This window comes from Mesoplodon bidens (genome assembly GCF_964165515.1).
Source record: "Mesoplodon bidens genome assembly, chromosome: X".
NCBI lineage: Eukaryota > Metazoa > Chordata > Mammalia > Artiodactyla > Ziphiidae > Mesoplodon > Mesoplodon bidens.
In genome coordinates this window covers 102,291,553-102,363,641 of record NC_138163.1, presented here as the reverse complement: position 1 = coordinate 102,363,641, position 72,089 = coordinate 102,291,553, and positions in this window count along the sequence as shown.

Sequence of the window (72,089 nt, the reverse complement as noted above, 5' to 3'; positions counted from 1 at the left end):
AGGAATAGCCAAAACAATTATGGAAAAGAACAAATTAGGAGGATTCACACTTTCTGATGTCACAATTTACTACAAAGCAATGGTAATCAAGACAGTGTGGTACTGACACAAGGATAGATATATAAATCAGTGGAATAGAACTGAGAGTCCAGAAATAAACCATACATTAGTGGTCAACTGATCTTTGACAAGGATGCCAAGACTATTCAATGGGGAAAGAATAGTCTTTTCAACAAATGATGCTAGGATGACTAGATATCCACATGCAAAGAAGGAAGTTGGACCTTTTCTTCACACCATATACAAAAATTAATGCAAAATGGATCATCATTGAGTATGATATTAAATGTGAGTTTGTCATATATGGCCTGTATTATGTTAAGGTATATTCCTTCTATACCCAATTTGTTGAGGGTTTTTATCATGAAAAGATGTTGTATTTTGTTACATGCATTTTCTGCATCGATTGAGATGATTAGGTTTTATATCTTTCATTCTATTAACATGGTATCACATTTATTGCTTTGTGTAGGTTGAACCATCCTTATATCCTGGGAATAAATACCACTTAATCATGGTGTATGAACCTTTTAATGTGCTGTTGAATTCAGTTTACTAATATTTTGTTGAGAATTTTTGCATGTATATTCGTCAGGGGTATTGGTCTATAGTTTTCTTTTCTTGTAGTGTCCTTAACTGGCTTTGGTATCAAAGTAATGCAGGTCTTATAAAATGAATTTGGGAATGTTCCATCCTCTCCAATTTTTTGGGAAGAGTTTGAGAAGGCTTAGCATTAATTCTTTAAATGTTTGGTGGAATTTATCAGTGAAACCATCTCGTCCTGGGCTTTTCTATGTTGGGATGTTTTTGATTACTGATTCAATTTCCTTACTCATTACTGTTCTGTTTAGATTTTCTATTTCTTCATGGTTCAGTCTTGGTAGGTTGTATGTTTCTAGGAATTTATGCTTTTCTTCTAGGTTATCCAATTTGTTGGCATATAATTGTTAATAGTAGTATCTTATGATCCTAAGTATTTCTGTGGTATCAGTTGTTATGTCTACTCTTTTATTTCTGATTTTATTTATTTGAGTCTTCTCTCATTTTTTATTAATCTAGCTAAAGGTTTGTCTACTTTGTTAATCTTTCCAGAAAATAAGCTCTCAGTTTCATTGATCTTTGTTATTGTTCTTTTTTTTTTTTTTTGGTCTCTATTTCATTTAGTTCTGCTATGTTCTTTGTTATTTCCTTCTTTCTACCGACTTTGGGCTTAGTTTGTTCTTCTTTTTCTGATTGATTGAAGTGTAAAGTTAGGTTGTTTATTTGAGAGCTTTCTTTTTTATTAATATATGCATGTACTGCTATAAACTTCTCTCTAACAACAGCTTTTGTAGCATCTCATAGGTTTTGGTGCATTGTGATTCCATTTTCATTTGTTTTTAGATTTTTTTAATTAAAATACCTTTTTCTTTATAGGGACAACCAAAGAAAAAATACATAATTTTATATGTAAAATACAATAAACATAAAGTCTTGGGAATGCAGAATAGGTTTAAAAAAATCTTCAACAGAGATTTCATTAAAAACAAACTTTAAATATGTGGCTTATTTATATTTATCTCATTTTTCAGAAGTCTTAGTTTCTCTTCTCCATTTTGATGCTATTCTGATTTATAGTTATTCAAATATTCTAACATTTTATCACTTTTGTTTTCTCAAACTTTAGAAATCATATTTCTAAATGAAGGCCTCTCTTTTATAGCGTTTATATAAACAAAGACTTATTGCATTTGAATTATCATTTGATTTGGTGCCACTGTTATGAGTACAGTTTCAATAATAATGCTTTTAGATATTTTTAAAATTTCTCTTTTTATTTCTTCTTTAACCCATCTATTGTTCAGGAGTGTGTTGTTTAGTTTCCACATGTTTGTAAATTTTCCAGCTTTCCTCTTGTTGATTTCTAGTTTCATACCATTGTGGTAGAAAAAGATACTTGTTATGATTTCAGTCTTCTTAAATTTGCAAAGACTTGTTTTGTAGCCTATCATATGACCTATCCTGGAGAATTTTCTGTGTGCACTTGAGAAAAATGTGTATTCTGCTACTGTTGGTTGGAACGTTCTATATATGTCTGTTAGGTCTATTTGGTCTAAAGTATGGTTCAAGTCCAACTTTTCCTTGTTGATTTTCCATCTGGATGATCTATCCATTGCTGAAAGTGGGGTATTTAAGTCCCCTACTATTATTGTATTATTGTCTATTTCTCCCTTCAGATCTTTTAGTATTTGCTTAGTATATTTAGGTGCTCTGATACTGAGTGCATATGTATTTATGACTGTTCTATCTTGATGAGCTGACCACTTTATCATTATATGATGACCTGCTTTGTCTCTTGTTGTCTCCTTGCTAGCCTGAAGCTATCATTAACTTCAGGTACTGCTGTGTTTTTCATCCATTTTCCAGGAATTAGGGAAGTATATTCCAGTCCTTTGTTTCAATTGATGAGGCTGGCTCTGTTTCCTTATTTAATATGGAGTTCTTTTACTCCCTTTGCTCTACAAGAGATGAACTGTTAGCCACCATAGCCTATTTCTAGTCTCAGAGCCCAGCAAACCTACTTGGGTTGTGGCCTAAGTTCTAGTCACCATTTTGTGTTTCTGTTCAATTTCTGATATGGAGATATGTATTTTGTTTGCAAGCCTGGCTATAACTAATTTTGGTTCTTATAGTTTATCAGTTATGCAACACACTGGATCAGATGGAGTAACTTACAATATGAGCTTGATTCCACCCACATCTTGTCCAGAATTTTCCTGTTCATTCTTGAAACTCCTGCTTAGACAATACCCCTTGCAGAATTCCTCCCTTGGCCATCCTCTGTCCATTCCACTTGCCATCATACACTCAGATTGATAATTTCCTCCTTTTTGGTTTCTCTTATATGGTACTAATAACACTGTAAGATACAGACATACCCAGTTTTATTGTGCTTCACTTTGTTGTACTTCACAAATATTGCATTTTTTACAAATTGAAGGTCTGTGGCAACCCTGCATTGAGCAAGTCTATCAGTGCCATTTTTACAACAGCATTATTTTTAAATTAAGATACATACATTGTTTTTTAGACATAATGCTATTGCACACTTAATAGTCTATAGTGTAAACATCACTTTTAGGTGCATTGGGAACCAAAATATTCATTTGACTCACTTTATTGCATTATTCACTTTATTACAGTGGTCTGGAACTGAACCCGTAGTATCTCCAAGGTCTGCCTGTAATTGGTACTGGCTTCCACTTGTTGTGAGTCTCCCTGTCCCCAGGTCATGGAGCCCTGATGTGTTGAGTAATTCTCAAATTTCAGAATCCAGCTCATTAGAATTCATTGTGTTGATTACAATCTGCTCTGAGCATTTAGATAACTGTAGTTGATATTGTTGGTGCTCTGTTGAAATCTCCTCAGGTCCCTTTTATCCTTTTTAGGTTCCCCTCTTTTGGCTTTGGTATGCTTTAGCTTTGAAAACTCAACACCTTGCACCCTTCTTTAGAGGCCTGTCCTTGGGCTACAGGAGGCTCTGCCTTCAATTCTAGGAGCTGGAAGTACTTAGGAGAACCTGTTAGCTCATGGCTGCCTTAACCAATGGCTAATGAGTATGGGAGTATAAAAACTCAGCTCATTTGCTTTTGGTGGCAACAACTCTGAGGCATAATTTGCTCTGTGGAGCTTTCCTTCAGGATCAGGCTGAAGTTACCCTCTATAGGATTTTGCCTGGAATTGTCCCTTGCTTGGTTTCCTCCTCTTCCCTGACCTGCTTTTTTCACTCCCTTAGTGGTTTCTCCTGGGAAAAAGTTCCTTAATAAATTATTTGCATATGAATCCTCATCTTATGGTCTACTTTTGAGGCTCTTGGTTTGATATACCAACAGTTGGGAAAGCCAAAGATATAGAGGCAGATAGAGGTAGATTAGCAAATTTTCTCTCCACTGATGCATCCAGGTGTCTTCACCCAGCACATCCACTCTTGATAGACCTTGTTCCTTATCTTTCTCTCTTCCCTTGAGATTGTTCTATTTTGTCCTTTTGTCCCTTACTTTTGAGATCTCCTTTCTTTTCCTACTTTGCTTAGGCTAATAATGGCCCCTAAATCCCAGGAACATATGTCTCAATATTTCCCTTTGTTTATATTAACTGCAAGTCTTATGTACTAACAAAGTTGTGATGCCACTTTGAGCAACAAGATAGAAGGAGCCATAGGGTCTCCTTTTAATATGGGGGCTCTGTGTGTCCCTGGAGTACCAGGCATTTTAGGACTGTGTATTGTAATGTATTTTTGGTATGTTTGCCATATGTGATAGACTATTACCTTTTTGAGAGCATAGATTTAATTAATTAAGTAATAATCATTTATTTAGCTTTCTTTTTTTCTTTAGCTCCTAGTGAATGTGCCTAGGGGAGTGTTTTTCAAATTGTAGTCTGGGGACCACTGAAATCAAAATTACCTGCAGAAAGGAGAACAGAGGCCGTTAAAACTTAGAGTGATGGGTCCCACACCAGATGCACTGAGTCAGACTCTCTAGGGATAAGGCCTAGAATTCTGCATTTTAAATAAAGTAACCAGGGAATTATTATACAGCTTGAAAATTCCTGGCCTAGAATTTAGATCACTCAATAAACATTTGTTGAATTAAATGGACCTGCTTACTTAAGGTAAATGTGGGAAATGAAGCATATTGGAATTGTTAGATCACTGCAGATTTGATAAGACTTTTAAAATGATTAAAGAATTCTGGAAACATCCTATCCCCCTCACTGGTGGAAACTCGAATAGGTAACTTCTATAACACAAATCAACTTAAAATTATGGAAGTAGGCACTGGGCAATTACCAATAAATAGATGCTGCAGCTAAATGTTTGGCTGAGCAGTCTTTACTTAATACTCCTTGCCTCAGATAACTAGTCCTTGGTTATACATTTTGTTTCTTTTTGTGAAAAAACACCCTTCATTCTAGAAATTAGTTGGAATCTCTTATCTGTTGGTATTAGAGAATTTCAGTCCGAGCAAGTCCCAGCCAGAGCTCACCAAAATTGATAAGCAGTCTCTGGCGTTTTTACTGCAGGTTGTAGGGAAGCCTGTTTCCATGGAAACAGACGCCAGCTTGCTGAAAACAGAGGAAAGAACTTTAGCATTAATTACTATTTCAATTTGAATTCAATTGATTTCTGAGTAAATCTGGAGACAGCTTTGCAGTATTATTGTGAGAGTGCTATAGGCATGCCCTACACTATATTAAAACAGCTTAACAAATACAACGAGGTACTGTGGGTTATAAAAGAGAACCAGAGCTGAACTACTGAAGTAAGCACAAGAAAAGTAAATACCAAAGTCTCAAAAGTCAATTTTGACCTGGGTAGATGAATGAGTGACTCACTTTTAATGAATCTAAATTTCCTGTGACAAAGCCAAGTCATTAGACGATGGCTTTTTATATCCTTCCAACAAACACTAAGGAAAAAATATAAAAAGAGGCAAAGAAAAAGAAGGCTGATTTTGGAGACCTCTACATTTGACTCTATGCAGTTTGAGGGTGAGAGTGCTGAGGTTCCTTAAATTATTCCTCTTAGTTTCAGCCATTTCATCACTTAATTTCATTACCAATTTTGGTGAGCTCAGGCTGGGACTTGCTAGGACTGAATTTCTCTTAACACCCACAGATATGAGATTCTAACTAATTACTAGAATAGTTGCAGCATCTACCTATATATCTTCAAGACTTCCTACTTTGAAAGAAAATGGCCTTGAAAGGGGTTATGTTCTAGAATATTATTCAGCCTGGAAAATAATAGTTTAGATTAGTTGCAGGTTGGCTCAGAGCTAGAAGTGGACAGAGAATAAATAATTGGTGAGAAGACAGGATGAGGGGCCCAAAGGAGAGACGAAAGGAAGAACAAAGTTTGCCCAAAGCAACTTTTGTCTATTGAACTATTTCACTGAGGCTCAACTCAGACTGTAAAATAATATATATTTAAAAACAAAAACAAAAATCCTAGGAAACGAAGATGGAGAGAATGTTGGCTATCAGCATTCTATCAACTGGGACTTTTAGAAAGTCAGATTCTCCCTAGAGAGGTATGTAAAAGGTGTGCATTTCTTTTCTTTTCTTTTTTTCTGGTCTAAAAATGCTTTATTTAGAGGGCCTCTATTCTTGTTTTTATTGAGGTATAATTGACAAAGATGTACATTTCTTGGTCACAGTTGCAAAGCAGAGGATCTTGACAAAGCCAAAAGCCAAATGTTGCAAGATAGAAAGCATTACGAATGAGAATTCTAGAGTAGGACATACCTGAAATAGAAGGACACTGTTAGGACCCCACCTAGATTCCTTCTGTTCCATTTACTGATTGTCTGAGCCCATTCTCCAGCTTCTGTGTGTTTTAAACAGCTAACATCTGTGACCTTCTTCCTAGTGCGATCTTTCAGATTACTGGAGCTGTTTTCTTTGCATAGAGAGCCAGAAATACTTGGGAGTTCACATACCATTTCAATACCTTCCTGTGCGGGATTATAAAAGGTCAGATCCCTTTTCTTGGGGTGAGACAAACTTTGAGGTGTAATCAACACCTTCCAAGTTCTCTGCAGGCTCAGGCTGAGGCTGGGCCTTTGCCTGAAATCTTATCTTTGCTTAGCTCTTACCCCTTCTCATCCTGTCTTTAACCAGCCTCCAAAATGGCCATTGTGTCCCACAATGAATAAGGTAGACCTGTGTAACCAATAGGATATTTTAGAGGTGATGGTGTGTGAGTTCCAAGGCTAGATCATAAAAGTCATTGTGGCTTCCACCATGCTCTCTCTTGTGTTGTCCTTTCCGAGGGAAGCCATTTGTCATGTGAGGCAGACACTCAAATAACTCTAAGGTCCATGTGGCAAAGAACAGAGCCCTTTCACCAATAGGCAGCACAAACTTGCTATTCACATGGGTGAGTCATCCTGAAAGTGGATCATTCAGCCCCAGTCAGGCCTCGAGATGGCTGCAGCCCTGGCTGACATCTTGACTGTGTTGGGGAGGAAGAAATTTTTCTCTACCCTTTGAGCTTTTTCTGGCTTGTCTAAGAATTAAATTGACATGGGACAGATTAACAGGAGAAAATCACAAAAAAATTTTTTTAGATAAATTGGACTTTATCAAAATTAACTTTTGTTCTTCAGAGAACACTATGGAGAAAGTGAAAAGACAACCCACATAATAGGGGAAAATATTTGTAAATTATGTATCTGATAAGAGGCTTGTATCCACAATATATAAAGAACTCTTACAACTCAACAATAAAAAGACAAATAGCGCAGTCAAAAATGGGCAAAGGACCATAATTCGAAAAGATACACACACCCCAATGTTCATAGCAGCACTATTCACAATAGCCAAGACATGGAAGCAACTTAAATGCCCATCGACAGATGAATGGATAAAGAAGACATGGTACCTATATACAATGGAATACTACTTCAGCCATATAAAAGAATGAAATAATGCCATTTGAAGCAACATATATGGACCTAGAGATTATCACACTAAGTGAAGGAAGTCAAAGAAAGACAAATATCCAATGATATCACTTATATGTGGAATCTAAAAAAAAAGATACAAATGAACTTATTTACAAAACAAAAACAGACTCACAGCCTTAGAAAACAAACTTATGGTTACCTAAGGGGAAAGGGGGGGAGAGAGATAAACTAGGAGGTTGGGATTAACGTATATACTGTACACAACCATATATAAAACAGATAATCAACGAGGACCTACCGTATAGCACAGGGAACTCTACTCAATACTCTGTAATAACCTATATGGGAAAAGAATCTGAAAAAGAATAGATATATGAATATGTATAGCCAAATCACTTTTCTGTACACCTGAAACTAACACAACATTGTAAATCTACTATACTCCAATATAAAATAAAAATTTTAAAAAGAAAAAAATTGGGCAAAGGACTTGTATCCATTTATCCATATAAAATATACAAATGTTCCATTGGCATATTCAAAGATGCTTAATATCATTAGTCATCAGAAAATGCAAATGAAAACCACAGTGAGACAACACTGCCATTAGTATGGCTAACATAAAAAGACAGAAATTAACAAGTGCTGGTGAGGATGTGGAGAAAACGGAACCCTTATACGTTGCTGGTGGGCTGTAAAATGGCGCAATTTCTCTGGAAAACAGTTTGGCGGTTCCTCAAAATGCTAGACATAGAGTCACCCTATGACCCAGCTCTTCCACTCCCAGCTCTAAACCCAAGAGAAAAGAAAGCATACATCCACACAAAACCTTGTGCACAGTCTCACACAAAAATTTAGTAACATGTTTATACAAGGGAGAGACCCAGGAAAAATAAGTAACTCCCCAAAATGGCTGAAACTCTCACCTTAAATATCAATTCAGCTAAAGACCAAAGAGGATGTTGGGAGTAGTGGTCTGGGATTTCAAATATGAGGAAGGCAATTCATATGAAGACGGAAAAGTAAATGTTTGATAAACAAATGTTTGCTGGGCCATGCAGAGACAATGGGACACAGAATGGACGCTGATCTCTAGGCTCTGCTGAGTTTCCCCCACCACACCATCCCCTGTGCTTTACAGTATCTCTGGTGATAACTCTGTTCTGGGAACAGACCCTCTATCTAAATTTTTTTTTTTTTTTGGCAATTAGGGGCAAGGTCAAATTTTCTTCCTGGGTCTTTTGGACCTTGGTTTTTTTTCAGCTTGAAATAATCCACATGCCAAAGAAATATTTCGGGGTAGCATATTTTGCTCTGCTACAACTACAACTTCATGAGAGACCCTGAGATAAAACCACCGATCTAAGCCCCTCCTGAATTCCTGCCCCTCAGAACATGTGTGGGATAAAAATGCTTGTTGTTATTTTAAGCCAAGTTTTGAGGTACTTTTTTATGTAGCAATACAAAACTGATACATACTGCTTCCTCCACTCTTTTACTGTTTTCTCCTGGTACTATCTGCTTAATAAATAACCTGCACCTGAATCTCATCTCAGGATCTGCTTCTGGTGAACCTGACTTAAGATATTTGAATTCAACTCCCAGCTCTGTCATCTATTAGCTGTGTGACCTTGCTCAAGTCACTAATCCCTCTATTGTGCCTCAATAAAATGTGGATAATGATAGAACTGACCTCTTAGAGTTGTGTGAGGATTAAAGGGATCAGTGCTTGGAAAGTGCATAGCATAGTGAATGGCACATTGTTGAAACTCAGCAATGTTAGTAATTTTTATGAGAGTAGCATAGGGTGGCACTTGTCAGCTGTGAGGTCTAACCAAATCTAATTTTTTTATAGCCTCTGTGGCCCTAGCCGTCCATCTTGCTGGCTTTTGACCATATGGAAGTATAAAAAGGTGACTGTGGATACTTCAGCCCAATTTGGGAAAAAAACAATTCACAGCACGTGGCTCCTTTGGGTAGGTCAATAGTGTCATCTTTATAAATGAAACTCAGACCATTGCATTATTGTGATAAGATCTGCTATTTTACTTGAAATAAACAAACCTTGCTGCCTGATCCATCACTGTTCCCACCACAAGGAAGGCGTGGAGCTGAAGCAGCTATTTTAACAGCTAAGTGACAATGTTTTTCTCTTGAAAATTGAAGGTTACACACTGCCCTCCTCCCATAGATTTTTTTAGCATGTATATGTATACTCCAATAAAAATTTTTTTAACATCTTTATTACAGTATAATTGCTTTAAAATGGTGTGTTAGTTTCTGCTTTATAACAAAGTGAATGAACTATACATATACATATATCCCCATATCTCCTCCCTCTTGTGTCTCTCTCCCACCCTCCCTATCCCACCCCTCTAGGTGGACACAGAGCATGGAGCTGATCTCCCTGTGCTATGGGGCTGCTTCCAACTAGCTATCTGTTTTACGTTTGGTAGTGTATATATGTCCATGCCACTCTCTCACTTCGTCCCAGCTTACCCTTCCCCCTCCTCACGTCCTCAAGTCCATTGTCCACGTCTGCGTCTTTATTCCTGTCCTGCCCCTAGGTTGTTCAGAAGCAATTTTTTTTAATTCCGTGTATGTGTTAGCATACGGTGTTTGTTTTTCTCTTTCTGACTTACTTCACTCTGTAGGACAGTCTCTAGGTCCATCGACCTCACTACAAATAATTCAATTTCGTTTCTTTTTATGGCTGAGTAATATTCCATTGTATATATGTGCCCCATCTGCATTATCCATTCATCTGTCGATGGACATTTAGGTTGCTTCCATGTCCTGGCTATTGTAAATAGAGCTACAATGAACATTGTGGTACATGACTCTTTTTGAATTATGGTTTTCTCTGGGTGTGTGCCCAGCAGTGGGATTGCTGGGTTGCATGGTAGTTGTATTTTCGTTTTTTTAAGGAAGCTCCATACTGTTCTACATAGTGGATGTATCAATTTACATTCCCACCAACAGTGCAAGAGGGTTCCCTTTTCTCCACACCCTCTCCAGCATTTATTGTTTGTAGATTTTTTGATGATGGCCATTCTGACCGGTGTGAGGTGATACCTCATTGTGGTTTTGATTTGCATTTCTCTAATGATTAGAGGTGTTGAACATCCTTTCATGTATTTGTTGGCAATCTGTATATCTTCTTTGGAGAAAAGTCTATTTAGGTCTTCTGCCCATTTTTGGATTGGGTTGTTTGCTTTTTTGTTATTGAGCTGCATGAGCTGCTTGTAAATTTTGGAGCTTAATCTTCTGTCAGTTGCTTCATTTGCAAATATTTTCTCCCATTCTGAGGGTTGTCTTTTGGCATTGTTTATGGTTTCCTTTGCTGTGCAAAAGCTTTGAAGTTTCATTAGGTCCCATTTGTTTATTTCTGTTTTTATTTCCATTTCTCTAGGAGGTGGGTCAAAAAGGATCTTGCTGTGATTTATGTCATAGAGTGTTCTGCCTATGTTTTCCTCTAAGGGTTTGATAGTGTCTGGCCTTACATTTAGGTCATTAATCCATTTTGAGTTTATTTTTGTGTATGGTGTTAGGGAGTATTCTAATATCATCCTTTTACATGTAGCTGTCCAGTTTTCCCAGCACCACTTATGGAAGAGGCTGTCTTTTCTCCATTGTATATCCTCGCCTCCTTTATCAAAGGTAAGGTGACCATAGGTGTGTGGGTTTATCTCTGCACATTCTATCCTGTTCCATTCATCTATATTTCTGTTTTTGTGCCAGTACCATACTGTCTTGATTACTGTAGCTTTGTAGTATAGTCTGAAGTCAGGGAGCCTGATTCCTCCAGCTCCGTTTTTCTTTCTCAAGATTGCTTTGGCTATTTGGGGTCTTTTGTGTTTCCATAGAAACTGTGAGATTTTTTTTGTTGTAGTTCTTTGAAAAATGCCAGTGGTAGTTTGTTAGGGACTGCATTGAATCTGTAGGTTGCTTTGAATAGTATAGTCATTTTCACAATGTTGATTCGTCCAATCCAAGAACATGGTATATCTCTCCATCTGTTTGTGTCATCCTTAATATCTTTCATCAGTGTCTTATAGTTTTCTGCATACAGGTCTTCTGTCTCCTTGGGTAGGTTTATTCCTAGGTATTTTATTCTTTTAGTTGCAATGGTAAATGAGAGTGTTTCCTTAAGTTCTCTTTCAGATTTTTCATCATTAGTGTATAGGAATGCCAGAGATTTCTGTGCATTAATTTTGTATCCTGCTACTTTACCAAATTCATTGATTAGCTCTAGTACTTTTCTGGTAGCATCTTTAGGATTCTCTATATATAGTACCATGTCATCTGCAAACAGTGACAGCTTTACGTCTTCTTTTCTGATTTGGATTCCTTTCATTTCTTTTTCTTCTCTGATTGATGTGGCTAAAACTTCCAAAACTACGTTGAATAATAGTGGTGAGAGTGGGCAACCTTGCCTTGTTCCTGATCTTAGTGGAAATGGTTTCAGTTCTTCCCCACTGAGAACAAAGTTGGCTGTGGGTTTGTCATATATGGCCTTTATTATGTTGATGTAAGTTCCCTCTATGCCTACTTTCTGGAGGGTTTTTTTTTTAATTATTATTCTAACCCCTTTTTTTATTTTTTTATTTTTTTAAATTTTTGCTGTGTTGGGTCTTCGTTTCTGTGTGAGGGCTTTCTCTAGTTGTGGCAAGCAGGGGCCACTCTTCATCGCGGTGCACGGGCCTTTCACTATCGCGGCCTCTCTTGTTGCGGAGCACAGGCTCCAGACGCGCAGGCTCAGCAGCTGTGGCTCACGGGCCCAGTCGCTCCGTGGCATGTGGGACCCTCCCAGACCAGGGCTCGAACCCGCGTCCCCTGCATTAGCAGGCAGACTCTCAACCACTGCGCCACCAGGGAAGCCCTGGAGGGTTTTAATCATAAATGGGTGTTGAATTTTGTCGAAAGCTTTATCTGCATCTATTGAGATGATCATATGGTTTTTATCCTTCAGTGTGTTAATTTGGTGTATCACATGATTGATTTACGTATATTGAAGAATCCATGCATTCCTGGGATAAAGCACACTTGATCATGGTGTTAGTCCTTTTAATGTGCTGTTGGATTCTGTTTGTGAGTATTTTGTTGAGGATTTTTACATCTATGTTCATCAGTGATATTGGCCTGTAGTTTTCTTTCTTTGTGACATCTTTGTCTGGTTTTGGTATCAGGGTGACGATGGCCTTGTAGAATGAGTTTGGGAGTGTTCCTCCCTCTGCTATATTTTGGAAGAGTTTGAGAAGGATAGGTGTTGGCTCTTCTCTAAATGTTTGATAGAATTCACCTGTGAAGCCATCTGGTCCTGGGCTTTTGTTTGTTGAAGATTTTTCATCACAGTCTCAATTTTAGTGCTTGTGAATGGTCTGCTTATATTTTCTGTTTCTTCCTGGTTGAGTCTTGGAAGGTTGTGCATTTCTAAGAATTTGTCCATTTCTTGCAGGTTGTCCATTTTATTGGCATAGAGTTGCTTGTAGTAATCTCTCATGATCCTTTGTATTTCTGCAGTGTCAGTTGTTACTTCTCCTTTTTCACTTCTATTTCTATTGATTTGAGTCTATTCCCTTTTTGTCTTGATGAGTGTGGCTAATGGCTTATCAATTTTGTTTATCTTCTCAAAGAACCAGCTTTTAGTTTTATTGATCTTTGCTGTTGTTTCCTTTGCTTCTTTTTCATTTATTTCTGACCTGATCTTTATGATTTCTTTTCATCTGCTAACTTTGGGGGTTTTTTGTTCTTCTTTCTCTAGTTCATTTAGGTGTAAGTTTAGGTTGTTTATTTGAGATGTTTCTTGTTTCATGAGGTACGATAGTATTGCTACAAACTTCCCTCTTAGAACTGCTTTTGTTGCATCCCATAGGTTTTGGGTCATCGTGTTTCACTGTCATTTGTTTCTAGGTATTTTTGTATTCCTCTTTGATTTCTTCAATGATCTCTTGGTTATTTAGTAGTATATTGTTTAGCCTCCATGTGTTTATATTTTTTACAGTTTTTTTCCTGTAATAGATATCTAGTCTCATAGAATTGTGGTCACAAAAGATACTTGATATGATTTCAATTTTATTAAATTTACAAGGCTTGATTTGTTACCCAAGATATGATGTATCCTGGAGAATGTTCCATGAGCACTTGAGAAGAAAGTGTATTCCGTTGTTTTTGGATTGAGTGTCCTATAAGTATCAGTTGTCTATCTGGTCCAATGTGTCTTTTAAAGCTTGTGTTTCCTTATTTATTTTCATTTTGGATGATCTGTCCATTGGTGAAAGTGTGTTGTTAACGTCCCCTACTATGATTGTGTACTGTTGTTTTCCCCTTTTATGGCTGTTAGCATTTGCCTTATGTATTGAGGTACTCCTCTGTTGGGTGCATAAATATTTACAATTGTTATATCTTCTTGGATTGATCCCTTGATCATTATGTAGTGTCCTTCTTTGTCTCTTTTAATAGTCTTTATTTTAAAGTCTATTTTATCTGATTGAAAATGGCTAATCCAGCTTTCTTTTGATTTCCATTTGCATGGAATATCTTTTTCCATCCCCTCACTTTCAGTCTGTATGTGTCCCTAGGTCTGAAGTGGGTCTCTTGTAGACAGCATATATATGGGTCTTGTTTTCATATCCATTCAGCCAGTCTGTGTCTTTTCGTTGGAGCATTTAATCCATTTACATTTAAGGAAATTATCGATATGTATGTTCCTACTACCATTTTCTTAATTGTTTTGGGTTTTGCTTTTGTAGGTCCTTTTCTTCTCTTGTGCTTCCCACTTAGAGAAGTTCCTTTAGCATTTGTTGTAGAGCAGGTTTGGTGGTGCTGAATTCTCTTAGCTTTTGCTTGTCTGTAAAAGTTTTGATTTCTCCGTCAAATCTGAATGAGATCCTTGCTGGGTAGAGTAATCTTGGTTGTAGGTTTTTTCCTTTCATCACTTTAAATATGTCCTGCCGCTCCCTTCTGGCTTGCAGAGTTTCTGCTGAAAGATCAGCTGTTAACCTTATGGGGATTCCCTTGTATGTTATTTGTTGTTTTTCCCTCGCTGCTTTTAATATTTTTTCTTTGTATTTAATTTTTGATAGTTTGATTAATATGTGTCTTGGCATGTTTCTCCTTGGATTTATCCTGTATGGGACTCTTTGCACTTCCTGGACTTGATTGACTATTTCCTTTCCCATATTAGGAAAGTTTTCAACTATAATCTCTTTAAATATTTTCTCAGTCCCTTTCTTTTTCTCTTCTTCTTCTGGGACCCCTATAATTCGAATGTTGGTGCATTTAATATTGTTCCAGAGGTCCTGAGACTGTCCTCAATTCTTTTCATTCTTTTTTCTTTATTGTGCTCTGTGGTAGTTATTTCTACTATTTTATCTTCCAGGTCACTTATCCATTCTTCTGCCTCAGTTATTCTGGTATTGACTCCTTCTAGAAAAATTTAAATTTCATTTATTGTGTTGTTCATCAATGTTTGTTTGCTCTTTAGTTCTTCTAGGTCCTTGTTAAATGTTTCTGTATTTTCTCCATTTTATTTCTAAGATTTTGGATCATCTTTACTATCATTACCCTGAATTCTTTTTCAGGTTGACTGCCTATTTCCTCTTCATTTGTTTGGTCTTGTGGGTTTTTACGTTGCTCCTTCATCTGCTGTGTGTTTCTCTGTCTTCTCATTTTGCTTAATGTACTGTGTTTGGGGTCTCCTTTTCACAGACTGCAGGTTCGTAGTTCCCGTTGTTTTTGGTGTCTGCCCCCAGTGGCTAAGGTTGGTTCAGTGGGTTGTGTAGGCTTCCTTGTGGATGGGACTGGTGCCTGTATTCTGGTAATGAGGCTGGATCTTGCCTTTCTTGTGGGCAGGACTGCGTCTGGTGGTGTGTTTTGGGGTGTCTGTGACCTTATTATGATTTTAGGCAGCCTCTCTGCTAATGGGTGGGATTGTGTTCCTGTCTTGCTAGTTGTTTGGCATAGGGTGTCCAGCACTGGAGCTTGCTGGTCGTTGAGTGGAGCTGGGTCTTAGCATTATGATGGAGATCTCTGGGAGAGTTTTCGCCATTTGATATTACGTGGAGCCAGGAGGTCTCTGGTGGACCAATGTCCTGAAATCGGCTATTCCACCTCAGAGGCAGAGGCCTGACACCCGGCCGGAGCACCAAGACCCTGTCAGCGACATGGCTCAGAAGAAAAGGGAGAAAAAAGAAAGAAATAAATAAAAGAAAGTTATTAAAATAAAAATAATTATTAAAAAGTAATAAAAGAAAGAAAGAATTGAGCAACCAAACCAAAAAACAAATCCACCAATGATAAGAAGCACTAAAAACTATACTAAAAATAACAAACAAAAAAACCCAGACAGACAGAACCTTAGGACAAATGGTAAAAGCAAAGCTATACAGACAAAATCACACAAAGTCCACTGCCTCAATTTTGGGACGATTCATTTTCTATTCAGGTATTCCACAGATGCAGGGTACATCAAGTTAATTGTGGAGATTTAATCTGCTGCTTCTGAGGCTGCTAGGAGAAATTTCCCTTTCTCTTCTTTGTTTGCACAGCTCCTGGGGTTCAGCTTTGGATTTGGCCCCACCTCTCGTGTAGGTTGCCTGAGGGCGTCCGTTCTTCACTCAGACAGGACGGGGTTAAAGTAGCAGCTGATTCGGGGGCTCTGGCTCACTCAGGCCGGGGGGAGGGAGGGAGGGATACAGATGCGGGGCGAGCCTGTGGCGGCAGAGGCCGTCGTGACGTTGCACCAGCCTGAGGCATGCCGTGTGTTCTCCCGGGGCAGTTGTTCCTGGATCACGGGACCCTGGCAGTGGTCGGCTGCACAGGCTCCTGGGAGGGGCAGTGTGGATAGTGAGCTGTGCTTGCACATAGGCTTCTTGGTGGCGGCAGTGGCAGCCTTAGCGTCTCATGCCCATCTCTGGTGTCCGTGCTGATAGCCGTGGCTCGCGCCCATCTCTGGAGCTCATTTAGGCGGTGCCCTGAGTCCCCTCTCCTCGCGCACCCGAAACAATAGTCTCTTGCCTCTTAGGCAGGTGCAGACTTTTTCCTGGATTCCCTCCTGGCTAACCGTGGTGCAGTAGCCCCCTTCAGGCTGTGTTCACGCCGCCAACCCCAGTCCTCTCCTTGGGATCCAACCTTTGAAGGCTGAACCTCAGCTCCCAGCCCCCGCCCGCCCCGGGGAGTGAGCAGAGAAGCCTCTCGGGCTGGTGAGTGCCGGTCGGCCCCGATCCTCCGTGCGGGAATCTCTCCGCTTTGCCCTCTGCACCCCTGTTGCTGTGCTCTCCTCCGAGACTCCGAAGCTTCCCCCCTCCACCACCTGCAGTCTCTGCCCGCAAAGGGGCTTCCTAGTGTGTGGAAACCTTTCCTCCTCCACAGCTCCCTCCCACTGGTGCAGGTCCCATCCCTATCCTTTTGTCTCTGTTTATTCTTTTTTCTTTTGCCCTACCCAGGTACGTGGGGAGTTTCTTGCCTTTTGGGAGGTCTGAGGTCTTCTGCCAGCGTTCAGTAGGTGTTCTGTAGGAGTTGTTCCACTTGTAGATGTATTCTGATGTATTTATGGGGAGGAAAGTGATCTCCACGTCTTACTCCTCCACCATCTTGAAGGTCTCCCCTCCCATAGCTTTTTAAATCCAGGAAAATGTGTATAAGACAATACCCCAATTAAGAATCTTTATAATGAGAGATTCTTTTCCTCTCGTAAGCCTGATTCAAATAATTCATGTTATATTAACATATACATATGAATAGATGGTAGGCAATTGTAATAGCCTGGAGAAAAAGGTTATCATGTTCTGTCAGAATTCTGCAAGCTGAACAGGGAGTTTAAGATGGGAAGATTCTGGACTTCAGACTCTAGTTAAGTAGAGAATGAGGAAGAATTCTGCATTAATGAGGGGTCTAAGGGAAGAGCCTTGGCTTTAAAGCTGCTAGATGAAAGTTTGTACTCACAGGGACTCTGAGAAAATTCTCTTCAGTGCCATTCACTTCTCTGCCATGGCAGAGAAAAACAGTAGCCCCAGTAAGATGTTAGACAACATTTCCTCCTGAATTTTGTTTTAACTTCTACAGCCTAATTTGTAATTACCAGCTATGAAGACTTGTTGATTACTTATTGTGAGACAAAGCATTTGGAGAAGTTGAAGGTGAGAGGTAGAATTAGCATAGCTGGAGAGAAAGCCAAATACCACAAAGAGTTTTGAGACTTGACAGTTTGTGGGTCCATCACAGTTGGCTCTCTTTCCCTAACATAGACACTTCTGGTTATATTGGTTATTCAGAGCCTTTTTGAGAGTCCTGTGGAACTGGTGATTAAGCCAACACATCCAACTGGCAACTGATGCCAAGAGAGAGTTTCCTTTTGGCTCAGTAATAGCTCTGTTTAACACATGTTGGCTGAGCCTGTCAATAGTCAGAGGAATGATGCACTGGATTTTAAAGAAGAAACTTCACTTGAGGGCAAAAGTCACATAGAAAGCTTTCCTGAAGGTCCTTGGTCAGCTCAAGAATTGTTCTTGCATGGTACAAGGAGAGGGAAATCTTGAGCAGCTCTGACCTTTTATTCATCATGATGAATTGACCATCATCGTGTACATCATTGACTCTCAAACCATTTGTTTGAGAGCTCTTATTAATACATACTCCCTCTCCAGTAGGCACAAAATGGGTTAACTGGGCACTCTAATCCACTGTTGGCAAGAGGAAAAATGACTATTGTCTTCTGGTAGACAATTTAGGAATATGTATCAAAAGTTAAAAAGCATGCTTTCAGTTAGGGTCCTGGCATGAGACAGATGGCACTTTCAAACAGGGTATTGAGAGCGTGCATGCAGTAAGAGTTTAGGGAAACCAACAAGGGATGGTACAGTACCTGAGGCTGGCCAGAGCGAGTAACCACTACCACCCTAGGACTGAAGGGGAAGGAGGAGGGAGTGGTTAAGAGAACCACTGTATGGAAGGATACCCCACCTAGAGCTGTGACCTTTGGTAGAAGGATTCAGCCCTATTTTGGTAGAAGGATGTGCTGGCAGTGGGAGTGCTGGGAGAAACAAATACCTCAAACTCACTCTCTTCCTTTCTTTTAATCTCTTGTTAGCATCTCCCAGTAGCAAAATTGACCAGAAGCCAGAGGCAAAGAAGGCCATGCATCCAGTCTATATGGGTCATCCTTCTCAGGCAGGGTACTAAAGGATGGAGAGTGGGTCTTCAGGGACAAATAAAACATCTAGCACATGCATATACCTTTTGACTCAGCAATCCTATTTTTACAATGCTCTCTAAAGAAATATTCCAACAGGTTTTCAAAGATAATCAGTATAGCATTTCTTCACAATAGAGAAAAACTGGAAAGGATCTAAATTCCCATTAATAGGAGAAAGATTAAATAAAGGTACATTCATATCATGGAATACTATGTAGCTATTAGGAAAAATAAGATAGAATTAGGAAAAATAAGATAGAATCCATATGGGTTGATATGGAAACATGTCCAAAATGTATGGTCATGTAAAAAAGTGCAAAAACAGCAAACAAACAAAAAAACCCAAGTTGCAGATCAATATATAAAGTATGATCCTATTTTTATTAGGGGAAAACACCCATAAGCATCAGCATGTACATCTAAATATTTACACACAAACTTGATTGGGGATGAGCAGGCAAAAAGGAAATTTTACTATTTTTCCTAGATATATCTTTATTGTTTGAAATGTTTACAAGAAGATATTTATACATTACATGTGTAACTAGATAAACCAATAAGACAGTATAACTTAAAAACTTGGATTAGACATAAATTGTAAACTCCTGGTGGGCAGAAACTAATTCCCTCCGTATTGCCTTTCCTTCCTTGTCTTTCTGTCTCCACTCTGCTTTGTGGGCACTGAGAGTCTTGATGTTCAGTTTTAGTTCTGCCCTTTGCCAAGTCAATGCTCAGCAAACCTGGGGAATTAAGGAATTAAATTCTGCTTTAGCCCTTTGGCCATAGAATGTGCTCACTGAGCTGTCTCCTTTCCCTTTGACCCTTGCTGTTAGCTAGTTTGAAACCCAACCACATTATACTAAGACTTAGGCAAGATGCAGAAAATGCACACTGACCCAAGCCCATGCTGTAGCTGGAATCTGACTTTCTGATCTGAGCCTCACATCTTCTATGTTGCATATTAGCCTGTTGCTTCATCCCTTTCCTACTTTCTGATTTCTCAAGTCCTCCCATTTAGCATCCACAATGTTTGAGTGCTCTAGCTTACACCGTTACTTGCTGTTGTTTCATTCTGGCATTTTTTTAAAATCACACTTCTGATAACTTGCCCCTTTGGCCAGATTCAGGAGCCAATGTGTTCTGCCTTAGCTGACAGCCCTGCTTTGTCTGACCTCATTTCCTCCCTGCTCTATGAATTTGATCCCAGACAGCCAGGTCCAGAGAAGCCCTTGCCTTGGTTTTCTAATGCACTGAGGTTTCTTTGGGTCTGCAGTCCTGTCCTGGACCCAGCTTGCCTGGTTAGGACCTTCCCATCTTGCCTGGCTCCTACTGATGTTCTCTCACCGAAGGACTTCACCTTGCTTCCTGTACGTCCAAGTTCTTCTATCTTGCTCTAAATCAAGCAGGCCACCTGGAACTACTTGCAGCAGATTCTTAAGTCTCATTGTTACCTAGTGGGTCTCAAAGTGTGGTTCCTAGACCAGCAGTACAAGTATCACCTAATACTTATGAGAAATGCAAATTCCTATATATTCTTATATACCCAGGAGTATACACATGAGAATGCAGTGTACTTATAGTACTTTTCTGAGTGATTTACACATCTCTTCAACTTGCATTTATTGAGTATCTACTATATGCAATGCACTGTGCTGAGTGCTATGGGAGATAAATACGAAAATAATACAGGGCACCCCAGTCTGACTCTGCTGCCTTCATGGGACTTCTAAATTGTTTTGAAAGATGAGACACGTATATGAAAAGACCAAATGACGATGAAAGACAGTACCAAAAGATGATAAAAGAAGTACAATATGAGGGTTATTGAAACTCAGAGGACTGAGTAAAGCCAGTGGACTGGAATGGTCTGGGAAAGGTAGACTGAGGAAGGCTGGTAGGATTCAGATTATAGTCCAAAGGATGTTTCAGCCAGGAGACATGCAGATGAAATATGCATGTGTGTTTATGGAGTGATAGGCAAGCTAGAATTTTCAAAGCAGGGAAACCGGCAACCTTGAGCTCTCAGATCTGTCTATGGGGTCATAAACACTGCTAGTGCTACCTTCACTTCCTCAGTTTGTTTCCTGAGCACCCAAGCCCTTTGCTTGCCACCAACTGACCAGAGCCAACTGGTTACGTCTCCCCTAGATCGTCTCTGCTGGTAAGATGCGTTATCTTCCACATAGTTTGTTCCCCTCTTCCCTTATCTCACACAGTTGCTCTTTGGGATTTAGTTATTCATGTCCTCAGAGATTGCACTAGAGAAGGCTCAAGTTCACTTCTCTCTACTCCCTACCTGGCTGCATAATTTGAAGCAGGTGGTATTCTTTGGCTATCTGCTTCTAAGATTCCCATGTGTGTGTATTGGAGGGGGTGATAAAATGTAAGTTCCAAAATTCTACACACGGCCCTTCCTTTGGGGCCTAGAAATTCCTCTACTCATGGAGCCCCAGGGCCTGCCTAAGCACCTCAGGGCTTCCTGAGGTGTGCATGCAAATTAGGCCCAGACAGTGATACCAGATGACACTTTATTTTTATTTGGGTTTGACTACCTCTTAAAAATAAATGCACATAGCATTCAGAACCACCCCCAAGGGATTCATTTTGACTATCTCTTCTTGGAAATAACTAATAGGTATTAGAGCTGAATATTTTAAAGAACTATTTCAAGGAAGGTTTCTTGGGTTTGTTTTTCCTTTCTCAAGGACATTGCTGTACTCTGTGTAATTGGCAAATTATATATTATGAAAGGGGAGAAGAAAAAAGATCAATGAGGGCTGTGAAATGCCAGGAGGGCAGAAGTAGAAGCAACTAATGGCTGGGGTTGTTTTATGGGCTTTCATTGGGCAGGCACACTTCCCTTTCTCAGAAGAGCCCATAAATTAAGCTACAGAAAGATAAAACAAGCAGGTGAAGGTGTTTGGGTATTGGGGGCTGCTTTTTAAATATTTTAAGTGCTGCGTTTCTTATTCTTTGTCCTTTCCTGGGATATCACCTTGGTACTATCATTTATGTAACTTTGCAAGGTAGCTGTCTGAAGAATAACACCTTGTTAGACGGGGCTCCTCTGGCAGAAATGTGCCAGGAACAAACATTCAGGCTTCCATGAGAACTTCCAACCAGAGAGAACCAAGATAATCTGGAGGCTGGAATCAGAACGAGACCCACTGTGTGCTTAGCCAGCACTGCCCTGTGTCCTATAGCACTTATAATGAGTTGTGTTTCTAATGACTCAGCTTCTATTCAACCAGTGTAGCTCCTTTCTTTCATTAAAAAAAAGAGGCTGCTAGAGAGGGAACCTCAGGTACATGAGGGCTTCAGCATATCAGGCTGGAAGAAAGATGGATGCAAAATGGGAAGATGAGAAGTCGAAGTCAGTTTGGGCCTAAGAGGATTCAGGATGTCATATGCTCTGAGCCACTTCCCAAGGTCATTAATCCTTGCACAGAAGTTGTGATCTGTAAAGGATCAATCCCATTTGCCCTGATTGTGCTCACAATCAGTGAACCAGTGCCCTGACAAATGAAACAAATCTAGGCTTCAGTGAAGTTTAGTTTGGGTTTATTGTGATGACGGGTTTTGAAACTCCAGTTTCAGACTTGAGGAATCAAAAATTTTAAATCAAAGAAAAAACAATCAGATACGAAGTATGGTCTCTTCTAAATGTAACTTTATTTTTATGTATTTATCTATTCAGACTGTGAACTTCTCCAGATAGGGGTGTATTTCATTCATCTCTATAATGCCAGGCAATAGCCCAGAGCCAGCCACTTAGAAGATGCTCAATAAGAACATCTGTATCAGTTGAACAAATAAATAAATGAAGGAAAGAATGTTGGGAAGAAAAGATGCAGAGACCTTGCAAATGGTTTGGGCTGTCAAGAACTATACAGAAAGTTCCCAGGATCTACATGATCCTAGATAGAGCAGCTGGGTTAAATCCTTGATCTTGTGATGCTTGAAATTTTGGGCAGTTGGGAAAAGAATCTAGAGTGGAAGAATTCTAGGAAGGGGAAATTTAATTTCTCCACCATAACTCTAAGTACTGTTTTGCAAGTTTATCAGTTTCAGATTTATTGTGGACTCCTTAGTCCGGGCTTGTCAATATCTAGGGAAAAAAATGTTAAACTTACTATTTGTTTACTCCTCGCCTATTCCAAAGGTACTTGAAAGGGTTTAGGTAAGGAAAAATGTAATTAATAATAGGGGATAATCTGATGAGTAGGGAAATGGATTAATTTGTGTGTTGAGATAATATGCTTTAAATTATTTGGAGGAAGCAGTTCTTTTTTTTTTTCCCCTGGTGCCAGTCTCAGGGAACAATGCCTCACAGGTGACATTGTGTATGAGTATTAAGTGATAAGCCACTCATGCAGAAGTAAGAGTCACAAGATTATTTTTTATAGTCACTTTTGCTAAAAGTTGAAAGCATATTTTTTAAAATAATAATTTAGCGAGTACTATTCAACTAGAAACTAGATGCTAGGCTCTAAACTGTGGTATGGAACTGCCTGGCACCTAAGGTCCCCAGACCTGGACTTGAACTTGTCTTGCAGTGAAGTCCAGCTCTGCCTTTTATCTGCAAGGAGATTTTGTGCAAGTTAATCCACAAAAGGCTAAGTTTCCTCAACTAAAATAAGTATAATCATGCATTTCCTAGGAAACTGTGATGTTTAAGTGAGACAGTATGTGAAACAGTATACTGCCTAGCTGTATAATTGCTCAAAAAATGTCTTTAAAAAATTCTCTTACTATGTCCTGTTAGTGGTCTTAGTTATCTTGGTTAACATTTAGAATACCCAACATAGAGGGGAAGCGGCGTATCCCAGGAATGTTAACTTGGTCAAGTTTTGCGTCAAGTGTACAAAAGGAGCATATTATAATTTACAATTTAAATTTACTAGGTTATATTATGCATTTGTTAAACTATGTTCTCCAATCATAAGGTCTTTCCTCATGGACAAGGATACTGAAAACAATTTATAGAAAATACTTTCAAGGTTAATGTATGTGCATCAACATAGTACTTCAGGAGATAGGAACACAATTATTATTTTTTTTTGGTTAACAAGTAGCCCTAGAGTAACAAGTGTCCTTGCATAACACTGGGCAAAAATCTCTCCAAGGCTCTCGTGTGACTGGAAAGGTATCAGCAGTGAAAAAAATAGTAGTGCAATATTCTGTGAACATCTTTTATGATAAACCTTATTGACTCCAATTTTTTTTGAAAAGTTTTATTTCATTTTAAAAGAATCAACCTCAAATTAAAGGCAAACATGTCTGTTCTGAGTTACATCTCATTTTTGTTAAATTGGATTTATCTTCAGCTTTTCTGGTAACATTGTAAAGAGCACTGATGTCTATTTGTTGTCATGGCCACTGGTTTGGTGCTTTGTGTTGGTTATCCTATTGTCTTTCATTGACCCTACAATGCCGTTGATTGTCAGATATGCCATTATTTTATGTAACAGTAAAATACTGCCATTTAAACTATGGCATAAATCTTTCTTATCACCTGGAATTTCTATTGGTACTATCTGAAAGAGCTCTTTCACACTTATGTGAATATAGATTTTATCATATATCACACTTGTTCATTTATAAAAAGGGAAACATGAGTGAAATAAATTGATGAATGTATTCCTAAAACATCTTCACATTTAGAGAAAGTCTGATCTTTTGACTCACTTCTTGGCTCAAAAGTTATTGATGTCCATGTTTTTTTCTTCACGTAGTAATATCTTCTATGACAGCTAGCATGTTGATGGTGCAAACGTTTTTTAAAACCGTGATGCTCTGTTGTCTTCAGAATTTTCTTCCAAAGCGTTCTGCACATTCTATAAGCTTTGATTTGACAACACAGTGTCCATGGAAGATTTTCATGTGACAAAACCGGGACTCATATTCTTTTTTTAAATTAATTTTTATTGGAATATAGTTGATTTACAATGTTGTGTTAGTTTCTGCTGTATAGAAAAGTGAATCAGTTATACATATACATACATCCAGTCTTTTTTAAGATTCTTTTCCCATATAGGTCATCACAGAGTATTGAGCAGAGTTCCCTGTGCTATACAGTAGGTTCTTATTAGTTAACTATTTTATATATTGTAGTGTATATATGTCAATCCCAATCTCAGGACTCATATTCTTTTATCAAATGGTCCTTCAGTGGTCTGTTGTTTGAGATGTCAAAAAGTTGTAGTTGTCCCATCACATCACTAAGAAAACAACTAAGTTTTCCCATATGGAGATACTGACAACTATATCATGAATGCTTGCCTGTCTGACAGCAGTTGTAAGATGTCATTTTATAGGCTGTATCCTGATTTCAGAGATGTTAAAATACAACACATTGTATATTAGTATTAACTAAACATAGTACTAGATACATACATTAAAATAATATATTTTTTAAAAATTTTATTGAGAAAAAGATAAGTCTAGTTACCATCTATCATCATACAAAGATATTACATTATTATTGATTATATTCCACACACTGTGCATTTCATTTCATACCTGTGCCTCATTTATTTTGTAACTGGAAATTTGTACATCTTAATTTCCCTTACCTAGTTCTCTTAAAATGTATTTTAAGCATCATACTGCTAATATAAGTCTTTAAATATCAGTGGCAAGGCCCATGTCTTCTTATATGTCGTCCCCTAGCCTAGCACACAACTCTACACACAAAAGAACTCAATATATGCTGGATGCTCATGCCTAAAAGTTTTCCAGATTTTTCACCTTTGTTTTTCCCACTGAGGAGCTGAGAGCAATTTGCTGTAATGAAGGACTGGAGTTAAGGAATGCTATGGTCTGAATGTTTGTGTCCCTCTCAAATTAATATGTTGAAATGCTAAGCCCCTAGGTGATGAATTAGGACACAGGGCCTTTGGGAGTGATAGAATCATGAGGGGAGGACCCTCACAAATGGGATTATAAAGGAAGCCTGAGAGGGCTTCCTTGCCACTTCTGCCATGTAAAGATACAATAAGAAGTCAGCAGTCTGTAACCCAGAAGAGGGCCCTCACCAGAACCTGAACATGCTAATTCCCTAATCTTGGACTTCCAGGCTCCAGCACTGTAAGCAATAAATTTCTGCTGTTTGTAGGCCACTCAGTCTATGATATTTTGTTATAGCAGCCCACAGACTAAGACAAGAAAGGTAGCAAGCTTTTAGTTTAAATCCTTCAAACAAAAGGAATCACACACACACAATATTTTTGGCTTGAATGCATTCACCTGATCTTAGGCATGAGGAATTTACGTCAAATACAGCCAACTGCAAGCAAAAATTCTTGGCTTGTTTTTCAGAGGCCTCTGTTCTGTACAACCCTTGTATCATTAGCTCCTCCCTCTTCCCCTCCTCCTCCTGCACCACTTCCACCACTTTCTCCTCTTTTTCTTCTCCTACTTAGTTGTTTTCCTTCTTATGTCTCTCAGTCAGTGTCCAATATTATTACATAGTAAAATATACATGATTGAAAGTCTACTCTATCAAAGGAGAAACCCATCTTTGCCAAGGTCAAATCATATTCATGCTCTATCACATTTATTTTTTGTACTACCCGAAATTAATTATGTTGATATTTTACTCAGCATTTTTGGCACAGAAGAGGCCAAATGTACTATAATATTTCTAGAGGAACCCCGACGAGAGTGATTTCATAAGCTTATATAACAAATTTTAAGAATTCTAGGTTCATCCGTTGAGTAGTCATCATTTAACAGATACTTATTGAACACCTAGTATGTGTCAGATACACTACTCTAAAATTCCAATTGTGAGCAAAGATAGATGTAGACACTCCTTTCATGGAGCTTATAATCTGGTGATTTCAAGTTCCATCCCTAATCTTATCTTCAATTTATCTAGCCAAGAGCTCTTTATTGAGTTCTAAAGTTGTATTTCCAACTATCTACTCAATATTTCCACTTGAATATCACCTCATGATCAATATGTCCAAGACTAAACTTATCAACCTGAATTTATGGTCACTCCCCACTATCTTCCAATGAAGAAAAGTAAATGTAACCCTCTCTCTTCCAGGCTTTCCTATTTCAGTAAATTTTATCTTTATCAACACAGTGTCCCAAGGAAGAAACACAGAAGTAGAGATGATACCTCTCTTTTCTTAAGCCAGGTTCTAATTTATCACCAAGTTCTGTTGATTTTACCTCTTGACATCTCATAGCTGTGTCCACTTCTTTCTACTACCCACTGGTCCAAACGAAACACTATCATATTTCATTTGAACTGCTACAAAAGCTTACAAACTAGTCTCCAGACATCAATACTGACCCCCCTCCAATCCTTATTTTATCCTGAAAACAGGATGGACTCAAATGTGATCATGTATTTTTTTAATTTATTACTTTATCCTCAGCATCTAGAAGACTGCCTGGCAATAGGAAGCACTCTGTTTGCTGAAAACATAAATGAGCATCTCCTCCTTCCTTAAGATGTTAAAGACCAATATCTTTGACATGGCCTATACTATACTGCATCACTTTTTCCTGCCTAGTGCTTCAGAATATCTCTCATCAGTGTCCCTCCCGGAGGCTTTTTACTCTTTGTAACACACAAAGTAGCTCTTTGCCACCAAACTGGGCTTCTTTAAGCTTCTCAAATCCTTCTCCCTCTGGCCAAAGGATTTTTGCACACACTGTCTCCTTAGTCTGAGTTTGTAGCCCTCCTTCACCTAATGAGTTCTTACCCTTCCTTCAACTTTCAGGTCCCATGCTGCCTCCTCAAGAAAGCCCACCCTCTCTGCACTCCCCGGTTGCAACAGTTTTCTTTGCAATTTACTTAAGAGGCTCACACCCTTTTCTTTCACAACATTTTTCTCCATTTGTAATTATGTATTCACATCAGTGTGATCAATTGATTAATGTCTATTTCCTCATTGAAATGAACAGCTCCACTAGTGCAGGGAGTATAGGGAATATCTTCTTTTGCTCACTATCACCTGGCACAATGCCTGGGTTATAACTGAAACACTATAAATGTTTACTAAATGAGGCAAATACTTTCTTGAGAAACTAATTAATTATTAATTATAACTAAGTATATGATTATTTTATAAAAACTCTAAATGTCATTGCAAATAATTTGGGCACAGTTATGGTATCCTCTACCTTTGCATCATTTCTTTCCTTCAGTAGAGTGTAGTCTACTATGGAAGGTGTTGTGTTTTTTTTAATTGAGTTGTTTATCACCATAGGGAAGACAGTAATGAAAGTATTCATTTAAAACACAAGCCGTAAACAGACAGAATACTGACTTCTATGTTTATGGAGTTAAAACTTAAGAAGTTTATCATCTATAACTGTCATCAAGTAGCAGAACACTTTTAATTCACATTTTGGGACCTAAGAGAAAATGAACTAGGTAAAAAGCCAACAGAAGCAGCCATGAAGTTGAAGGGCTTGATTTTTCACTCTGCCAACTGTCTGAGGGGGGGAATTATTTAATTCAGCAAGTCAATAAATCAGTCTAATTCTCTAAATCTGCTTATTTTCCTTTGCAAAATGTATTTGTTCTCTCTACCACAAAAGCATATTTGCAGAAGGCGTTGACTATGAAATTCTCTTTGCCATAGATATTGAAAAAGAATATACGGAGCCCATAATAATTAGACAATTGATGTTTTCAAAATAAGATTAAGGTTTTCATTCCCCTTCAGAGTCATCCTTTGTCAACTGAACTATGAAAACTCTCTCTAACCAAAAAAGAACTGAATTTAAGAACTTGTAAAATTTCTCTAACATAAATCCTGAAAACTTACGACATTTTAGTCATTCAGTGATATGTTCTTACTGAAAATATTTGGAATTATTAAATATTATCTTTACCATATTTCAGAATTAAAAGTGCCAACTTTTTTCAACCCTCCATATGTACTAAATTAAGAAAAAAATTTAAGGCAAGGAAAAAAAAGATGCCTTTTTCTTGATGGGCATCCCAGGTAACTAATATGCAACAAATATTTCCATGTCACTTTACAGTCTATGACATGCATTACCTAATTTGACTCTCAGAATAATCCTATGAAGACAGCATTTTATCCTCTCCTGCCATCCCCAGATGGCTAAGCTGAGGGTTACCCATCATTATCAGATAGTAAATGACAAAGCTAATATTTCATTCATATCTTCAGATTTCAAGTCCCATGCTTTTTTTGCTCTATACCATTCTGAAGAGAAGAGATATCAATATGTGTAAGTTACTGGGAAAATAAACCAGAATAAATTGTTACAAGTTCTAGTGTCTCTAAACTTCAATAAGGGAAGTCTGTGAAGAGGTGATAGTAATTATTAAATGTCTTCAGAGTTCTTGTTCCAGAATGAGAAGAAATAAACTCACCTAAAGAATAAAGTCAAGATCTGCTTATTTATTGAGCTCCTAGTATATTATATGCCAGGCACTGTCCAAGGTGCTGGGAATGCAAAGATGGATAAGATGTGGCCCCTGCACCGTGGGATCACAGTCCTTAGGAGGAGATGAACACATAAGCAGATAGTGATAAGTCAATGTGGTTAGTGTAGTGAAAGAGATATGTAGAAGGGCTTGGAGAACACATATACCTTGGCCTGCAATATATCAGAGAGGTGTCCTGGCTGACGATAGCCCCAAAGGCCAACTGGACACATTATCATGATGCTTTTGGACTGTAAGTTCTGTGAGGACAGGAGAACTTGTCTTACTTATTTTTGTATCCCCAGCACCTAATACATGACTGGTGCTCAATGTATTAGTTTGTTTAACAAAACTGAACTTCCAGGTCAGAGATGCTGAGGAGACTCATGAAATGCTGGTCCCCTCTCTTGGAAACAAATATGACTCTCAGGCCACGTAATGGATGCCTTTCAGTTTCTTAGTTTGTCTGATCTTTCTTACCATGAAAGATTTTTAAAAATTGGTATCTTAAAGAAGCCTGTGAAATTTCCTTCTACTGAGACTTTTCACCACAGACTCTATCCTTTTTAAAAGATAGTCCTACCTGAGAGGGAACTCTCAAGGTTTCCTCCAGTCTAATGATCTTTTGACCCTTGTTTTGAATTTCTCTTACTTAATAGAAAAAGGGTTTTCATCTGACAATCAGTGCCTCTCACATTTAATGGCCTCACACATTATCATTGCAGTTGATAACACTATAAAAAAATTTGTTTTTTGGCAGTACCATGTGGTTTGCAAGATCTTAGTTCCCTGACCAGGGACTGAACCCACACCCTCTGCAGTGAAAGCACAGAGTCCTAACCACTGGACCGCCAGGGAATTCCCTGATAACAGTATAAATTAAATGACCCCTCTTTTAATCAGTTACCAATACCTGTCAGTTCTACCTCAAAGCTGACTCTTGAATCTCACCTTTCATTTTTTAAAAAAATTGATACTATCTAGTCATCATCTCTTGCCTAGACTTTTGCATTAACATTCTAATCCCATGACCACAGAGCTTCCAAGGTGATCTTGAGACTTTATTTTTCAAAAACTTTTGATAGCTCTCCTTTGCTAGTGAGATAAATTCAATGCCCTTTTGCATAGTTTCCCAGGCCTTTATGCCTTGAAAAGTGGATTGAGTTGGAATGAATTACAGTGTGTTATTTGTAAACAGAACAGTCATGGGCATGATCAATTAGTTATTTCTATAAATTGAAGTTGGTTTATAAAAACACTGTCTTGTATATCTTTTTTTTGAATTTTATTTATTTTTATGCAGCCGGTTATCATTAGTTATCTATTTTATACATATTAGTGTATGTATGTCAATCCCAATCTCCCAATTCATCCCACCACCACCACCCGCCTCTGCCACTTTCCCCCCTTGGTGTCCATACCTTTGTTCTCTACATATGTGTATATCTTAATTTCTTACCCCACCAAGTACAGAGTTAGAACATAGAGTTACAAAACTGCTATGCCTAGATGCTGAAAAGACTGTCTCTTTGAAAAAAAATTGCTTTATTGGAGAAAGTGGAAGCTATGAAAATAAGTTTTTTCTACTGATGGAAGGCCACTGCTGCATTCTATGATGGTGATTTGAAAACATTTATTTTAAACCAAATTGGGATTATAACCATTTTCATGCATCAACAGAGGTTTAGGAGTCAGCCTCTTAAATTCTATTGTCAAGTCTTCTGTAGGTTGAGCCCTGCCTGTAGACTCTCCAGGGTCTGTTGAAACTTTAACTGCTGAAAACTTTAAATATATTGCCTCATCCAGAAATGCTACAGAGGGCTTGCTATGTTGGCTTAACTTGTGGTGTGTGTGTGTGTGTGTGTGTGTGTGCAAATCCTGTCCTTCATAGTCTACTAACACAACACAGACTTTAACAGTAAGCAAGACATTTCTGAATTGTTATCTAAGCAGTCATGGTATGTCATACTGAATCATTCACCTTCTCCTGTCCTGTCCAACAGTCTGGTTTACCTTTAGATACTAAAGAGAATGTTTTAATAAGAAGAAAAAATTTCTATGAGTCAGAGAAAATAAATTGATTAAATTCAAGCCTCTCATTTTTGAAAGTGCAATCTGTCTGACACAACAGCTGGACCTTAATTCAGAGGAGATAACACAGTAGCTTGGGTCTTGAAAAGTGAGTTATTAAAGTTCTCTTCTGAAAAAACTTTGCTACTTCCTTTCATTTCTATGCCTCAACTCCTGTTACAAGGTAATAGAAAAAGAACAGTGTAGGGTAAGGTCAGTTAATATAGCTCTGGGAAATGTAGAAATGAATGAGGTCTCTTCCTGTTTGCTGCACTGGGAGTGTCTAAGAAGCACTCCTGGCAGAACTGTGATCTGGGTTTGAGTCCTGTTTCCTCCATGAATGGTTGTGAAATTGATTCACCCATGGGAAGAAGGGGTTGTTTGGTTGATACTCTGGGGAGGTTTTTGTCTCTAACATTCTCTGCTCTGTGATCTGTTCCTGTAATTCTAGTAAGGATCTCTCTATGGATAATAAAGGGGGATCCTGGCCTCCTGGCCCCCTGTGTAGGTGGGTAGAACAGGAGAGAAGGGGAAGAGAAGGAAATATAAAAATGCAACTTGGACCATAAGATCTTACCAACCACCAACCCTCTCATCTGTGTCTCTAGGGGCTTCTCTGATCAAGCTTCCTCCAGGACTTGGTAGAGTTTCAGGCCCAGGTCTGCCTCTGTACTTCTAAGGGAAACAATCAGCAGCTTTAGTTTAGGATCAGGGGGAACAGTAGGCATAATGGTGGTAAGGGGAGGCAGATATTTGTGTCAGATGGCAGGTCTGCTCAAAGGTAGAATACATGATTCGCACCAAAGGTAAAGCAGAGCTTGAGGTGATCAAGAATGAAAAACATTTTTGTGCTCACAATAATAATTACCAGGTACTGCATACCTACTATGTGCTGGGACTAGACTAAATGTTTTAAATATGTTAACTGATTGAGTTTCTTCAATAACCCTGTGAGTTAAGTACTATTAGTCACAAACTGAGGTTAACAGTGACTAAATACTTTGCCTAAGGTCTTATAACTAATAAGTGGCAGAAACAGGATTTAAATTATGGTGTGACTATATTCTTAACCACTCAACCTTATACTTGGCTTCCATGGCCATGATCTGATTTTTTCCTCTATTCAAAATTGTCATGATAACAGATGTTGCTTAAAACAAACGGGGTTTGGAAATAAGTCATCAGAAACTTTTTTTGCCACTGGAGGTACAGATCTACAAATATTGGAAATAACCAAAAAAGAGTCTGCAGAGTGTGTGTATAAACATGGATATGAGCAGAGACTGTGGGAGCCCCCAGGAGTGAGTTGTCAGTGTCCACCAGCCTTATGCCACTAAATTCTGATTACTCTGATTCATCCAGAGGCTCCAAGCTCTTTCCGTTAACTCATTTATTCACTTATTTATTAGCACATTTAAACATTCACTTATTTGATAAATATTTATTGAGTGCCTACTAGGTGCAAGACTCTATTCTAGGTGTTGGGGATACATCACTAAACAAAAAAGTAAAATATCCCTTCTTTCATTGGGCTCAAATTCTAGTACAGGAAGACATAAGCAAAATCAGTGAAATAAGGGATATATTTGAAAACAATAGGTGTTACTGAGAAAAAATGAAATAAGAAAGTACTGAAAGGGTGTTGTAATTTTAATTAAGATAGTCATGGAAAGCCTGAGAAAGTAAGAGTGGAACAAAACCCAAAGAATGAGAAAGCTGGTATATATCTGAGGGAAGACTGTTTCAGGCAGAGACTGGATATGCAAATGCCCTTAGATGGGGGCATATGTCTGCGTATTCAGGGAACATCAACAGAGACAGTATGACTGGAGTAGAGAAAGAAAGATTGAGAGTAGTAGGAGTAAGGATCAGAGTGGCAATAAGGAACTAGATTGTGACCTTAGAGGCCATTGTAATGACTTTGGCTTTTATTTTGGGTCAACCTGAGAAGCCATTGGACGTTTCGAGCAGACAACAGACATGATCTGACATAGTTTTTTTTTTTTTTTTTCGGAAGCAAAAGGAAGCTTTTATTCTTTTTTTTTAAACATCTTTATTGGAGTATAATTGCTTTACAATGGTGTGTTAGTTTCTGCTTTATAACAAAGTGAATAAGCTATACATATACATATATCCCCATATCTCCTTCCTCTTGCGTCTCTTTCCCACCCTCCCTATCCCACCCCTCTAGGTGGTCACATAGCACCAAGCTGATCTCCCTGTGCTATGCAGTTGCTTCCCACTAGCTATCTATTTTACATTTGGTAGTGTATATAAGTCCATGCCACTCTCTCACTTCATCCCAGCTTACCCTTCCCCCTCCCCATGTCCTCAAGTCCATACTCTACATCTGTGTCTTCATTCCTGTCCTGCCCCTACGTTCTTCAGAACCTTTTATTTTTAGACTCCATATATATGTGTTAGCATACCGTATTTGTTTTTCTCTTTCTGACTTACTTCACTCTGTATGACAGACTCTAGGTCCATCCACCTCACTACAAATAACTCAATTTTGTTTCTTTTTATGGCTGAGTAATATTCCATTGTATATATGTGCCACATCTTCTTTATCCATTCATCTGTCGATGGACACTCAGGTTGCTTCCATGTCCCGGCTATTGTAAATAGAGCTGCAGTGAACATTGTGGTACATGACTTTTTTTGAATTATGGTTTTCTCAGGGTATATGCCCAGTAGTGGGATTGCTGGGTCGTATGGTAGTTCTATTTTTACTTTTTAAGGAACCTCCATACTGTTCTTCATAGTGGCTGTATCAATTTACATTCCCACCAACAGTGCAAGAGTGTTCCCTTTTCTCCACACCCTTTCCAGCATTTATTGTTTATAGATTTTTAATGATGCCCATTCTGACTGGCGTGAGGTGATACCTCACTGTAGTTTTGATTTGCATTTCTCTAACGATTAGTGATGTTGAATATTCTTTCATGTGTTTGTTGGCAATCTGTATATCTTCTTTGGAGAAATGTCTATTTAGGTCTTCTGTCCTTTTTTTTTTTTTTTTTTTTTTGTGGTACGCGGGCCTCTCACTGCCGCGGCCTCTCCCGTTGCGGAGCACAGGCTCCGGACGCACAGGCCCAGCAGCCATGGCTCACGGGCCCAGCCGCTCCGCGGCACATGGGATCCTCCCGGACCGGGGCACGAACCCGCACCCCCCGCATCGGCAGGCGGACCCCCAACCACTGCGCCACCAGGGAAGGCCTTCTGTCCATTTTTGAATTGGGTTGTTTGGTTTTTTGCTATTGAGCTGCATGAGCTGCTTGTAAATTTTGGAGATTAATCCTTGGTCAGTTGCTTCATTTGCAAATATTTTCTCCCATTCTGAGGGTTGTCTTTTGGTCTTGTTTATGGTTTCCTTTGCTGTGCAAAAGCTTTTAAGTTTCATTAGGTCCCATTTGTTTATTTTTGTTTTCATTTCCATTTCTCCAGGAGGTGGGTCAAAAAGGATCTTGCTGTGATTTATGTCATAGAATGTTCTGCCTATGTTTTCCTCTAAGAGTTTTATAGTGTCTGGCCTTACATTTAGGTCTTTAATCCATTTTGAGTTTATTTTTGTGTATGGTGTTAGGGAGTGTTTTAATTTCATTCTTTTACGTGTAGCTGTCCAGTTTTCCCAGCACCACTTATCGAAGAGGCTGTCTTTTCTCCATTGTATATTCTTGCCTCCTTTATCAAAAATAAGGTGACCATAGGTGCATGGGTTTATCTCTGGGCTTTCTATCCTGTTCCATTGATCTGTCTTTCTGTTTTTGTGCCAGTACCATACTGTCCGACATGTTTTAAAAAGACCACTCTGACTCCTGTGTTGAGAATATGCTGGAGGGGGCTAAGGATGGAAGTAGGCAGATAACTTAAGAGGCTTTTGTGATTGTCCAAACAAGAGATAATGCCTGTATTAGTTTCCTATTGCTGCTTTGACAAATTACTACAGACTTAGTGGCCTAAAACAACACATATTTATTATCTAGCAGGTTTGTAGGTCAGTAGTCAAGGACAAAAATCAAGGTATTGACAGGCTGTATTCCTTTCTGGAAGCTCTAGGGGAGGGGGGATTTATTTCCCGCCCATTCCGGCTGTTGACAGAATTCAGTTCCTTGTGGTGTGGGACTGAGGTCCCCATTTTCTCGCTGACTATAAGCTGACGGCTATTCTAAGCTTGTAAAGGTCTCTCTCCAGTCCTTGCATGTGGCCCCTTACGTCTCAGAACCAACCACAGATTCAGGGTGTTGAAACTTTCTCATGCTGTCATCTAATTCTTCTTCCATTGTCACATCTTTCTCTGACCCACCTGGGAAAGATTCTCTGCTTTTTGGAATTCATGTGATTAGACTGAACCAGACAATCCAGATAATCTCCCCCATCTAAAGGTTTTCACCCTTAATGACATCTTCAAAATCCCTTTTGCAATGTAAGGTAACATATTCATTGGTTTCAGGGATTAGGGTGTGTATATCATTGCTGAGTGGGGGGGAATTATTCTGCCTATCACAGCCATGAAAATCCGTGGTTGAGACTTATGTGTGACCTTAAATTATGTGTTTCTGTTTATCTCATCTCTAAATGGAATTGATAATATTGCTCCTTCATTGGATTGATGAAAGGATTAGAATGATATCTCTACAATGTTTGCCATATACACTCCTATTATTGTTGCTATTGTTGTTATTATTCTTAACTCAAACAAAGCAGGTCCTTAGTATTTCTTACTTAGAGCTTGCTTTCAAGAGTTTGGGAGTGAGGGGAGAGATGAGACTTACTAGGAATCAGAAATGCCTGGAAGGTGATTAAGAGAAGTGGTAATTTCTTTTCCCAGTATTCATGCACTCATTCTTCTCTTCATTTCACCACCTCCTTATGACATTAAATGACATGATGAGAATTCAGAAGGTGCAACAGCACTGTGTTGTATAAGAACTGATCTCTTGAGAAATTTCAAGAGTGAATTGTTGGACATTGGGACAAATCTAAAACTCCACCTTGACCAGGACTCCTTATCCCAGGTAGTTTGATATATTCATTACTGATTACCCTGCCCTTATCTGTAAGAGGTACTTATGAAGAGGGCTGAGAGCATGGAAGAGGTGGAGAAAGCCTGTTCCAGGGCCAACTCCAGTTACCCTTGAAAGAGGGCTATGGAGAGGGCTGTCCCAGGGTGACAGCTTCAGTTTCCCATCATTTTCTGTCCCAGAGTTCTCTGTGGTGGTAGAGGAGGAGGGCAGCAGTGTCAGGATGTCCCTGGGCAGCAGCAGGAGGAGTGGAAGAAGGAGGAGGTGGCAACATTGCCCATTGAAACGAACAGAAAGGTGCTCACATGCCAGTCACCAAAAGCACCAAACCTCCTGCTTTCCTTCCACCACAACCTTCCTATGGGTCATGAAGTCTCGTCATCTGGCACGACAACTTCCCACCTCCAGTGTCTGCCTCAGTTTTTTGGTTCTTGGGATGCTCAGTGAACAGGACTAGGATGGGACATAAGATTTGGGTTTTTAGTACTGGCTAACTATGTGACCATGTCATTTTCCCTAGTTGGGCTTTAGTTTGAGGCAGGGGGTAGGCTAGATACCAAGGTCCTTCTAATTTAGGAGTTCTGTAATCCCACAGTGATGCTGAAAACTCGCCCTCTGTGCACCAGTGCTCAGTCGAATCTCGGTGACAGAATTTTGGGTGAAGGAGAAAAGAATAGCTTTATTGCTTTGCCAGGCAAAGGGGGACACAGTGGGCTTGTGCCCCTCAAAACTGTGTGTCCCAACCTGGGAGGATTTGGTGAGGAGTTTTATAGCAATGGTTCAAAGGCAGAGTTGCTGATAAGATTAGGGTGTGTGTTCAGGGCCTGTACGCCTTTAATCTGGTCTCAGGTTCCTGATGGCTTCCCTGGTTCCTTTAATCTCACCTCAGGTGGTCTTCTCTGGAATGAAGAATGCTACACCTACCATTTGGGGGTTTTAGTTCTGTAAAGAGCTCAAAGCTATTGTTATGTGAATCCCTTGAGGCAAAACCGGGACCCTCCCGCAAGACTGCACTGTTGTTTCCTGGCTGCTCCTCCCTTGTCTCTGCATCCCCTCCCTTCCCTGATTAGCAACTGTTCAAATCTGCCCTTTGGGAGTCAGGGAAGGTCATGGAGGCTGGAATCTATTCTCTACAAACAAGAAATGGGGGATGCAGAAAGGCTTCCATGCCCAGGAGCCCCACAGGGTCCTGCTTGGTTTCAACAGGAGCCCCAAAACTGAATAGTGGAAATAATGTAATATAATCACTTGAAAAACAAGTTTGAAAACAAGTATTGAGAAACAAATACAATGTCTAATTTTCATTTGAGTGACTACCTTGGAATAATATAGATAAAATACAAACATTGACTTTACCTGGTTTTCCGAAGCCCCAGCTTTCTCAGTTTAAACAACACATTGCTATTTTTCTTGATAAATGCTAGATTATAAAAATTTATGCTTAAATAAAAATGTTAAATAATTTAAAAATTATGTTTGTATAATGTTCCTCAGGGACTTATTCATCTCCCAGTTATCACTACTCTTGAGGGATAATATTTTTCTTCACTAATGATTTGAGCGAAGAAAAATATTATCACTTATCTACTTATTTTTCAGTCAGAGTTGCTGTAATCCTGAACTTTTTTGAGGGGTGAAGGGTGTGGGTAAAGATTTCTGAAAGTATTTGTTACATAGGCATTTTTAAATTTCTAAGTTATTTATCATTTACCCTGTATTTATTATTTTTTTAAAATTTTTTTAAATGTCTTTATTGGAGTATAATTGCTTTACAATGGTGTGTTAGTTTCTGTTTTATAACAAAGTGAATCAGCTATACATATACATATATCCCCATACCCCTCCCTCTTGCGTCTCCCTCCCACCCTCCCTATCCCACCCCTCTAGGTGGTCACAAGGCATTTTTGTTTGATCAAGATATTAAGAAATGACATTGATGGATGGCAAAAATCTTAATTTAAGAGAATTGAACCCCTTGCACATGTCAACTGTGGTCAATGTCAAATGTGTTATGCCCACATGAGAAAAAGCATATGGGGTCTGGCTAGAGGTCCAGATCCTATGGTATCTGCTCTGAGTTTCCTTCTTGGATGTGGATGGTACCTAGTATAACTGGTAACTCTCATGTGCCACCTTAGATTCTTTTGGCTTCATCTATCTCTGGGGTCACTTATTCTGCCCTAGTCACTGTGTGGTGATGGACTCCATGGGAGGCCCTTGCCACAGGGCATCTCTGGTTCCTCCCACCACTTGTAGACTTAAATATAGCTCCACACAGCCATATGTGGGATCTGGCTTCTCCAGCTGTTGCTGAAAGGGCCATGTGATGCAACCCAGATGTGGGAGGGTGTTAATTCCCTATGATTTGAACTCTAACAAATGGGGTTAGAAAGAAGATAGGAGCGAAATGGCCGGTCAACTCCCAATCTGGCCCCCTTCTCAGTTGGGTTGTTTAGAAAGATTGTAGTGTTGTAAGCCCTCTCTGAAGAAATCTAGCAAGTCAAAGCAGTTGGCTGAACTTTTTATGAAGCTGTGGCTAGCTTGGTAATGCATTTCCTTACGCTTGCTCTCCCTTATTCCCTGCCTTATGCCTCCTTCTCCTTGTAGCTGATTACCGTGGATTGCATATCCCCCCATGCAAGAGTAAGTTAGCATGTACACTTTTGCCTCAGACTCTGTTTTCTAGGCAACTCAAGCTAAGACACGAAGCATTGGTGTGATTACTAACATGGTGAGTTGAAAGTTGAAGGGCTTGGAATATTGGGCTTAAGAATTTGGGCTTTATCCCACTGGCTGTGAATAATGGGGAGAGCATTAGACAGGGTTCCTGGTTGTAAGTATTGGAAACCGGCTCTAACTTAAGTTAAAAAATGAAATTTATAAGAGGAATATCAGGGAAGCCCTTAGGATGGAAAGTGGGACTTGAGAGGGATTTTGGAGGAACTTGAGAGAGACAGAAGTGAAGATAGTTCTGGAAAACTCTGGCGGAATTCCTGAAACTTTACTTTATGAGGCTTCCATCAGAAGACTCCCTGCAGATTACACGTGGAACAGATGTCGACTACTCATTCTCAATATTGGAGCGGTAAGTAAGGGAGAAATAAAGTCTAAGAAGGAGAGATGGAAAATTTTGGAGAATAGAGAAACTGATGAAGGAGCTCTTCCTCAAGCAGTTGGGAGAGGTGGGGACTGAGATTGTGAAGCATCTAGAAGGAAGAAGGATGTGTTCTCTTCTTGAACAGGACAAAATGAAGTTGATGCTTTTAAACATAAACATCTTCTGAGATGGTGAGAAGTGGTAGGTGAAGGAATGCAGGCTAGATAGGACTTCCAAGAGGATGGATTCACCTTTGTTCATGTGCTGCCTCCACTGATTATGTTATTTACTTCTCTTTGGTGACTCAGTTTCTTTATATTTTCAAAGAAGTTTTCAGGCTCAAAAGTTCTTGTCTACCTAAACAGTTCCATATCTCTCTTGGTGTTAGGAAGGGTGAGGAATAGGTTTGGAGGACTCTTTGGTCAATTCTTGGAAAGATGGAGCCCTTTAGGTTTTTCCACTTTCACCAGCATTTTCCAGACATTTTCTTCCAAAGTTCTTCTCTGACAATATCATTGCTCTATACATGGATGGAATGGGCTGTGATTCTTTCATATCACTGAGAAGGGGCATTTTTACCACTTGACTGATCTCCACATTTTGTCTCTCCTTATGGAAAGATGCTCTCCTGAAACCTGGACATCTCAATAAGTATGAAATCCATTGAAGTATGGTACTGCAAGCTGGGAGCTATAGGAGCAGAATACCTTCCTATTATGCTGTCAGGCTTAGCCATATGGCTTGTCTTGACCAATGAATCACTAGGAGAAAGGAAATGAGTCACCTTTGGCAGAAGCTTCAAGAGGCCATGTGAGGCTCTTTTTTCCTTTTGTCTTGGTGACTGGCAACATCCATATTGGCTGCTCCAATAGCCTGAGACTCAAAGTGAGGATGATGGCAACAGCATAGCCCCAAGCTACCCTTCTAGAATTGTCACAAAAGTGAGAAATCAACCTTTAGGCTACTGGGGCTTGGAGATTGTTACTCTGGTGTACCCTAGCTTATCCTGATTGGCACAAAGACTCAGTACTGTTCTACTGAGTGCAGGGTTATGTAATTCACCAAAGACTGAAGAAATGCTGCCGTGACAACCCCCTTTACTTCTGTAATTTTAATGTAGGGTGATATATTCACTGAAACTATTATGTCTTTAGCTTTATTTCCCCCCTTTCCTCCTCCCCTTCCATTGCTCTTTTTCTATCTTGCTACTGTGCTTCTTTATCTATCATGTTAGAGGTGTGAAGTCTCTTTTCTTCTGTAGGAAAAGAGTCACCCATGCTTGGCTCAAGGATCTGCAGGATCACATATCATCTCTTTCATTACAGACACTGAGACATTTTTTTAAACATGTATTATTCAACAAATGATGGTCTCTGTTCCAGTGCATAATAAAAAAAAATAGAAAGCCCGATGCATTTTCTGCCTATGCCTGTAGAAACAGACAACCAGTGATTTAGTTTATCATAATAACAAAGTATTTATGCTGTGATTCATGTCTCTAATGCAGTGCCATTATTCTGTGGTTGTGCTAACTGTAGAGGAAAAGTTCTTTATAGTCACAGACAGAGCGTCAGACTGAGACCCAAGAGTTATTCCAAGAATGGTGACAAGAACAGCGTGTGTTAGAAGAAACTGCCCAGCTGGAAAGAGGATTGTGTGAAGTAGAAGTAACCTAAATATTCTGTTATCTTCTGTGCTTTCTGTCTCCTACGGAAGAATTTCTTTTGTCTGGTCTTTATTTGAAGGAGCAGCTAGTTCCTTCAAATTCCACTCTGTACTGGTGACTTTCTTAAATATCTAAGTTTGCAATGGAGTCATTCTCCAAAGATTCCTTTGAGATTGCCACAGAAGAAGATGTACATATCTCTAGCTTGAGAGTACACACACCAGTATGGACAGGTCTGGACCAGTCACAGAACATGAAGATCCTGTGTATAGTCTGCCCACTTGACCACTTCTAACAAAGCCTTATTATTCTCTTTCCCTGAGACTGATAGACCAACAGTGTTTCTGGAATAATGCTAAGGGACTTGATTTTCCTTTAGAAAGCCACACTTTTCAAAACTATATAGGAAACACTCATATTATCGTGTCCCAGATATTAAAACTATTAATAAATTTTATATTTCCTTCTAGCCTTTGTATGTGTATATATATTTTTAAAAATCACATTTGTTATATGTGCACCTTTTATTTTTAGGAAAAAAATAGTAAGATTTAACACTCCCATTAGACCATATCTCCAGACTCATTGCCCTCTCCTTGTTTCCCAGAGACAGACCTATGATGAGTTTGATAGTCATCCTTTTTAATACTTTTACATACATCAATAGAAATTCAGAAACAAGATGTAATGTTTCTATGGGCTTTGAAAATAAATTTTATATAAGGAATCATTCTATACATTTCATTCTTCAGCCTTTTAAAAAATTAATATTAAGGGCTTCCCTGGTGGCGCAGTGGTTGAGAGTCCGCCTGCCGATGCAGGGGATACGGGTTCGTGCCCCGGTCTGGGAAGATCCCACATGCCGCGGAGCGGCTAGGCCCGTGAGCCATGGCCGCTGAGCCTGCGCGTCCAGAGCCTGTGCTCCGCAACGGGAGAGGCCACAACAGTGAGAGGCCCGCGTACCGCAAAAAAAAGAAAAAAAATTAATATTAAGAGTTCTAGACTTATCCTTATTGACTCATATAGCTCTGGTCCCTTTCTTTTATCTAGACAGAAATACATTGCATAAGGATACCATATTTTATCCATTTCTTTATTAATGGGCATTTGGGTTGTTCCTAATTTTTCTTTTTTTTGCTATTTCTGGCAATGCTGTAATAAACATCCATTTGTATGTCCCCTCATGTGCATGTACAAATGTTTCTCTAGGGTGTATACTCAGAAAAGGAAATGCTAGTTTATAGAGTTAGCACCTTTGTAATTTTACTGTCACACTGCTCTCCCAAGTGGCTATTCCCATTTACATACCCATAAGCATGGTATGAGATGATCTGTTTAGCCATCCTCCTCCTCTATACTGGTGATTGTCACACTTTTTAATTTCAGCTAGTCTGATGAGTAAAAGATGTTCTTTCATTATAGTTTTAACTTATGTTTCCCTAATTACTGGTGGAATTGAACGTCTTTTCGTATCTTTATTGGCCATTTGTGTTTCCTCTGGATTCATTATATGCCTAAATTATCTCAGTTGATTTTTTTCTTGCACACACACAAAAAAGTATACTCGAAAGTATTTATCCATAAAAAGAACCTGAAAGAAAGGGAAAATCATCTTTAGCCTTGTTTACTAGACCAGTTTTCCTGAATCTACCTGAAAAGAGGGACTTCATTGTGCAATTTCATTCTAGGAAGAGGAGACTATGGCATCACATTCACGTACTGCATAGACATGTTAGTCACAAATCACCTTCAAAACCGAAACAAATTCTATGTAACTTCCTTCAGAATTAACACATTAACATGCTTTAAGTGAACATCACTCTGTTATGGCTAAAACATGGGCTTTGTAGTCGCAAGGAGCTGACTTCCTATTTCAGCTACATCAATGTCTACCTGCAGGAAACTTAGGAAGACCACTGAGTGTCTCTGAGCCTCCAGGATATTTTCTTACTTTTCTCGGTCTTTCTAGCACCAGGCTCAGAGTTCCCTTCTTCATCCCCTCCCTTGTTATCATTCCTGGTGGATTCATCATCCGTGTTCATGACAATTCTACAGCCTGATATCACAATCTTGAACTTTTCCATCTTGACACCCTTTGTCTTTCTGCTACTTCAGTGACCCATTAGTTTAGTCTTACATGGAACCATGTTATTTGTTTATGAACCAACTCCAAGAACTCCAACTCCACACTTATTTTTGGCCAAAACATAATGCTGTTTCATTTTCGACCCTTCTCCGTTTTTTTCATAGTATCTTCCACCCCACTAGTCCTGCCTTCTCTTTGCAAGTCCTTAGCTTCCTTTCCCTTACCAGCTTGTCCACCACTCTGGAGCCTTGTTCAACAATGTCTTCTCTCTCCAGAGCTCCCCTGGTCTTTCCACTCTATCCACCTTGTCAGTCTTTGGCCCTGAGCACATGCTGCTATCATTGTCTCTGCTCTCCCCATCATGAGCTATTCAGCATCAGGATAATTAGATTAACTATAGCAATGGTTCCCCAACTGTGGATCCTGGACCAGCAGGATCCACATCACCTAAGAACTTGTTAGAAATGCAAATTCTCAGGCCTCACCCCAGGTCTACTGAGTTAGAAACTGGGGGGGAAGGACCCAACACTCTGTGTTCAACATACCCTCCTGTGATTCTGGTGAATGCTAATGTTTGGGAACAAAATGTTCTACAGACTCCTGACCTCAGCTGATCCTTCTTGACAATTTTTTGATTTATCCTTGAATGCTTATTTGCCAAAATTCTCAAACTAAAATACAGGTTCACCAGAGTCAACCATTCTGATTTAGTACATCTTAGTGAGATTCAGGAATGCATTTCTAATGTGTACTCATGTTAATTTTGATACAGGAGGATCTATGGACTACACTTTGGAAAGCATTGAAAAAAGCCCTCATGCTGGTCTCCTAATGCCCCTACTTCAGCCCATCTCTCTTCCTTCTGAAAAGCACAGGGCCTCTCATTTGCTGAACTCATGCAGACAAGAGCTTAATCCCACCCTCTCCTGCCTCCACAATACCGTCACTCAATCCCTTCTCATTTGTCTTCCCCAGCATCCGGAATTCTCCTGTATGCTAAAAACTATTTCTAGGACATTGCCACCCCTTTGAATTCTCATTCTATTTTATTCCTTTTCTTTACTAACAAAGTGCTTAAGAGCGTGGAGTACTGACACTGCTTACATCTCCTCATTCACTCATTCCTACCACCCTCAACACTTCACTGAAATTATTTTCTTGATGTTTCCCAGAGACTTCATATTTGTCAAATCAAATGCTTTTTTCACTTTACCTCCTCCTCTCCCACTCTGAAGTTTTATCCTGAGGACTATCTTCTCCTTATTCAAACTTTCCCCTCTCTGGGCTTCTTATGACAACTTCTCACTGTTTCCCTTCTACTACTTGTATTGTACCTTCTTTCTCTGTTTTTGGCTTCAATTCCTCCAACTCTCCTAGTGAAGGTTTTATTCTCCCTGCTCTTCTCTTTTCTCTATATATACTTTAACTAGCTGATGACCCATGTCAATCTGTTTTCTTTTTCATTTTTCAATTGAAATACAACTCACATATGATAAAATTCACCATTTTAAAATATGTAACTCAGCACTTTTTGGTATATTCACAGAGTTGTGCACCCATCACCATTATCTACTTTTAGAATATTTACATCATCCCCCCCAAAAAAGCCCCACTCTGTACCCATAAGTAGTCACTCCCCATTTTTCCCTCCCTATAGCCTCTGCCAACCACTAATTTACTTCTTGTCTCTATGGATTTTCCTATTTTAGACATTTCATATAAATGGAATGATACAATATGTGGCCTTTTGTGTCTGGCTTCCTTCACTGAGCATAATATTATACTTTCAAGATATATCCGTGTTGTAGCATGTATCAGAATTTCATTCTTTTTATGGTTGAATAATATTCCATTGTATGGCTCGATCATATTTTGTTTTATCCATTTGTCAGTTGATGGAAGTTTGAATTGTTTCCATCTTCAGGCTATTATAAAATATGCTGCTACAAAAATTCATGTACATGTCTTATGTGGATATATATTTTCAATTCTTTTGCATATATATCTAAGATGGAATGGCTGGGCCATATGTTAAGTCAGTGTTAGCTTTTGGGGGAACTGCCAAACCATTTTCAAAGCAGCTGCACCATTTTACACTCCTACCAGGGGTGTATGAGGATTCTGATTTTTCCACATCCTTGACAACACTTGTTATCGTTTGTGTTTTTTGATTACAGTCACTCTAGTGATTATTACACATATATCTTATGTGGAAAAAGTCTACTCAAATGTTTTAAAATTGGGTTATTTTAACTTTTATTGTTGAGTTGTAAGAGTTCTTTGTATATTCTAGATACTACTCCCTTATCAGATATGTGATTTGCAAATATATTCTCCCATTCTATAGTTTGTTGTTGTTGTTGTGGTACGCGGGCCTCTCACTGTTGTGGCCTTTCCCACTGTGGAGCACAGGCTCTTGGACGCGCAGGCTCAGCGGCCATGGCTCACGGGCCCAGCCGCTCTGCGGCATGTGGGATCCTCCCGGACCAGGGCATGAACCCATGTCCCCTGCATTGGCAGGTGGACTCTCAACCACTGCGCCACCAGGGAAGCCCCTGTTGGGTTTTTTTTACCTTCTTGATATTGTCTTTTGAGCATAGGTGCTTTTAATTTTGATGAAGTCCAGTGTATCTGTTTTTTCTTTTGATACTTGTGCTTTTGGTGTCATATCTAAGACTCCATTGTCAATACTGAGATCATTCAGATTTACCCCTCTATTTTCTTCTAAGGGTTTTATACCTTTACTTACACTTAGGTCTTTGATCCATTTTGAGTTAATTTTTGTATATGGTGTGAAGTAAGGGCCCAACTTCATTCTTCTGCATGTGGATATCCAGTTGTTCTCACACCATTTATTGAAAGACTATTCTTACCACCATTGCACCCATTGAATTGCCTTGGCATGTTTATTGAAAATCAATTGGTCATAAATGTAAGAGTTTATTTCTGGACTTTCAGTTCTATTCCATTGATCTTTATGTCTATTCTTTTTGTATATTTTTTATTTTATATTGGAGTATAGTTGATTAACAATTTTGTGTTAGTTTCAGGTGTACAGCAAAGTGATTCAGTTATACATATACATGTATCTATTCTTTTTCAAATTCTTTTCCCGTTTATGTTATTACAGAGTACTGAGCAGAGTTCCCTGTGTTATACGGTAGGTCCTTGTTGGTTATCTATTTTAAATACAGCAGTGTGTACATGTCAATCCCAAACTCCCAATCTATCCCTCCCCCCACCTTTTCCCCCCTGGTAACCATAAGTTCATTCTCTAAGTCTATGAGTCTGTTTCTGTTTTGTAAGTAAGTTCATTTGTATCATTTTTTTTCTAGGTTCCACATATAAGTGGTATCATATGATATGTCTATTCTTATGTCAGGACTGAGGTCTTGATTATTGTAGCTTTCTAGTTGATATTTGTGAGTCCTCAAATTTCTTCTTTTTCAAAATTGTTTCGGCTATTCTGGATGCCTTGTAATTCCATATAAATTTTAGGATTAGCTTGTCAACCCCTGCAGAATATCCAGATAGGATTTTGATAGAGCTGGAATTGAATTTGTAGATCATTTGGGGGAATATTTACATTTTAACAATATTAAGTCTCTCAATCAGTAAAAATGGGATGTCTTTCCATTAACTTACATCTTCTTTAATTTCCATTAGCAATGTTTTTATATTTTCAGAATAAAATCTGGTACTTCTTTGGTTAAATCTATTCCTAATTATTTTATTCTTTTTGATGCTTTAGAAAATGGAATTGTTCTCTTGATTTTATCTTAAGATTGCTCATTGCTAGTGTATAGAAGTATAATTGATTTTTTTAGCCTTCCTTATAACTAATTTTTGGATGTGGATCTTGTATCCTGCAACCTTGCTGAACTCATTTATTAGTTCTAATAGTTTTTTTTATTTTTGGTCAGTTCCTTAGGATTTTCTATGTACAAGATCATGTACTATGTGAATAGAGATAGTTTTACTTCTTCCTTTCCAATCTGGATTACTTTTATTTCTTTTTCTTGCCTAATTTCCCTGTATAAAAACCTCCAGTACAATGTTGAATACAAGCAGCAAGACCAGAGTTCTTTGTCTTGCTCCTAGTCTTAGGGAAAGAGCTTTCAGTTTTTTGCCATTCAGTATGTTTTCCTAGATGCCCTTTATCAGGTTAAGTTCCCTTCTATTTCTAGTTTGCTGAGTGTTTTGATCTTGAAGTTGTGTTAGAGTTTGTCAAATGTATTTTCTATATGATTGAGACAATCGTGAGATTTTTTGGTCCTTTATTCTATTAATATGGTGTATCACATTGATTGCTTTCATGTGTTGAAATAGTTTCGCATCCCTGGAATAAATCCCACTTGGTCATGTTGTGTGATTCCTTTTATACATTGTTGGATTCCATTTGCTAGGATTTTTTGTGGATATTTGCATCTATAATCATAAGGGATATTAGTTTGTAGTTTTCTTTTCTTGTCATGACATTTCCTGGTTTTGGTATCTGGGTAATTCTGGCCTCACAGGACAAATTGGAAAATGTTTCCTTCTCTTCTATTTTTTGGAAGAGTTTGTGAAGTTTGGTGTTGATTTTTCTTTAAATGTTTGGTGGAATTCACCAGTGAAGTCATTTGGGACATGGCTTTCTTTGTAGTAACTTTATTTTTATTAGAAATTCAATTTCTTTACTTGTTATAAGCCTATTCAAATATTCTATTTCTTCTTGAGTCAGCTTTTGTAGTTTGTTTCTTTCTAATAATTTGCCCATCTTATTTAAGTTATCTAATTTATTGGCATACTGTTGTCCATAGTACTTCCATATAATTATTTTTCTCTTGGTATTGTATATAGTAATGCCCCCTCTTTCTTGCCTGACTTTAGTGACTTGAGACTACTCTCTTTTTACCTCAATCATTCTAGCTAATGGCTTATAAATTTTGTTGATTATTTCAAAGAACTATGTTTGGGTTAATTGATTTTCTCCATTATTTTTCTATCTTTAATTTTTGTTCTAATTTTTATTATTTTCTTCCTTCTCCTTGCTCTGGATTTAGGTTGCTTTTCTTTTTTTCTAGTGTCCTAAGGTAGAAGTTTAGGTTACTGATTTGAGATTTTTCTTCATTTAAAAAAATTAAATTTTTATTTATTTTAAAAATTTATTGAGGTAACATTTGTTTATAACTTTATATGTTTCACGTGCACAACATTATCGTCATTTTTAAGATATGTATTTACAGGTATAAATTTCCTTCTAAGCACTGCTTTCAATACATCTCATATGTTTTTGTATGTGTAGTTTTGTTTTCATTAATCTTAAACTATTTTCTTATTTCTTACTTCTTATTTTCTTATTTCCCTTCTTTGACCCATTTGTTATTTAGGAATATGTCTTTTAGTTTCCATATATCTGTGAATTTCTCAAATTTCCTCTTATTACTTTCTACTTTCATTCCACTGTATTTAGAGAACATATTTTGTATAATTTCTTCTACTTAAATTTATTGAGATTTCTTATAGATCAATGGAACAGGATAGAAAGCCCAGAGATAAACCCATGCACATATGGTCACCTTATCTTTGACAAAGGAGGCAAGAATATACAATGGAGAAAAGGCAGCCTCTTCAATAAGTGGTGCTGGGAAAACAGGGCAGCTACATGTAAAAGAATGAAATTAGAACACTTCCTAACACCATACACAAAAATAAACTCAAAATGGATTAAAGACCTAAATGTAAGGCCAGACACTATAAAACTCTTAGAGGAAAACATAGGCAGAAGAACACTCTATGACATAAATCACAGCAAGATCCTTTTTGACCCACCTCCTAAAGAAATGGAAATAAAAACAAAAATAAACAAATGGGACCTAATGAAACTTAAAAGCTTTTGCACAGCAAAGGAAACCATAAACAAGATGGAAATGGGAGAAAATATTTGCCCTCAGAATGGGAGAAAATATTTGCAAACAAAGCAACTGACAAAGGATTCATCTCCAAAATTTACAAGCAGCTCATGCAGCTCAATATCAGAAAAACAAACAACCCAGTCCAAAAATGGGCAGAAGACCTAAATAGACTTTTCTCCAAAGAAGATATACAGATTGCCAACAAACACATGAAAGGATGCTTAACCTCACTAATCATTAGAGAAATGCAAATCAAAACCACAATGAGGGCTTCCCTGGTGGCGCAGTGGGCGAGAGTCCGCCTGCCGATGCAGGGGACACGGGTTCGTGCCCCGGTCTGGGAAGATCCCACATGCCGCGTAGCGGCTGGGCCCGTGAGCCATGGCCGCTGAGCCTGTGCGTCCGGAGCCTGTGCTCTGCAACGGGACAGGCCACAGCGGTGAGAGGCCCGCGTACCGCAAAAAAAAAAAAAAAAAAAAAAAAAAACCACAATGAGGTATCACTTCACACCAGTCAGAATGGCCATCATCAAAAGGTCTACAAACAATAAATGCTGGAGAGCGTGTGGAGGAAAGGGAACCCTCTTGCACTGTTGGTGGGAATGTAAATTGATACAGCCACTATGGAGAACAGTATGGAGATTCCTTAAAAAACTAAAAATAGAACTACCATACGACCCAGCAATCCCACTACTGGGCATATACCCAGAGAAAACCATAATTCAAGAAGACACATGCACCCCAGTGTTCATTGCAGCACTATTTACAATAGCCAGGGCATGGAAGCAACCTAAATGTCCATCGACAGATGAATGGATAAAGATGTGGTACACGTATACAATGGAATATTACTCAGCCATAAAAAGAAATGAAATTGAGTTATTTGTAGTGAGGTGGATGGACCTAGAGTCTGTCATACAGAGTGAAGTAAGTCAGAAAGAGAAAAACAAATACCATATGCTAACACATATATATGGAGTCTAAAAAAAAAAAAGGTTCTGAAGAACGTAGGGGCAGGACAGGAATAAAGACACAGATGTAGAGAATGGACTTGAGGACTTGGGGAGGAGGAAGGGTAAGCTGGGACGAAGTGAGAGAGTGGCATGGACTTATATATAATACCAAATGTAAAACAGATAGCTAGTGGGAAGCAACTGCATAGCACAGGGAGATCAGCTCGGTGCTATGTGACCACCTAGAGGGGTGGGATAGGGAGGGTGGGAGGGAGGCACAAGAGGGAGGGGATATGGGGATATATGTATACATATAGCTGATTTTCTTTGTTATACAGCAGAAACTAACACAGCATTGTAAATCAATTATACTCCAATAAAAATGTTAAAAAAATTTATTGAGATTTCTTTTATGATCTAGCATATGTTCTCTCCTGGAGAATGTTCCATGTGTACTTGAGGGAAATGTGTATTCTGCTCTTGTTGGGTGGAGTATTCTAGGGGTGTGCACCTTTATTGAATTCATTTATTCTAACAGTTTTTTGATGGAGTCTTTTAATGTTTTCTCTATATAATATCATGTCATTCTGCAAATAAAGACACTTTTATTTCTTACTTTCTGATTTAGATGCCTTTTATTCCTTTTTATATCCTAATTGCTCTGGGAATTGAATTTTATACTTTCATATGTTTTCATGTTACTCATTAGCATCGTTTTGTTTCAGCTGTAAGAACTCCTTCATATTTCTTGTAAGGCATGTCTAGTCGTGATGAACTCCTTCAGCTTCGCTTGTCTGGAAAACTCTTTAACTCTCCTTCAATTCTAAGGGACAACTTTGCCAGGTAGCATATTCTTGGTTGGCATCATTTTACTTTCAGCGCTTTAAATATATGCTTCCACTCCCTTCTGGCCTGCAAAGTTTTTGCTGAAAAATCTGCTGATAATCTTAAGGGGGTTCCCCTGTACATGAAAAGATGCTTTCCTCTTGCTGTGATTAAGATTCAGGCTTTATCTTTAACTATTGACAGCTTAATCATAATATGTCTCAGTGTGAGTCTCTTTATTTTTATTTTTATTTTTTTCAGATTATCTTTATTTGATATTGATTATATCTCTGGATTCCTGGTTTTCCCATTTAATCTGTCTGTTTATTATTTTTCACCTCATGGAATCCTGAGATTTTAGTTGATTTACTTTTTTTTAACACCTTTATTGGAGTATAATTGCTCTACAATGGTGTGTTAGTTTCTGCTTTATAACAAAGTTAATCAGCTATACATATACATATATCCCCATATCTCTTCCCTCTTGCATCTCTTTAGATTCATCTTATTTTGGACTTCTTGGGCTTCCTGGATCTGGATGTCTGTTTCTTTCTTTACCTTAGGGAAATTTTCAGTCATTACTTCTTTGAATAAGCCTTATGCCCCTTTCTCTCTCTTCTCCTTTTGTGATGCTATAATTCATATAACGAATGACACCATTCATTTGATGGTGGCCCATAAGTCCCTTAAGCTATCCTCTCTTTTAATATTTTCTGTTTGTTGAAATTATCACTTTGTTCATGCATTGTTCTCTGACCTCAATGAGCATCTTTATGACCATTATTTTGAACTCTCTACTGAATAAATCACTTACCTTCATTTCATTAAGATCAGATTCTGGAGATTTATCTTTATTGTTGTTGTTGTTGTTTGGAACATATTCTCCTGATTCTTCATTTTCGTTGGTTCTCTGTGTTGGTTTCTGCACATCAGAAAAAAAAAGTTCCAGTGCTTTTCGTTTCTTCCTGAAGATTTGAACTACTGTCTAGTGTCATTTCATTTAAGCTTGAAGTATTCCCTTTGACATTTATTGTTGGGCAGCGCTATTAGCAACTAATTTTCTCAGTTTTTGTTTATCTGAAAGTGTCTTAATTTCTTCTTCCTTTTTATTAGAATAGTTTTGCCAAATATGGAATTTTTGGTTGACAGTCACTTTCTTTTAGCAACTTCTGTATGTCATTGCACTGTCTTCAGGCCTCCATGTTTTCTGATAAAAATCACTATTAATCTTATTGAAGATCTTTGTATGTGATGATTTGCTCTTTGGCTGCTTTCAAGATTCTCTCTTTGCCTTTGACTGTTAACAGTTTGATTATGGTGTGTTTAGGTGTGGATCTCTTTGAATTTATCTTACTTGGATTTCATTGAGCATCTTGAATTTTTAATTTAATGGTTTTTATTAAATTTGTGAAGTTTTCAGCCATTATTCCTTCAAATATCCTTTCATTCCATTTTTATCTCTCCTTTACTTTTGAGACTCCCTTTATGTGTATGTTGGTATTCATGATGGTGTCCCACAGCTCTCTGAGGCTGTGTTCATTTTTCTCAATTATTTTTTTTTCTGTTCTTTAGACTTGAGAAACTCGATTGCCCTCTATTCAAATTATCTGTTTTTTCCTTATGCCAGCTCAAATCTGATGTTGAGCTCCTCTAGTGAATTTTTCATTTCAGTATTGTACTTTTCAACTCCAGAATTTCTGTTTTTTAAATAATTTCTGGGCTTCCTTTGTGGCGCAGTGGTTAAGAATCTGCCTGCCAGTGCAGAGGACACGGGTTTGATCCCTGGGCTGGGAAGATCCCACATGCTGTGGAGCAACTAAGCTCATGTGCCACAACTACTGAACCTGTGCTCTAGAGCCCGCGAGCCACTGAAGCCTGAGCACCTAGAGCCTGTGCTTTGCAACAGAGAAGCCACCGCAATGAGAACCCTGTGCACCACAAGGAAGAGTAGCCCTGGCTCACCGCAACTAGAGAAAGCCCACACCCAGCAATGAAGACCCAAGGCAGACAAAATTTTTTTTTAAATTAATTAATTAATTTAAAAAATAATTTCTATCTCTTTATTAATTTTCTGTACTTGGTGGACATGATTCTCATACTTTCCTTTAGTTCTTTTTTTTAAGTTTTTTTTGATGTGGACCATTTTTAAAGTCTTTATTGAATTTGTTACAATATTGCTTCTGTTTTATGTTTTGGTTTTTTGGCCGTGGGGCATGTGGGATCTTAGCTCCCTGACCAGGGATCAAACCTGCAGCCCCTGCATTGGAAGGTGAAGTCTTAACCACTGGACCACCAGGGAAGTCCCTCCTTTAGTTCTTTAGGCATAATTTCCTTTGGTTCTTTGAATATGTTGAAAATAGCTGATTGAAACTTTTGTGTAGTAAGTCCAATGTCTCTGCTTGCTCAAGGACAGTTTCTGTTGACTGCTTATTTTCCTGTGCATGGGCCATATTTTCTTGTTTCTTCTCATGTTTCATAATTTTTTATTGAGAGCTGGAAATAATAGATTTTGACAACTCTGGAAATATGATTCTACCCTCTCCCTCTTGTTGTTGCTACTTGTGGTAGTTGCTATTATTGTTTGCTTAGTGACTTTTATGAATTAATTCTGTAAAGTCTGTATTCTTTGGCATGTGTGGCCATAGAAGTTTCTTTTCTGTTAGCTTAATATTCAGCTAATAATTGGACTGAAATTTCCTTAAATGCCTCAAGCCTGTAATTCTCCTAGTGTTAGCTGAGAAACTCTGTATGTGTTTTGGTCATGCCTTCAACACTCAGACAGGGGGTTGCAATGCTATCACAGTTTCACTTCCTGCTACTGCAGATCCTCACTGTCAACTAAAAGTGAGTGCTTGGAGCCTTCTCAGGTCTTTCCTGGACACGAGCACAGCCTTGGGATTGTACACTGTCCTGTGCATGTGTATGGCCTTCTAGATTATCAGGAGTGTGTTGGAGCTTTTTGAAATCCCCTATGGACATCTCATTCTCTGACTTTTCCTTTTTTGTTTTTTGGCCAGTCCTTATTTGCTGCAATTGTCATCAGTACCTCAAGGAGCTGCATCATTCAACAATTGCTGATGATTATTTTCACAAATGCCTCCAGGGAAAAGGCTGTCTGCACTTAGTGAGGTTTGAGTCAGGTCAAATAAAGACAAGCCCTGAGAATGGGGATTTCCATGTATGTGCCAGACAGATGAACTAATGACAATTCTCTGAGAATAGTGTTTTAAAGGGGCTCCTAACTTATTCTGCCACTTTTAGTGTCTGTGGGGCTGTTGGAATGGGAATAGTGAAAGTTACAATGGGAAATACCTCACTGTTCTTCATGAAATTTAGTCATTTTTCTTTAATAAATGCTCCTCAAATTGTTACAAACCTTTGGTTAATTTTCAGAGTTCTGAAAATGTTGATTTTGACATATTTTTGCCAACAATCTCACTGCTTTTATTGGGGGGGACTGGCTTTGTAGAGGTCCTTGTCCTGTCTTTCCTGCTGATGTCACCACTGTTAATCTAGTATTGATTGCTACATCTGTATTCCCATTTACTTGACCTTCACCTGAATTTCCCTCGATACTTACCTCAAATTCAATATGTTTTAAATAGAACTAATAGTTTCTTCCCACAAATTTGCTCCATCTTCCCATGTCCCTGTTAAAAGCTTCACTTCAAGGGTAGAGAAAATTAAGCTGGCAAAGCAGGTGGAGAAGTCATTAGAATGATAGTGGAATCTAATTATAATTATCTGTTTTAATCTGGCACTGCTGGGTGTGAAAGGAATAAAAAGATTAGAAGTTGAAAATTTAGAAATTTGACTCACAGTAAGATTAACACCAAACTTACCCCTGCCCCCATAATCTTTGACTCAATTTAATAATTCTCTCCCCTGTCCAGTTAATTGTCTGCTCCATAGACCAGGTAATTTGTGACCCATTTCATTGAATCCCCTGCACATAACAGGTGTTCAATAAATGCCTATTTATTAATAGCACAAAACATAAAATAACTGGATTTCTTTTATTCTCTCTTTCTCTTTCTCTCTCTCTCTGTCTCTCTCTCTCTGTCTCTGTCTCTCTCAAACCTAGACTAGAAATTTTGTATCCTTCATAGCTGGAAGTTTCTCCAAAAATCCATGAATATAATCACCTTTTTAAATATTTCATTGACATGTCAACCTGAATTATATACCAAAAAGAGCGAAAATTAAATTTTAGTATGCGATATATGTTCTAAATTAACAATTTCATGCCTCCTTGTGGGCATTCAATAAATACTAATTTTGCTGGGAGTCAAACTAGCATATGATGGCTAGTTTGACTCTCAATAGCTGTTATTACCCAGGTTTTGCATTTTGTAGAACCTGACAAGGCCACTGAAAATCAAGGACTGGCATCTGCCACAGTGAGATAAACAACAAAATTATTAAGCAGGAAATCTGGCCCATGCAACTTACCTAAAAACGTGAAGTCCCTTACTTAGGTCTTTAAGACAAATTTACATTGAGAATCTCAAGACAAGCCCATGTGACACAAGTACATCTAAACTGCTTTTTATGGTGATTTTTTCACATTTCTTTACCATTTCTATGTATATGTATGTGTGTGTATCATGAGAAAGAGAGAGAGAGGTGTAGGTATGTTTGAATATGTGTACATTCTATATTTACTCCTCAGGCTAAAAGCTCTATAAAGTAAGAGAATGGAACATTAAAAAGGGATAGGAATTTATTAAGAAGTATCTAACAGGAAATACTTAAAAGATTAAATACTACTAGTAGTTATTTGTTTCTTATAGCTAAATAAAAAAGAAAAAAAACATTTCTCTGAAGAAATAAATTCTTGAGAAATAATGTTCCATGAAAGAATGAATGAACAGTGAATGAAAACTTTTTTCCCTTAAAAATTAAGTGGAAATATGATGCAACATGTTGGCATTTAAGTTAATAACATTTGCATCTTTTGCAAGATCATAATCAAATACACTGTCTAGTGTGTTACTAAATGTCCTTTATTAAAGGAAAGATTTCTTCTATCAGCCCCTTATAAAAACTGAGTCTACTGTATTATATATTAACTGGTTATAGACATGTCTTGCCATGGTTTAAGCACATTGCTTTTTAATTTTTTTAACTAGATATGATTTACAAATAGTAAACTGTACAGATCTTAAGTGTATACAACTTGATGAATTTTTACCTACATCAAAATGTAGAACATCCACAAAGTATCATTAGACTCCCTCATGTCCCCTCTCAGTCAAAACCCTTGCCCAAAGGCAACTGCTTTCTTGACCTCTTACAACATAGATTAATCTTGCCTGTTTTTGAAATTTGTGTAAATGGAATCATACCATATTTGCTCTTTTGTGTGTAGATCCTTTTATTCCACAATATCTCTATTGTTGCATGTAGCAATAGTTTATTTTCCATTGTTGTGTTATATTCCATTGTATGAACATAGCCCAAATTATTTATCCATTCTACTGCTGATGGTCATTTGGCTTGATTTCTAGTTTTTTACAATTTTGAGTACTGCTCTATGAACATTCTTATACATATTTTTGTAGAAAAAAGCACACATTTTTATTGGAATAGAACTGCTGTGTCATACGGCACACATATATTTGGCCTTACTAGATACAACTAAACCATTTTCCAAAGTGACTGTACCAATTTGCATTTCCACCAGCAGTATGTGAGAGTTCCAGTTGCTCTACATCATGCACATTGCTTTTTAATGATCTCATTCAGAAACATAGGTCCTCTTCATTCATTTGAGCTTTATTAGAAGCAAGTTTTTTTAAAAAATCACATTGCAACTCATTCTAAACCAATTTCAGTTGGTGAGGGGTGTGGGGTTCTCAAAGTAAATGATCCTTTACAAATGAAAAACCCAGATTCTTTTTTTCAATGGAAATAATACAGACTTCTACAACAGATTGTTTTGCCCCACATGTCTGCCAATGAGAAGAAAATCCCAACTGAAAAAATTTTGAAAATATTCAGTCTATTCAAAGAAAATACATTCATTGAAAGAGATTGCTTAGTGTGGAGCAAATAAGACAACAGACCAAGAGTCTCTTTGTGACACCCAAGTAATCAATATGAAAAGTAAAAACTCAAGTACGATGTTCTCTAAAATGGGCCAGAAGCAGTTTGATGCAAGTCTATGCCCTTCTTTGTCCTTTTTTTATGTCTCAGGCAAATTCCTCTCAGATTCAGTGAAGAACAGGCAGATTTCATACACTGTAGCTTCTTTAGCTGTTATCAAGTCTCATGGGAGTGGTTGAAGAAGAAAATCAAGCAGAGGCTCTATCATGCTGGGAGTTTCATTTAGAGTTGTGGTAATTTCCATTATATTTCATAATGCAAAGCATTACTTTGAATCTGGGAGTCTTTGCATAATCATTATTTTTGCTTGCTTTAACCAACATATACTATTATTAGGAGTGTATCTAGTTAATGCTTTGAAGTATATCAGCAAAATTAGATGGCATTAGAATATAGTTCCTTCTGAAGAAAGCTTATGGTTTTGTGAAGCAGTGGAGAGGTAAAACTGTTTAACAGATTAAACATTATTTCATGGTTCATGGAAAACTTTGAAAAACAATCCTAAATTTTGAAATAGTTCTTGAACTTTTGTATTGTTCTCCTAATCTGTTTTTTTTCTCTTAATGATCAATGATTATAAATTAGATGTTTAGGATGATCAGACCATGCACATGTGGACAGTTACAATGCATGAAATTGTATTTTGTGTCTTGTTTCACTCAATCACTTAACATTTACTTATCAAATGCCACTTGGTCATGTCCTTTGTGTATATAGCATTGGCCCTGTCAGTATAATGTGGGTTCTAAGAAGTGTGTCTTTTCTTTCCTTCATGAGCTTAGTTTTTAAATGGAACTTATGTCTTCCCAGCGCCCATAATATTTAGTAGTACTGAAGGAAAAATAGTTTAGGGTGTATATCATCTTTAATACCTCTAAGTGCTAAATTCTGCCTTTGGAAATGGAAACATCTTCGAAAGATACACATGATTTTGGGCTTCAAAATACCCAGTTTGCATATGTCTCATAAAGATTCCTTTAACAGTTTATCTCATTAACAGCCCTTTGTACTCATCAGTTCAGGCTGTGTTTTCCCACTGGGACATCATTTACAGTGCCCTAAACATATTTTCACAACATTCACCTGACAACATCAGCTGAGAGAAAAATCTTCAGACTGCAGAGAAACATCAGGAGGCCATAAATTCTTAATCAATACACCAAATTACAAAAATTGTGTGTATATCTCTTTGAAAATATCCTTAACGATAATTAACCAGGAAAAGAAACAGTATAGGTCAAGGACTTCGACTGAGTGACTGCTTCCCCTTTGGGAAGGAGTTAGTGTGGTGGTCAAGCTTCATGATTGCTGTCTACCTCGGGGAGGATTGTTTTAGTCCTTTGATGTTCACCTACAAGCAGGAACAAGCTAACCAAGTATCATCTGGTGGAAGGTCTCCTTTAATGAGCAAATAAAAATGATTTATAATTAGTGCACATACATGCTTTTTTATTGAGACCACACCAAAAAGCAATCCATTCCCTTAATGGATAAATGAATAATTTCTTCTCTAATCTCCTTTAACACATTCATTTGTTCAACAAGTTCCTTTTCCCCTGCTTTATAAAGTGACACTTAAGCTTTCTCCAGAGTTTCTGTATTGTATTTTACTCAGATTGCATTTTATTATACCGAGAACATGGAGATGCCTGATGTGATAACTTGGAGTGTGCATTAGGTCTCTCAGTGTATCCCCTGGAGGTGTGGTTGGAACTCAGACTGGATGGCATTTCATTGTGGTCTAGGTCCTTGCTACCCAAACTGACTCAAATTATGGTACCCAGACCATCAGCATTAATATCACTTCGGAACTTGTTCAAAATTCTAGGGCCCTTAACCAGATCTTCTGAATCGCAATCCTTGGGTGAGATGGAGGACCAGTAATCTTTGTTTTAATAAATATTCCAGAAGAATCTTCTGTATGCTTAAATGTAGGAAGCACCCGTCTAGGATATAGTCTTCATAGTTTTAGAATATTTATTCTGCCACAATGCCTCACATCTATCTCCTTGCCTTTGGGTGGACTATACCCTCTATCTGAAATTCCTCTTCTTTTTTCTACCATAGAAAAAAGCCTGCAAGTCCCTTTGGTAACCAGTTCTTACTCACTCTTTATATGTTACTCCAAGGAAGCGTCTCCATACCCTGAGATGCACCTTTTCTTCCCTTGGGGTTGAAGTGGTGCTTTTCTGCTATCTCCTTTTGCATACTGTGCACCTCACATCACAGTAATCACATAAGCCTCTTGACAGTTATATGACAAGGTAAGACCTTCCTTCTTACTATGGTCAGCTCTTGGAAGGCAGGAGTTACAGCTTATCCCTGATACTGAAAATAGAGCTTGATTTTCAATAGGAAGAGGAAAGAATCAATGAACTGGAATATAGAACAGTAGAAATTACCCAAACAGAACACAAAGAAGTAGACTAAAATAAATAATAGAGCTCCAGGGACATGTAGAGCTATAACAGAAGATCTAACATTTGTGTCATCAGAATCCTAGGAGAGGAGAAATAAGGTTGGGCTGAAAAGTCCTGGAAGAAATAGTGGGTGAAAACTTCCTAAATTTGGCAAGAAACATAAACCTACAGAGTCAAGAAGCTGAGTAAACACTGAAGAGGATAAACCCAAAGAAATCCATACCAAGATACAGCATAATTAAATTTCTGAAAATTAAAGACAAAGAAAAAATCTTGAAAATAGACAGAAAAAACTACCTTGTTTATGGGGAAAAAACAATTAGAATCACAGCAAATTTGTCATCAAAGCCATGGAAACCAGAAGGCAATGAAGCCATATTTTTCAGGTGCTGAAGAAGAACTGTGAATCACAGAATGTTCATAGCAGCTTTATTTGTAATAGACAAGAACTAGAAACAACCAAAATGTCCCACAATCGGTGAGTAGTTAAACTAAAGGTGGTACATTTCATACCATGGAATACTACTCAGCAATAAATAGAAATGAACTACTGACACATGCAACAACTTGGATGGATATCAAGAGTATTATGCTGAGTGAAAAAAAGCAACCTTGAAAGGTCACATACTGCATGATCTAATTTATATAACATTATTTGTGTGACAAAATTATAAAGAACAGATTAGTGGTGGCCAGACTTTAGCAATGGTTGGAGGGGAGGGGGTTGGTGAGACTGTAAAGGGGTAGCATGAGGAGATCATTGTGGTGATGGAACAGTTCACTTGATTGCAGTGGTGGTTACACAAATCTACATATGTGATAAAATGACAGAGAACTATGCACAAGTTGTACCAGTGTCAATTTCTGGTTTTGAGATTGTGCTACAATTGCATTAGCTGTAATCACTGTGGGAAACTGGATGAGGGCATGTGGAAATTCTCTGTACCACCTTTACAACTTCCTGTGAATCTATATTTGTTTCACAATAAATTTTTTTTAAATAGGCTTAATAACTGGCATTAGACAGTGAGAGAGGGAATGGAGTTGGGGATGAGAGTAGCACCTCTGGAATTCACTAGTGCTCAGAGCCAGAGATAACTCAAGAAAGAATTTATGCAGGTTAACTTGAAACTCAGGGAAGGAATTCCGGAGATAGTTGGGGGAGAAAATTTCTTTCTATTTCTTTCTCTAAGTACTAGGATGCAGAGAAGACCCACAGTGGGCTGTGAGATCCTCCAGGGCCATACTTGTGATGTATTTGACAGTTGCTCAAAACAAAGAAAAATATTTGTGGAATGAACAAATGAATAAATGAGAGTGCCAGGTCCTAAGGAATGGCTTGTTGGCTGCAGTCAGAGAGACGATCTAGAAATAGGCTTTGGGCAGGAGTAAGAATTGCAGCAGATCGCAGAGAAGTTCTTGTCAGAAGCTGTCTATTAACCTTAACCTTGTAGGTTCCTGGATGTATGGTTTCTAATATTTCAATTTAGGAAGAGAGGAAAGAAAGATGCTTAGGTCCTGAGTTACTGTTGTCAAAGCAGCTGATCTCTTGCCAGACTTGTAGTGTCAGGATCAGGAATCTGTATGCTGAGACATTTATTATACTTTTGTAAGTTTTTCATTTCCCTTAGATTCTTGGTAAAGTTATTTAGAAAATTCTAATTTGTCATGAATATCATGAAGCGGAATGATCTGCCCATGTCCAACGGAGCTCAGGAGGCGAGTATAGAGGCCAGATCACATTAGCAGAAGATTTTTCAAGGTGGACATCAGGCAGAAAACAAGGAGAGATGATGCAGTTACTGAGGTGGGCCCTCTTAGAGAGAGAAAGAGGCATCAGAGAAAGCTGCAACCTCTGTTTTTATCCCCAGAAGCCTGGTCATTGCCATGGGCCCTGGGACTTGTTCAGCTTATAAATATATTAGTCTAATCTGGTTTGCTTAGGCCTGTCTATGACATAAAAGTACATGACAATAGAATAACATATACTTATTGCACTGCCACCCTCCCCCAGCAGGGATCAGCATGCAATTCAGAGAATAACAGCAAGAATGTCCCATAAAATAGTCAACAACCTATAAAATCACTTCATGAGGAGTAACAAATAGACTCGATTTAAAAACCACAAAGCTACAGTGACCACTTAGATTTTAAAACTAATGCAAAGTGCATTAAGAATCCATCTTAAAACATTTTTGAAGTGAATATTAAATCTACATAAATTCAGTCAGTCAATGCTTTTGTAGCAGTCGTGTGAATTTTAGGGCATCAAACAGTCAGATATTTATTGAATGCCTACTGAGGCAAATATATCTCAAGGATCATAGAAAGATGGAATTTTGCTTGAGTTTTTAAAAAGTGTGTGTGTGTGTGTGAGTGAGAGAGAGAGAGAGAGAGAGAAAGCCTTACCAAACTTACTCCAGCCAAAATATTCTTATATTCATTCCTTCAAACTCACATATATGACCTTAGTCCATTTATTTATCCAATCATTCTCTAAAATTATATACAGCACTAACTGTATGTCAAGTATTGTGAAAGAATAAAGGGTTCCTTAATGATACAGAAGAAATATTAAAGAAGAAAAATAGACGTGAGCAGGTACAGGGAAATTCAGGCTAGAGGATAGGAAACTGGAGAATGGAAGGATGAAAGGAGGGACAACAGGAAAAAGGGTAAGAATCCTTGGAGATATCCTACTGTAGGGGAACAAAATTTGTCATCCTAAAATATCTCTTTGGCATGTGGATTATTTCAAGCTGAAAACAATCAAGGCCCAAAAGACTCAGGAAAAAAATTTGACCTTCCCCCTGAGCTGTTAAAGAATTTAGATAGAGGGCCTGTTACAGGAATAGAGCTTTCATCAGAGATATCTGCAAATAATAGGGGCTAAGCCTGGTGGGGGGAGCTCTTAGAGGTCTGAGTATACTCTGTGTCCCACTGTCTCAGTATGGCCCAGCAAACATTTGTTTACCCAACATTTGCTTTTCCATCTCCATGTATTATACATTGCTTTCCTCCCCTTTGAAGTCCCAAACCCCTACCTGCAACATCCTCTTTTGTTTTTAGCTGAAGGTGGTATTTAAGGTGAGGGTTTCAGCCATTTGGGCGAGTTACTCAGTTCTCCTGGGTCTCTCCCATGTATACATGTTATTAAGCTTTGATTTTCTCCTGTTAATGTCTCATATTAGTTTAGTTCTCAGACCAGACAGAAGAACCTAGAAGGGTAGAGGAAAATTTCTTTTTTCCCAACACAACAGTAAGGGGTTCTGAAATCTGGAAAGAAGATGCATAGGCAGCAGCAAATGTGAGTCATCCAGTGGCCATCCAAAAGGACAGTAAGCTTCCTGAAGTTGGGGATTATGTCCTCTTTGCTCCCCTCTGATTAACCTATGCCTAGAATAGAATTTTATACATAGTAAACATTCAACACATATTAGTTCAACAAAGGAGTTAATGAGGAAGTGGCACCTCTCTTCTGAGGAATACAGAAATATTTACATACCATTTGACATGGCATATTGTCACTGCCTTCTTACAGAATCTTTCAAGACTTATCAAAGTTACTGGCTGCTACCCAAACAAGAAAGTAAAAAGGGATGGAAACATCCCTGAACCCCAGAGTCCTTCACTTTTCCCCCACAGGATTGATTTCAGAGTCTTTAAGAGAAGCTCTTCAACTTCATCCAAGTGGGTAAAAATGGAAGATTATGACTTTCAAAAAGAAAACTCTCATAGCCCATTGTTTTCTGTTTTTAAGTATTTGTAAGACTCTTATGGAAAACTGGAATGTATAGTAATAATATACACAATAATATGAGATTAGAGTTTTATAGAAATCTCAGGGCTGAATATTGATACTTGGGTGTTTCCACCATGAGAGTGGTCCCAGGAGCTGGAAAGGAGGCTGCTCAAGCATTTGAGATACAGGTCACTCTTCCTATCAGTCAAAAGGCAGTTACCTCCCTTTGCTCTGTGTCTGGGTAAAAGTCACTAGATGAAAAGAAAAAAAATCTTAGAGAATTTTGAACTGGACCATGTGACCAGATGGATATAAGCCAGAGAAGCACGTAATTAGAAAGTGTGAGTTTGTCATATTAAAAAATGCAGATTCAGGAAATGCAGTTGAGGTTTCACACTCTGATACCTATATTTTTAGGTAACTATGATTTTAGGAAAGAAACGTTATATTAAAAGAAAAAATACATGTAAATACTCTTGCCTTTTCCATCTCTTTCTCTTTTTAATATGATTTCTGGAAGATTTTCTTGACTTTATCTTCCATCTTACGCATATTTTTTAAATTTCAGAAGTCATTCTATTCATTTATTTCATGAAGCTCTTTCTTGTTCTTTGTTCTTTTTCTCAGCCTCCATGTGCCCTTGCTAGTGCTGAGTTTGTTTTAAAAGTTGTGGCCTTCAGTAGAGAGAATTAGCCAACACATGGTGATCCTGTGTTGAGAGAGAGAGAGAGAGAGGGAAACAAAAATATCCCAGCCTCATTCTTCTCCCATGTTCCCATTTCAGCCAGTGTCTCCCATTGACTGAACCCAACCAGAAACCAGAGGGCAATGAAGCCCACTGATACAGTTCACACAAGCCAGTTTCGTTGGGCACAGAGTAGGTGGAGAAGGTCAGAGTGGAGCTGGGTCGGGCAATGGAAAATGTCCAGCACATCACGAAACCTCATGTTTGTAAAAAAAAAAAATTCCTTAAATGAAGTAATTGGTGTAAGTACTTCTGGAATAGTAAGGTAAATACATAAATTCAGGAGAAAGTAGTATAGCAAGCTCTTGCTTATTTCTCACTTCTAGAAGGAAAATGGCAGGCAGTTCCATAATGCATAGGAAAGCATGCCCTGTGTAGTTACCTTTTTCTATAACCTTGGTAAAATAATTGAGAATTTCTTTCCTAAGTATATATTTGTATGGTTGTGTGCTTTTTCTACCCATCAGTTCACAGCCTACCTGAAACACTATATTTACCTTTTAACCATAGAAGTATATATACATCATTTAATTTTGCTAAGGGTTATTCTTTATGAAATACAAGTGGAGTATTATTCACTTGATTACTGTTGACTCTAGTATTTATTTATTTATTTATTTTTACACTTAAAAAAATTAAAGTATAGCAGCAGATTTACAATGTTGTGTTAATTTCTGCTGTACAGCAAAGTGATTCAGTTATACATTTATATATTCTTTTTCATATTCTTTTCCATTATGGTTTATCACAGGATACTGATTATAGTTGCCTGTGCTATACAGTAGGACTTTGTTGTGTATCCATCCTATGTATAATAGTTTACATCTGCTAACACCAAACTCCCAGTCCATCCCTCCCCCACCCCCACCCCTGGGCAACCACAAGTCTGTTCTCTATGTCTGTCTTGACTCTAGTATTTAATTTTCATAGTTAATATCTATAATTATTGATAATGTTAATAAAATTATTCTAAGTATATTTAGATGGAGAAGGAATCCTGGATAGTAACCAGATGAGGGCAGGACAGATAGCTGGGAAGGAAGGAAACTGATAAGAAAAGGAATGTGTTTAAGGTAGAGTGCTACATTTCTATCACTATGGAATATATCCTGACATGGGTGCATTACCTTGGTGTAAGGGCTATTAGCCAGAGACAGATCTAGAATCTGTGGGGTCTGAAGATTATTATGTCCTTGTTCCATTACAATCTCTGGCCCTGCACTGGCATAGTGATGCTGGGTTAGCTGGCATAAAGAGTGACCGGAGTATTTCTGGAAGCCATTCTTACCCTTGATTGGCTAACAATACCTTAACTCTACACAGAAGTGACTGTTTCCCACATAAATATACTTCACTAACTCTACATTAAAATTAAGTCCAACTCAGGTTCCCTCTAACAGAATTCCCAAAAATGTCTGTGGCTGCTCCATTGCTACCTGACACTAGTGGAAATATGACAGAAGGAAAATTGTCATAAAAGGTGTCAGTGATCTTAACCAACTATGATTAAAATATCTCATTTTGTAACTTTTACAAAAATACATGATGTGAATATACTGCTCAGGCCTCTTCTATGGCCTTGGAAGGGAACTCTGTAAACCTTATTAGCTTCGTGATAAATCCACATTTAGGTAATTGAAATAAACTGCACAGTGCCTCACCCTCCTCCCATGGAGATTATAAGAAGAAGATCCAAGGCCAAGTTCATTCTGCTGCTTCTCCCATAGAATGATGGTGGAATCTGGAAATTCAGGTTCTGAGTCCTTCCCATTTACCACTCAGCCTTGCTTGGCTTAGGGAGTGGGGGGAATGCTTGTAGATAATGGCTATGATAACTTTCTCTTGTATTCATTTATTAAACAGGTATTTGCTGATTGCCCATTATGTGTCAGGCACTATATGAGATGATAGGGATAAAGTGGTAAGTACAACAGATGCAGTTTCTGTATTCAGTGATATTAAAGTCTAATGGAGGACAGGCAACTTACATCTTTATGTAAAACAAGTGTATGAAAAGTCAGAGTGACTCATCTACCATCCTGTCCTTACCTTGGCACAAAGCACTGGTGATTCTTGATACATAGTTCTCTGAAGTCCCATTCATGGCCCTGGTATCTCTGGTCTCTTCTTGTCCCTGAAAAATGAGAGGAAAGGAAGGCAAGAATTTCAAGGAGTGGAGAATGTAGAAACTGAGGAATCAACCCATCTCCAAGTCTTTGTTCTTTCTTTTGAAATGTCCAGTCTTGTGCTCCTTTGGACTGTGGATAATGTAGAAGAGGTATAGTCTCCTGTACTCAGCCAGTCATCAGTGATGAGTGATAAGGGAATAGGTACCATGTGAATGAAGCTTCTTCTCTTTTAGACTCTTATCATTCCCATCACGATGGCTGCAAAGCATTTGCAGGCCATGTAAAGGCTCTCGTTATTGAATGGAGAGAAAGATGAAGACTTCACTTTATGTTCACCCTTGCCTCAGACTTTCAGAAAGCCATCTAATTTCTTAGCATATCAGATGTATATCAGTGAAACAAGGTCAACCACACAAATTCGTTACTTATCTTATTGGAATACAAACTGATCTAAGTATTAAAGCTGTGAGTCAGTGGGATTTCCAGCGTGCTTGCCTATGGTTGGGAGAAGTTAAGCAGAACTCAGTGGGCTCTAAAGAAAGGATAACCATACAAAGTTGTGCATAACTAAAAAGGAATGAATTAAAAAGGAAATCCTTGGTCAGGAAGAGATTTGAATTAATATTGAATATTGAATCAATACTAGCATCGATACTCTCACTGATCAAACCACACGTGGTCTACTCTCATGAATCTTTAAATGCTTGATCATCGTCCCTGTTCAGATATACCTTCCCAGGAATGTTGGTATTCTGGAAATGGTGATGGGAATTCCACTGTCAGGTAATAGCTGCAGTGATGACATAAAAATGCAAATAATTGATTGTGTCTGCCAAGCATCTTAAGTATCTTAAAGTCTGCTAATTCTAGGCCAAACCTGTATGATCTTTAGAAACATCAAAACATGAAAAAAGAATACTGAGTTTGAATCCTGGCTCTGCAACTTTCTGGGTGGTATATGTGACCTTGGACAAGTTACTTGACTTTTTGAATTTCAATTTTTCTAACCTATGAATTAAGGATAATAATAGCTCTTGTTGCAGGATTGTTTTGATAATTTAAAGAAATGTTATACTCACATAAAGCATGTGCCATAAACTAAGTACTCAATGAATGGTAGGTATTGCTAATTATGAATTTCAGCACAATAATAAGTGATTTTTTTAATCACTTGTTCTTTCTAGTGTTTAAACTTTGGGCTAAGAAAGACTTTCTCACAAGTTTATCATGATTTGTAAACATGAGTCAACTTCTCTATAGCAATTATTTTGCTGGGAAGTAAGCAAGGTCATAAATTAATAATGACTCCTGCAACCTCAGGGCTTACTGATCTTGCTGTTTATCTTCTGGAATGTTCCTGGAAAACCCAATTATTTTGGGACATTACCCAAGCTAGTTTAGCCATTATTCTATATTAATGTTATTAGTAACAAGTTATAAAAGCATTTGATTGATTTTCTTGGAAAAACAATACCTTTATAGTACAATAGAGATATTACGTTAGCCAATAAATTTCTTGGAAGCCCTATTCTATTTTTTAAAAAAACAAACTGGGATAAATAGAGATTCTTTTCAATGCATGTGTTATGATAAATTCCATTTTTTTTCTGGGTATCACAGTTGAGAATTAAAGAGCACCTTAGCGAAAAAACTCTAGGAATACATGGACCTAGTTCATCTTATGGGGCTGGCCACTGGCAATGTTTTGAAGTAGAAGTATCTTTTAATACACCTGGTTTTGTTCCCCAATTCTCAGTATAACACTTGGTGTGGAGTAAATGCCCAGTGAGTGTTTGTTGAATGAATGAGCAAACGAACGAATGAAAGCATGAACAAATAAAATCATGACAGCATAGAGAGTTACCCACTGTAAACCCTTGTGAGGGTAGCTCTACTTCCCTTCCCAGTACAAATGTTTTCTTAGATTTGTAGACTTGTTTAAAGGCCTATGTCTTTAACACTGAATTCTCTTCATTGTTAAATTCAACTGCCTCTCTATTCCTTTTTTCAGTTTATTCCATCTGACAAGAGGTAGTATCTATGAGGTATAAAACTTTTTTGTGTGATTGTGAGGTAGCTTAAATTTGAGCCAAAGGGAGCTATTTATTAAAACAAAATGGAGTATGAAGGAGTGTAGTGGTTCCCCAATCTTGTCTCATGTAAGAATCACCTGACACACATGTTAAAAATGTAAATTCCTAGCCATCATCTGAGAATCTCCAAAGGCAGTACACCAAGTGCTTCTTCTAACCAAGCAGGCTGGGCAAAGACTGGGATAGGGGATGACTGTAATCTTAATTATCAGAAGACTGATGGAGCTTACCTGAGGTAGCGGTTGACTGAAAAAAAAATCACAACCTAAAAGTTGAGAATTATGTTTTATTCTGTGGACTTACTGAGGACTTAAGGCCGGGATACAGCCTCTCAGATAGCTCTGAGGGACTGCTCCAAAGAGATAAGGGAGAATCCAGGATATACAGGAGTTTTTGCAAACTGCCCCCCCAAAACACCCCCCCCCAAAAGAACAGGTAGTTGAACATCAAAAGATTACTGCTAATTATAAAAAACAAACAAACAAACAAACCCAGACATCTTAAGTTAACGATTTTAGTGCCCTTCTATATATGAGAAGATGCAAGAGTCTGGGCTTACTGAAATTATTCCTTTGATATGCACCTTAACTCTCTAGGGCCAGTATCCTGCTTTTCTCCATTTGAATCCCTTCAGGGTGCACCATTGGGTAGGGGGGCGGCTGCAGTGGCTGAGGGCTTGAGGGCTGGCAACCTATTTTTCTCTATCCTGAATTCCCTTCAGGGTGCACTGTCAGGGTCAGCTGCAGTGGCTGAGGGCTTGATGGCTGCAACATCCTTTGTTTCCTGAAATGGCAGGCAGCATTCTTTGTCCACATAGCAATCTCCCCTAGCTTCTGTTTTTTCCTATTTAATATAGGGATATCAATATCTCTCCAGACCCCATCAAAGGATTTCTATGAAAATTATGAGTTTTAATTCTCAAACCTTCACATTTTATGCAGACTTGAAAAATCTATCCTGAAGACAATAACAAATCCGTTAAGATTGCAGTGCTTCTACTTAAAAGGCACTAATTCACAGTTTTACAAATACTTTTTAGCAAGTCTCTCAGGTGACCTTTCATTGTGACCAACCCACACTAACCAAGAGCTCCCAATCTGCCTTGTCTGTTACTATTTCCCTGGAAATGAGCTACCATATTTGTGCAGTTAAGAAATATTGGCTCTAGAAATGAAAAATTGAACTACCATGTGATCTAGCAATCCACTTCTGGGTATATATCCAAAAGAAAGGAAACCATTATCTTGAAGAGATAGCTGTACTCCCATATTAATTGCGGCATTATTCACAATAGCCAGGGTATGAAAACAAGCTTAGTGTCTGTCGTTGAATGAATGGATCAAGAAAAGTTGGTACATACACACAATGGAATGTCTTTCAACCTTAAAAAGGAAGGAAATCCTGTCATTTGGTACAACATGGATGAACCTGGAAGGCATTATGCTAAGTGAAATAAGCCAGACAAAGAAAGACAAATAGTGTGTGATCTCACTTATATGTGGAACAACCACAAAAAATAGTCAAACTCATAGAAACAGAGTAGAATGGTGGTTGCCAGCATCTGGGGGGTGGAGGAGATAAGGACCAGTAAAAGGGTACAAATTTTAGTTATAAAATGAATAAGTTCTAGAGATCTAATGTATAGCATGGTGACTATAGTTGATAACACTGTATTATATAATTGAAATTTGCTGAGATAGTAGAACTTAAATGTTTCCACACACACAAAAAAGTAAATCTGTGAGGTGATGGATGTGTTAATTAACTTTAGGGAGGAAATCTTTTCACAATATATACATACATCAAGTAAAGAAAAAAGAAATACTAAAACGTGGAAAGAAATGTGTCTTTGCTTGAAAGGAAAGGAAGAATCGAGTCTACTACCTGGTTGCTATTAGGCATTAATCAGTTAGGCTTATTTTCTTGGTTAGACTAGCATCCTGTCTTTAAAAAATGCTCCTACAGTTATATTGAGAAGAAAATAAAAATAACTCTTGTCCCTATATTAATAACCATTGTAATATAAATAACCTTTTCAACTCAATATGTGTTGGGGCATTTTTGCTAGAGGCAGGGGATTTTTATTAATATAATAAGACCTGTAAAATAAAGAGGTTAAATGAAGTATTAATATAGCCAAGAAAATATACTTGGCCCCCTCATGGTTATTGCCAGTTAGGAACCCAGCACTAAGAAAGACTCTCCCTTTCTTTTAACAATAAAAAATATTATTAATAAAAATATTATGGGAAAAGCCCTGAGCTAAGTGTTTTACATGCTTTATTTCTTTTAAAACACATGACAACCTTCTGGAGTACGTATGATTATTATCACCGTTTTGCAAATGAGTATGCTGAGACTCAGAAAAGTTATAACTTGCCAGAAGTCTTACAGCTAGTAAGTGGCAAATTCAGGATATGTATTCATCTCCATCTAACTTCAGAAGCCAAATTCTTAATCATGATCATTTATTGATTCTTAACCAAAAACACATAGAAATTTAAAGGTTCATATATCTGCTTTTTAAGGTAATGTGTCTTCATTTATTTATACCTCCTGCCTAATTTTTTTTAAAACCTTGAGAAACCAGGAAAAGTACAACTATCAGTTGCTTTAGGCTAAAACTTTATTTAAACATCTTTTGCTAACTTCTGTTACAAATGGACGTGTGTGTGTGTGTGTGTATGTGTGTAAATAAGTATTCATAGTGATGTGAAAGTCATAAAATCCAATTGTGAAACCTGTAATCTTTGTTCTGAAGCCTTTCTTCTGGGTAGCTTCAATATCTGTCCCAGGAGCTGCTAGGCACCAGTAGGTGGTGAATGATCCTGTATTTGGGCTCAGATTTGACTGAGCAACCTTCTCAAGAGATCACAAGATGCCTTTGTCAAGGTTTAGATATCAATGTTGATATACATTGGATTCTCTAGAAGCAGACTTTGAGATAGGATTTGGCATGGGAGGTATTTGTTTAAAAAGAGAAGGGAGCAGGATTAGGCAAAGGGAGAAATTGAACAACAAAGCAGGCCTGGAAGAACCTGGGAGTATCTTGCAGATGCCTGTAGAGACTATTGAGCCCCTCCGAGTTGTCCTCCATTTAGGATTTCCAGATTTAGCAAATTAAAATACAGAGTACACAGTTAAATTTGAATTTCAGGTAAACAACAGATAAGTTTTTAGTATAAGTATGTCCCAAGTAATATTTGTCCCATGCAATATTTTGTCTGGCAACTCTACCCGCATTGGACCAGGATGTCAGTCTTTATACCCCAATTTTGATCAGTCATTGATTGTGGGTCGGCCCAGGAAAGGTATGAACTTGGGAAAAGTGGCTTTCTGCAGCAGATCATGTTTAGACAATCCTTTCTCTGGCAGATCCTAAAGGAGCTGAGAGCTGGGGCAACAAACCCTTCCTTGAAGGGAGATCTTGGAGGCCTATATCTGTGCTCCCTACAGATTCATAACCAGGTGAAGTCTCAGCATAACTTAAAGCTACAGAACAAGGGTTTTAACAAAGGAACTCCAGCAGCTACAAACTATGCTGCTTAGTGATGGACTTGTGTTGGTACTGCAAATGGATAAGCCAACAACACAGCTCTCTTCAGTCACCTGTGAAAGTAGTGAGGCTGAGCATGTATCCATGGAAGAGAGATCTGAACTGAGAAGTTCAGAGCAGGGTCAACTTTACAGGTGTGTGACTGCTGCAGTCACTTAGGGCCCCATGCTCAGAAGGGCCTTGAACTTGGTTTCAGGCTCTGAAGTTGTTGTCTTGAAATTCTTAGTCATTTTATCTTTGATCTTTTATTTTGTTAGTGAAGTCTGATGGGACAATGGAGCATGCCTGTGAGCAGAGAAGAGGCACAAGCTGTCTGCCTGCCATTCCTTGTGTCCTCATTCATGGATAGTGTTCGATATACCCCATGAGCACAGAATTCTGGTGGACCCACTCTGCCTGGGAGTTCAGTGAGACTCAAAGTGAATACAAGGTACATAGCCTACATCTACGACTGATCAGCCCCCAAAGGCTATGTTTCTATTTGAATTAGAACTTTGACTGCCGAAAGAAGGCAATGGCATCCTAAGAAATACAAATGACCAAGGAAC